Source organism: Argiope bruennichi, chromosome 6 (genome assembly GCF_947563725.1).
Source record: "Argiope bruennichi chromosome 6, qqArgBrue1.1, whole genome shotgun sequence".
NCBI classification, from domain to species: Eukaryota; Metazoa; Arthropoda; class Arachnida; order Araneae; family Araneidae; genus Argiope; species Argiope bruennichi.
The window spans coordinates 115211390-115283478 of NC_079156.1; the positions used below are offsets into that span (position 1 = coordinate 115211390).

The window sequence follows — 72089 nt, forward strand, 5'->3', positions numbered from 1 at the left end:
TTTGTAATGGGTTTTTCAGTAAAAATTTAAAATGGGGGCAGAATTGCACATTTAACCAAAATTTCTGTATCCTGTTTTCGAAGCAATTCTTATAGCTTTCCCATCCTTAGGGAAATCATGTTGAAAAATGAATTTTCTTCTTTTTTGAGTCACCTAGAAAAAGAGAATAAAACTTGGTCATCATAATAAAATGGAAACAGAAAATTCTATTTGGAATTTAATATTTTTTACATCTATAAAAAGCACGTGGGTGAAACATTTGATGAAACATCAAAATAGTCCTAAGAGAAATAAAGGGTAGTGATGCATATTGTACTATATAGGAATCTCCAAATAAAATTTAAATTGAACAAAAAATGTATGAAATTAAAATTGTTATTTTTTTTATTTGATTTTTTTTTGTGCAATAATGCTTTTGGATATGATTGAAATAAAATTTTAACATTTTAACTAATTCAAAACCTAGAATATTTTTTTAAAAAAAATCATTCCTTGATGAGCATTTACTCCTCAAGATGTAAATATTAGCAAAGTTTTTCTGCTCAAAATTAAGCTTTTTTTTAATCTCGCATTTTACAGTAAATATTTCCACTTATATTTATTTATTATCTTTATATTTAACCCTTTCTAGGGCCGTCGGAAGTATGCTTCCCACCAAATTTATCAATCTTTGTATGAAATTATGTAGGTTGGCATAAGTTCTGACAAATTTTTTTAGTAAGTCAGAAACTTAGATGCTCCAGTTCTTTATCTCACACAAAATGATGTGTCCTGATTTGTTACTTAATTATTAATTAACCAACTTAATTAATTATTCAAATTAAACTTATCTAATAAGGTAAATGAATCCCTTTTCTTATTCTAATTTCAAGCCTAAAAATATTTTAACATAATATGACTAGAAAAAAATAGCCCTTTAAAGGGTTAAACTTGTTTATGAAAAATAATTCCCTTCTCGTCAAGCTCTAAAATGGTATTTCAAAAGATTGGCTTAAATTTATATTAAAATGAAAACAAATGTCTAAATTTCAGTTTTTTTGAGTAAATGATTCTGGCCTGATTAAATTATCAAAGTATTTGACAACTCATTATAGAAATCTTTAAAAAACTTTTAAAAGTCTTTATGATTTTTTTTTCCTTTCAGTTTAATAAATTCTTTATTTAAATATAAAAACTAAAAAAATTAATTTTCACCCTCATCATCGCTCAATTTGTAATATGTTAAGGGGCAAATTTTGAGGCCTGTTTTTAAAGTGAACTTAATAACTTAAATCAATAAAATTGCTATGATGTGTTTTTACTTTTCATATATAAAGAGAAAGTATTGTAATCGTCATAACATTCAAGGTCTAGATTTTGACGAATCTCCGCGTTCCATCAAATTGGAGTTCGAAAGACTCATTTTTTTGTAGTTAAGTCTGTCTGTCCATGAACACGATAACTCATAAATAATTTTAGTTAAATATTTGAAATTTGTTATATTAGCTTTAGAATATATCAATAGTATATTTACAGTATATTATCTTCAGTATAACTCCATTTAGAGGATATCTATTTGCTCGGTTGTTTGAATTCAAGTTAACATAATAACTGCAAAATGAATTTGAGCTAGATAGATAAAATTTGGTACACAGATTTAACCTCTAAAGTCTAAGTATGCATATGATTTGAGACCATAACCATCAAGGAATTCAATGTCAATCAATCTGTATTTTCACAAGCATGTTAACGCTATACATTAAAAACAACATTTCTTTTACATATAAAATCTGTTATGTGAGAGCAACTGTGGTTCTATGTCAAATTTTGGTTTTAATTAGTCAGAAGTAGGCGTACAAAAAACGCGTTCTTTTTTCTGATACTTCTGTATCAACCATATTTCAACATTTTCGCATCTAATTAACTCGTTCTTACTTTTAATTAGCCTGTTAATAATGCTATAAATAAATTTAATAATGCACAAATACATTTATTCGTGAGTATATGAAAGTTTTGTGGTAACTATTCCCGCTTGTATACCATGTCAAAGTACATTTCCGAATGGATTGATAAATGAAATTCAGCATATGGCTTTGAAATTGAAATGGTGAGTTTATATAAAATTTAGAATCAATTCTGTCAATACGCTAACTGAATGCGACCTGGATAAAAATTTAAAATATTATGAGCATACAAAACTGCTAACAAAATTGAAATATATACATCTATAGCAAATATTACTATCTCCTGATCATTCAGAATTTGTTATGTTCGAAATGTACATTCAGATAACAAGTTGGAGGTCCCGATAAAAATCACCTCTTTTGTAATGATGCTGTGGTTCAATTGACCCATTGAAAATATATCAACTCTTAGTTTGTCCATGTCTTACCTTTCTTACTCAGTTTGTTCTTTTTTCCTCTTATATCCATCCACACAAAGAAGTCGTATGATTTACGCCCTCTGGTGTAAAAGTTAATATCTATCGGTAGGTAATTCATTCTTACATGAATTTGATAATTGAACAACTGTTTTCCGAATGGACTTTCCATCTGATGGACAATGCTTAAGATACTATTCGGCATCAATACTGTCGATACTGCTACGCCCAGTGGTGGTGGGGTGGTCGGCTGTACGCAAGAAATAGGACTTTCCATCTGATTGAAAATATTAAAATCTGTATCAAATTTGGGAGTAATCGGTAGGAATTTACTTTCTCAAAATTCATTCTTTTTTCTGAAAATAATTTTAATATACACGAAATTAAAAACAAAAAAAAAACTTCATATGATTAAATGAATATATGAATTGTAATGATCTATAATTTCAATTAGATAATGATGCGCAAGTTTATGAAAAATTCTTCAACTGTACTCTAAGCATAAGAATCTGAATAAATTTTTAATGGTTTCAGTCAAGTCAAACCTCTCTTCTTTTCTAAGAAAGCTACCTTGCTTGGTGTATTGCCCGGTGTATATATTATAGTCAGGAAAGCCGAATTTGCAAGCACTGAAAAAGTAAAATGTTTTTTTTTTTTAAATGAATAGAAAATCGAAAAAGTATAGTTTTTATATCATTTTATAGGAATGCATTTTTAAAGAATTTCATTTTTATACATTTCAAAATTTCCACACACAACAAAGTGTAAAACAACTTTTGTAAATTACAATTCGGTGATACTAAATCATTTTTTTTTTCTTTTAATATCGATCTTCTTTTAATTCCCTTTTTGAATTATTTACAAAGTTTCTGTTTTTAAATATTTTTAATTTCAAGAGCTGTTTAGTTATAAATATTTTATTTTATTTTAATTCAATAATAAAACCTTGCATTTTAGCAACTTTTCATTTTTAATACGACGACTTTCATTTTAGGTTGAGAAAAAACTCATAAATTTATGTAATATTTTTTTTTAAAAAATCTTAATTGAAATCTTAATTAAGTCTACTATTTTGAGATGTCATATTCTTAAAATATTGTATTATTATCGGAAAAAAGCTGAAAAAATTTGCAGTTTCAGCTGTTTATGTAATATATATATATATATATATATATATATATATATATATATATATATATTATTTGTTGTGAAGCATGATGCAGTTTGAAGACAATGAAGATACTTTATCTTTTTAAATTCTTTTTAATCCATCGAAAAAGCATAATTATTTACAAGCAGAGACGCGGACAAGACGTCCGCCACAGAGCAGTACAATAAGCCGAAGTGGGGAAGAAGGGCCGAAATAAATTATCCCTCGCCTTATATAACCTTAGATTTTGATAGGGAAAATATTTCTTCACAGTGCCAATATATTAATAAGATTCTGATAGGGATTTCTGACGCATGTCGATCACATGTAAGGGAAACACAGGGATCTTTTAAGAAAGAATGTGCTTACTGGACATTTTTACCCCTCACGCCGAGCGTGTGAAAATATCTCGGTGTTTAGCTGACTAAGCAATTTTATGAAGCTTCTCTTGAATTAATTAAGTAGAAAAGTGGAATTGGATCACGAAATAAGAAAATATTTTTAGAATGAAGTTACTATGGGCTAAATTAAGATAAAATGTTGGAAATTAATTAAGTTGAAATTAAAGTTTAAAATATCATTACATATATATATATATATATATATATATATATATATATATATATATATATATATATATATATATATATATATATATATATATATATTAATTAGTTTTATTTTTATATGCATGAAAGTATATGTACATATGCATTTTACGCATATCAAGTAAATAAAAAGTTGTGAAATAAGTTTTACTGAAGAGATTGAAATAGACTTAGTTAATTTCACAACAGAAAATACATTGTAATGATTTGAGTAAGAATATTTCATAAAAAAAAATCATAACAATCGTTTTCTGATCACTATAGCTTTACAGAAAATATTCTTCAGTTTATTTTAAATCTGTCTTGAATGATTTTTTGATAAAATTGCTTTATGTGTAATTGAGAGTTATAGAAAATATTCTTATATTATAAATCCATCTTGGATAATTTTAAAAAATTTGTATCACATAGCAAAACTCATTATTATGAATTTTTCAATGCATTTCTTTGAAAGATCATAAGCATAAGTAAAGGAAAATTAATTCAATCAATTGTATTGCCGTAAAACTCGACAATTCATGTGACAGAATGACAAGCAAGATCAGCGAATTTAAAATTTGTTTACAATTCATTATAATTTTAATAAAAATTTGCATTTGCTTTACATTTTAGTTTATTTAAGAAATTGAATTCAAAGCCTATTTTAAATGTCTTTAAAAATAATTCAGACAGGGAAATAAACCGGGATCAAAGATCAAAATTTAAGAAATGTATAAATTTGATGCATTTATGAAAAGTAGGTAAATTATTATAAAAAAATTATTGTAAAATTATTAAATTTGTAAAAAAAGTATGAACTAAATTTGAATAAACTTTAAATTTGGTCAAAATAATTTAATGAAAACCTATGGGTTTACAATTTTATTTTCATGTTTATTCTTCTCGATGAAATGATTATTTTGTGGGGTATTTTTGCACTAATAAAATGTTATTTTTATTGTTCAGGTTGTCGAATTTATTTCAGAACCATCGTTTATAGCAAAACATACCATTAAACATTCATGTCACATATATTGAAAAAAAAACCCTGAATAGTTCCTTATGTTAAGTTTACAATCAATTCTTTTAAATAAATCCCCTGGAATTTAAAATACAAAAATTAAAACACTTTGAAACATCAAATAATTTAAACCGCGTGAAATTAATCTTAAAATAAAAGGTAATAATTAAGATAAATAAAGGTACGAATCTCAAATACTTTTAAACATCAAATAATTTAAACCACATGAAATCAATCTTAAAGTAAAAAATAAAGACCCATTTTAAAATAAAAGGTAACATCTTGAAGAAAAACAGATAACTTACATGTTTCCAGAAGGCACCACACGCGATGAACTGCAGATTACGTATGACTTTTAAGTGACGATTTCATTTATATCTCCAGATAACGTTATGTCTTACGTCTACACTGATAACACTATCTGTGATAAATTTCAGAATCTCTTCTCCTGAAGTATTTGAATCCTACAAACATGTGCTGATAAGCTGTAGTTATCAGTAATATTGAATAATGCCCTCGTTCTTTGTTGTGCAGGTATCTTCTTTTTAAATATGAAATAGTCTGGCGGCGTTTAGTATTTTTAAAAGTTACTATTGGATTCAATTGTATCGAGTATATTGTGCGCCAAGGGAAATGCTTCTATTTGGAAATATTGGATTTGAATGGAATTTATTTCCTGGGAATTGATAACACCGAGACGATTTTCATTCCTTATTATTTGGAAAAAACAAATATGCGGGAATTTTTCATACTGCGACTAATTTTTGATATTATTCACATAATGAATATTTTTTATGTAACTTATTTATAAAGTCATGAAAAAATAATACACGATTTAAAATTTTTCACAATGGTATTGAAAAAAAAAAATGTATTAAGTACTGACATCTTTTTTCAGATAAAATCATTCTTTCTCTTACCTTTTTTTATAATTCGGAAATATATATATTGTGTATAAATATTTATTGAAATATACAGAACTGTGTAAAATAAGAATGCATGCAAAAATGTCACTGAAACTAATCCATTTCATAAAAATGAAATAAATTAGTTTTGCAAAAATAATGAAATTTAATATTTAATTGAGTTATTTTAACATTCCAGTTTTAAAGCCACATTACGGATAATTTGCGACGACAGCGATTAACCCTTATATGCATAACGATGTAGATCTGCATCGTATGTTTAAAACATCATATAGCTTTGTATAGTATTTTTTTCAATTTTAAATTTATCAAAAATATTTTATTGTTTCCGAATGCAATTAGAATCTTTAACAGCCTACTCCTTATCTGTGACAATTTTCATTGTTGGAGCTCTATCTGAGTATAATTTCACTTAGGCGGATACTACGAATGACTATTATTTATATCAAAAGTGATAAAAACATATAACAAAAATTTTCAGATACAAACAAGGAAAGTGTAAAGAATAATATTTATATTTTTGTATATACTGATAAATCAAAAAAATGTATCTACATTTTTTATGTAATAATGTATCGATATGCAAAATCGGTTATACATAAGTTCACTAAACTTGAAGGGTCAGCACATTTGTTGCTGTCTATGAATGTATGTCAGGACGGTTTTGGTCACTGGCCTATATTTTCAAATTGATTTAGGTGCAAAATTCCACCATGTAAGGGTACCACGCAGTGGCCATGTAACAAATGCAATGTACCATTATGATTAAATGTTAAAAATAATTGTTCCGTGAATTTTGATGTTATTTATGAAATGAGAGGTTTTACTTTTGTTGGAAATATATTATATTGTTTTACACAGTAAATTTGTAGAGCTAAAGGAATGAATGCTCATGATAATGTAGAAATATATCATTTCGTTTTCTGAAAATTAAAAAAATATATATATATATTACGTGGTTTCTTTTTATAATTTTTCCAGTACCTAAACCCATTTTCCGGTTAATTTCACGTTTTTTTTAAAGATACAAATTCCTGCATTTAAAAGTATGAGGATATATGAGTTGGTACTCCCTCTCCAAACCTCAAATTCCGTACTTTGATAGCTAAATAACCTATAACTTAGTGTTTTGCTTCAGTCAATGGAATAAAATTTGAACTACAGATTATTGAGATGATGCTCTTTACTTTTATTAAATAAAAAAATAGAACAAAAAGATGCCGTTGTATTAGAATAAAGCCATTTAATATGGTTTATAATTGTTAAATAAAGTAAAATTAAATATTGCTTTATATGTATGTCCTCCTTCATTTCTAACAAAATGCTCTAATCGGAGAACCATATTTTCTATAGATGACCAGAGTGAGTCAGCCGGAATATTAAGGATATGGCGCCGAATATAGCGCTTCAGTTCCGGTAAAGATGATGGTCTTTGACGGTAGATATTGTCCTTCAAATAACTCCACAACCAAAAGTCGCAAGGGGTGTTGTTGTCCGCCGAGCGAGAAGGCAATGCTGTTGGCAAATGACGGTTGATAACTCGTACTTCTGTGAAATGCTGTATTAACAACCGCTTTACACGACGATCAATATGAGGTGGTGCACCATCCTGCATGAAAATAATGCCTTGAAAGCATCCACGCCGTAGAAGAGTTGGCATTACAAAATAAATGAACATATCATGGTACCGTTGTCCTGTAACGAAACATGTTTGGATTCCCTTTGAAGTTATCTCTTTAAAGAAATACGATCCAATGATAAAGGTAGCTGTAAAACCACACCATACTGTCACTTTCTCAGGAAGCAAGGATTGTTCCTGGATAACGTGAGGGGTTCCTCTGCCCAAATTCGATAGCTGTGGGTGTTAACTTGCCCATTTAGGCAAAAGTGGCCCTCATCACTCCACAGAATGTTGAAAGTTGTGTCAACCAACATTCAAACGAGGAACTGAAGTTCAAAATCTTTACAGGCCTCTAAGTCCCCGTCCTGCAACAGGTACACAGACTTGATTTTGTATGGATAAAAATGCAAAATCTGCCTCACTGATTTTTCATACAGTTGAATACGGCATATCCAGAACAAGGAAAACAACTTTTAAACTCATACTGCAATTTGCTCGGCGGCTGTTTGCTGGCTTCAGCGAGCACAGTCGCAACATTTTCGATGCTGGAAAACAGATTTTTTTTTTCATCCTCTACCTGAAAGAATGCCAAGTTGTCCAGTTGTTTCAAATTTCTGCACCATCTTGCGTAGGGCACCTGGAAATATTGGACCTCTTCGTATGTGCTTCATACGACGAAACTCCTTTAGAGCTGCAACGGAGGTTTGTTGGTTCTAGTAAAACAATTTCACCAATAACGCTTTTTCTTGCAATGTAAGCATGACGAACAGAGACGAAACTGATGTTCATGCAGAATCTGCCTTCTTTTTTTACAAAAAAAAAAATGTTAATAGGCTTGCGCTGTAACGCAAATTATGTTTCACATTTCCAATATATGCAAATAAATGCCATTTGTGTTACAACGCCATCTATTGTTAAATTTGTATACTATTTTTTTTTAAATTAATAAATGTAAAGCGTATCCTCTCAATAATCTGCAGTTCAAATTTTATTTTATTTGGATCAATCGAATGCATTTTGAAGCTTTCTGAAATGGGTAACTGCAGCAGCGTAATTAAAAATTTCACAGACTGTCCTTTGTAAATTTTTGAAAAGTCATTAGCCTTTTTTTTGTAAGTAAGACCAAGCAATAAATGTTAATAATTTAAAAGAACGCTCTAATGAATGCCGAAATGAGTCTAGCTCCAAATATTTTGAAACGCGGAGTGCAGCATCTTTCAAGAAATTTTAGAAAACTGTGTAAATATGAGGAACATGAAAATGAACTATGGTACGAATTTACCATAAGTTAAGCTGGTTCATTTCAATTTTTTAATAAGCGGACTGTATTCTTTTAAAAATCAAACGGCAATTCGAAAGCCAACTTTTTATTTCATCGAGGTGCAACGACCCCGCAACGAACTCCTCAGTACGAAACTGTTTTTGAAACTGATCCCATGTCAGCAGGGTTACAATAATTTTATCGCTGAAGCCAAGTCAGCGTAGGTTTGCTACATTCCTTACAAGCGCCAACAAGGCGGTAACAAACTATTAAAGAATAATTTTCAGCAAGCGATAGTTAATAAATATTTTTAATTGAGATTTTTGAAATAAATTTTAGAGAAGCTTGCGGTAAATGTTTTTATTCTTCTCCTTTAAAATTATAAAAAAATATATTTTGTTTTTCTGGCCAAATGTCTATGTTACGATGCTAAAAAAATTCTCTAAATCTAAGAATGCAAGATTTTTAAAATTTTCTTTCACAAAAAAAATATATTTGTATTTTGAACAATTGCATATAATTTAAGAAAATTATTTTTAAAAAAAATGTAACTATTTTCTAGTAATTCTTTTTAAAAAATTAGAACGCGCCCCATGTCTGCATTGTGATTTAAATAATATACCATCGACACAAATCACATTATAACAATTCTAAAATGGAAATAAAACCCAGTTTTTTACCAATATATATTTTACGATGCTGAAAATATTTTTATAGTTATTTTAACAGTAGATATATTTTCACAAAAGCCATCTTGGTATTTTTCTACATTTCCAGTTTAAATCTAATTCTAGTACCGTTCTTGTCAACCTATCGTTTCAACAATTGTTTAATAAGAAGAATTTTAAAGAGCATTTCCAAACACTCATTGTTGCCCTTAGAAACAGACAAGTGAAACTTATAAATAGAAATAAAATTATGTAGCGAAACAGCTACACGGTTCACTTGGGGTTGAATGACTGTATTAAACTTTAGCTACTGTATAGTATAGATCTTGTAGCCAAACAGCTACACGATCCACTGTAGGATTAAAGAATTATAGAAAGCTATAACTACTGTATAAATTAGGTCTTGCCATTTATTAGGAAAAAAAGGAAGCATGAGAACTTCAATTCTCGTATAGCCAAAAAAAAAATACACGATTCACTGTAGAGAAAAATGATTTTATTAAACTATAGCTACTGTATATACTAGGTCATAATGTTCATTCGTTGAAGAGGTAATATGAGAACTTAATTCCAGACTAAAGACTGAGAGCAAAGTATCACAAGAAAAAAAGGGAAATGAAAAGACGTGCACTTTAAAAGATGGCACATGGACTGATCACTGTCAGAGTAGCAAAGTTTTATCACTATACGAGACATCAACTGAGAAAAGCTAATTATCTTAGGATATGGATTTTTCTGATTTAATCACTAAATATCGAACGAAAGATCGATCTATGTGTATTCACAAAAAATGTTCGTTACTTTTTCAAAGAGATAAAACGTCCGTAACTTTCAATCTGTATTTATTGCTTATACTTATTATAGAAGACTTTTTCACAGAGGATTGCTCTGAATTTTTCCTAATAATAATGTTTATTTTAATAACGAAATAATAATACTTAAATCTCTTCTTAAAGGCTCTTTAAACTATAGAATATTATTTCAGATATAAAGGCTGTTGTAAAAAATGTAACTGGAGAAAATGCTTCCTTATCACTTTTATATATGCGTATAATAAAATTGTCCGATTACGCATTTTATAATCGTTTACTCGTTTTCACCAAGTCACCATTTTATTGTTTTTGACTAAGAGTTTTAATTTCAGTTTTGTTTCTGCTATATAAATATTTTTATCTTTGATTTCTTAATACGTATCTCATCAATCATTAAAAAAAATATTATTTATTTTTCAATAAATTTTTATTTCTATAAAGCCAGGTATGTACATAAAACCTAAAGCTTGTCAAGCTTTTATAAGTCTAATTGAAAAAAATTGTCCCGGCAAAATAGTCCAATGGTACAATTTACGAATTTTCAACCGGCGTCCTGGCAAAGGGGTCGCGCTTCTTCCCGTGATCTGGGCGTCCTGGGTTCGAGTTCCGGTTCGGGCATGGATGTTCTTCATCTGTTCTATCTGTGAGATATGTGAATGAGGCCCACTGTAAAAAGGGGTTGTGCAAGCGAATGTGTTGAGTGGGTAGATAAGCCGTAGTCTTGGCCCTTGTTGGCAGTACTAAAACAAGAGACGCTCGCTGGACTTAAAATCGCTGACTTTAAGTCCAGCTGATCTTTGGCACGAATTTAACATTTTTACTGATTCTATCGTGTCATCCTTGACTTGTTATATAGCGATTAATCCCTGGTAAGTAATATTCGAAAACCGAATTTGTTTTGTAGATACATTTTTCAACCGCTTGAAATAAAAATTTCACCCAAAACTACACTTATAGACCAAAATGCCATATGCCAAATTTGATATCTTTAAGTCATTAAGACCTTCAGTTATTGCGTTTATGTATTTTTAAAAGTACAGACCGACTGACATAATCCCTTATTGGATTTGGCTCAAAATTAATAGGTGTCTAGACTAGAGATGTTAATTCTGAGCTTCGAATTTTGTCTCTTCGTTTTGTAATTATCGTGTTAAATTATATTCGAACATCCGAATGGACAGATTTTCTCCGAAAGGATATAGCTAAAAAATTGTTAGAAATCTACAAATTTGGTATAAAGACAGCATACCAAATTTTCTTCGTCTGTGATAAAGCATTTTTGAGTTATCTTTGCCACAAATAGACAGACGAATATTTTTTAAAAGGGTATTTTTCCAACACAGGCAAGCCTAAAACGTGGAGATTCGTCGAAATCTCGATTTAAATTTCTGGGAGGGATTATTATACTATTTGTATGCAAATATATGGAAAAGTAAAATCTATATATTTATTCATTTTGGTATCTATTTTTAGGAGATATTTTCTTTGCCGGTTTCATGGATTTTCTTATGACAGCCCATTAGTTTTCAAACTTTAAAAAATCGTTATGAATCTGTTGAACATCCAGTCCTGTGTAAGATGATTCCCTTACTACTAAATATGCAATTGCTTTGCTTCTTCGAAACTGAAACGAGCTCGGACTATCATCACTAAATAGCTGACAGGAGCGTTAATTAACAATCAAGGCCATTATCAATTTCTTCTTAAATAAGAAAATGATGTAAAATAATTATTTCATGATTCACAAACAGGATGATTCATTTTTAAATATTTATTGTATGATCAAACACATGGAATCTGTATGCCTATTTTCTGCTATTATTTAACCGTCTTCCGCCATTCCATATTCGTTTTGCTTTTTCGAAATGGAACATAACTTGTAAACATAAAAGGTTTGAACTTTCACACGAATGGAAGCATGAATGCCTATTTTCTGCTATTATTTAACCGTCTTCCGCCATTCCATATTCGTTTTGCTTTTTCGAAATGGAACATAACTTGTAAACATAAAAGGTTTGAACTTTCACACGAATGGAAGCATGAATGCCTATTTTCTGCTATTATTTAACCGTCTTCCGCCATTCCATATTCTTTTTGCTTTTTCGAAATGGAACATAACTTGTAAACATAAAAGGTTTGAACTTTCACACGAATGGAAGCATGAATTTATATACAGCCTGTTGCTATCAGCGATAGACGAAGATCGAACTCGTAACTTTAGGATTCGTAGCCGAGTGATATATAAGCGTTTATAAAGCGTCACCACATTACTCAGTTATTGCATGCGCATATTAAACATTGCGCTTCTTTACTTCGGAATAGAAGCAAGTAAAGGAATTGTGTGATGAAAATAACTTTATTTTAACAAACGTAAAAGCGCTCCTTTGATGGGTGCGATTAAATAACAAAGGTTTTATGTTTACGACAAAAAAATGATATAAATTTTACTCAAATTGACTTTGGAAAATTGATTAAAATTATCAGAAACGCTGAATGGAGATGATACTAAAGTTATTATTTTTTTTAATTTTAAGATTAAATAAATATAATTTTTTTGTGTTGTTACGTTTTAAAAATTCAACGAAAAAAAAATAACTAACACGTTCTAATCCCTATTTTGTCTGAGACATGAAATTTTTTAATAGCATTTTCTTTCCATCTGGATGCTTTTTCAACTTTCATTCGAATTCAACAAGCGGTAGTTTATTCAATTGAATTTATTCAATTGAACAAACAGACATTCAATGCTGTATATTTATGTAAGAATAAGCTTAGGAAAAAAGCGCGTTGAATGGGATATTATGAAATTATTCTTTGATTTTCGATTTAGGCTATTTTTATAATAAACCGTTTTATTAAATTTATAACATGTCACATAGACTCAATAGTATGGATCTATATATTTAAATAATCTTTTCCTTATAAATAAATAATAAAATCCAGCTATAACAAGAAAAGTCGGTTTACTTTTGGAGATATATCGCGATTTTTCATCGTTAAAAATGATGTAGAACTCATAGTAAGTTTCCTAAGTCTCTTCTCTAAGTTTTCCTTTTATTGAGATCAGATAAATTCCTGGATAGGATTTTAAATGTTTTTTAATTGTTCTTTTCTGATTTTAAACGTTTTAAAATCAGATTTTTAAAACTTTGAAATTCTTTGAATCAATAGATGAAAATAGATTTCATGAAAAGAAAATAAATTTAAATTATTTTATTTTATTTTTAAAAGTTGTTTCAACCTTACTTTCTGTTATATTTCGCTCCATGAGTCTTCTTAAGATTTTCTGATTGGAACTGTTGAGAAAGTAGACGATTCTTTTTTTTTTCTTTATCATTGCTCTATTGCAAAGACTGCGTCCTTTTATTCAGTGCAAATGAGACAATAAAAGTTCTTCTAATTAATGTATCAGACTAGCTTCGGACGAAATTTTTAAAAAAGTATATAAATTTTATATTAATATGATTTTTTCATGAATATAAGTATAAAATGATGAATAAATGTTAAATGATTTAAATAAATATGTAGCTCTTAAAGGAAAAGCATATTTTGATGCAAATTTTAGCACTTATTTATAAAAACTAGAATTGTTCAAGAGAGAAAAAAAATATTGAAATTTTTTATTTTTCTTTGTAATATTACATGCGCAAAATAATTAGAGTGTAATTCACTATTATGTAAAAATTATATTCAAAAATAAAATTTGTGCATGTAATATATGAAATTATCTATGAAATTTGGGAATTTTTTCAACAATATTTACATTAAACTATCATAAATCCACTTTCAGAGCATTTAACATCATTTCTTATGCCATGACATTCTCTATAAAATAACGAGCTTTAATTATAAATTTTATGAAGATATCTTAATTATTTTTTTGAAATATGACGCTGCTCGTACAATAGGAAAAAAAATTCGTTCTTCAGAAAATGCATTAAATGTTTTTAAAAGCTTACAAATAATTATCACTTACACGTCAATAATTTGCTACAACTTGACTTCCAATTGACATAGGGAAAAATAATGATATCACTGGGAATAGAAACGTACCTATGTGTTAAAACTGCAAAAATATAAAAATGCGAATTTTCAACCAAATTTATGTTTTTAACCTAGTTGGATATCTTAATGTCAAATTGATGTTTTCTTTCCTCTGTACAACATGCTATGCTTAAATGACTGATATGTCATTTCCATTATACTGCAAATTATATTATGATTACTTTTTTTAAGTTTAGAGAACAAGAGATCTCGGAAGTTCCGTACAAATCTGAAGTTGTTTCTATATTTATATCCTCATATATCAAACAGAAAATAAAGTAAAAACAAAAATTTCTACTTCGAAATTGTGATGAATTTTCAATATCAAGATCTCTTTAAGTCTCAAAAACCCAATTTTGAAATTATATTTGTCTGTTAGATGCTTTGTCAGTCTTTCTGTTTGAAAAAATGAGAATTCAAAAACGCTTTGAGCTAGATGAATACAATTTAGTATGTTATCATTACATCCAGTATGTAGAAAGAAATTCATTCACAGAAAGTATCTTGTCTATCTATATATGCAATTTAGAAAGAATGTGATTAACTTTAAAAATCAAAGTGCTAGATAGATGAAATATGGTACACAGCCATCTAATCTCTAGATCTGCTCTAATTTCTAGTCGAATCCTACTGTCTATCGGTCTATATTTTCGCATGTAAGTAAACGTCATAATAAAAAATGTATGTGATCGTTTCCCAGAAGCTGTCATCATGAGTCAAATTTTGCTTTCATTCAGTGTGAAAAAAACACCGTTTATGTTTCGAAGGATAATAAAGAAAATTATACATTTTGGTCTGTTTCTCAACCAACTAAAAGCAAAATTTGATACAAAAATACAGCTTTGAGTTTGAAAATCATCAACTTGAATAAATTTATTTAAGTTTGTGTGATTACATCTTCGCGTTTATTCCCATATGCGTATATATGCAGTTAAACGTTAAAAATCAGTCACAATTGATTACTAACAGTTTGGAAGATTAAGATGAAAGATAATCAAGGGTAATCAATAATCAATATAGTGCACTGTATATATAAAGATCGAGCACCGAATTTAGTTCTTTAAATTTAGCAAACATCATATGTTTCAGAAAAAAAGACATATCTTTTATGAATGGGTTTTGTTAAAAATTTATAAAAATTTCATAACTTTTTTTTTTGTAAAGAAACCCAAAAAGCTAATTTCCATCTTCCAGCTTAAAGTACGTTTCAATTATCCTTTTCAAAGAGAAAGCATATTTTTTAAAAAATTGTTTTTGTGGTTCAAGGAGCTCTGAAGCATGGAAATTCGTGAAAAGTTTTATCTCGATATTTTTGATCATTACAATACTTTCTTTTTACATATATCATGCATAAAAGAAGATGAAAAATGTGTTTCTTTCTATATAATTCTAAGTATAAAAATCGCTGATGCACAAAATTCTAAAAATTAAAATTTGAGAACTGATGGTATTAGTGGCCTTGACCTCCACATTCCCCTGATTTAAGAGGGGCAGCTCCCAATTCAAGTCTCGAATGTCAAATGCAAAAACTCTAGATACGCAAGAATTTCTAGAAAAACATTTAGTTGGAGTGACCAAATTAAATATTTAGTTTTAATACCTCTATGTACATTTCTGTGAAATGGAAGTTTCTCTGTCCGTCAGTCATTCTGCATATTAGCACAAAAAGTTAGAAATGCAAAATATCGTATGCAAATGTTTTGGTTTTCAAATTTTCAATAAAAATTATAAGTCAGTATAATCTTTTAATATAAATAGGACAAAGGAGCTGAAATTTGTATATTCGCTCAAAAACGCAATAACAAAATAGCACAAAAACGCAGACTTATTTAAATGAAATTTAATTTCATGTAATATGGGAAAAATCGAATATCTCTTTAGAATTTTCGGCCCAATAAGAGTTAAAAAATGTTCAAAATCCATTCTTAGTTTTCATCATAATACTAAGAAGCACAAAAAGCCCATTAATGCCTCTTTCTATTTGAAATAAGGATTTAAGAGCACTCACACTTTCAGACTGCCTGAGCCTTCGAGTGTCTTTCAACTCTTATTATTGCAATTACTCAATCCGCAATTCGTTTAGAGAATGCAAAAAGAAAACATGCATAGGCTTCATCTTATAACATTAAACGAGCAATTCTTGTATACATTTTATATTATATCATTTATTTATTTCTTATATCTCTAAAGCAACTCTACCGATTTGGATCACATTTAATATTTAGATTAGGTTTTGCTTTTTAAGTTTATCTATATAGGTGACTTTAATCCTTAACTGGGGACGTGCGGTCTGTGAGACCGCTAGCGATGGATTTTCAGTCACCTCTATTCTATTTTTAGCTCATTTGAATGGATTGACCCTGTAGCTTCCTGTTTTGTGACCTTCAATACACGTGCACTTTTTGAACCGATTTCAGTGGATGCTTTTTTTAAATAATTCAGTTATTTCTTTGAGCGAGGTCTCTAAGACCGCATCTCCCTGTTAGTGTCCCAATGATAAACAAGGCTTAGCAGATGGCGCTAAAACTTGGGCCTGAAATACCATCCATTTTACTGATCCTATTATGGCGCAGTGCTTCAGACACTTTTAAATAAAGTAGAAAGTGATTTTGATGATAAGGATAATTGTACAGAAGAGTTTTTCGTTGAAAGTTCTCATTCAACTGATTTTGATATGTATGTTCAAACATAATTAATTTTTCTAGTGATAATGTATTTTAAATTTATAAAATATATTAATATACCAAGATATATATATACAGAATTTATAGGTTGATTTTTATACTAGTTCTTAACCTGTATATTTAAAATTTCCTAGAAAACCGTGCTATGAAAGTCACACAAGCCGATAAAAAAGGGCCAATTTTACCCATTGTCATTTTTTTTTATTTTTCATATAATTGTTGAATTTTACATTATATAGTCTTCTATGTCCCTTCATATACTGTAAAAATAAATATGATTTAAAAAGTAATATGCTTTTTCAAGAATATTATTTATTGTAACATGTAATTTGAAAAGAAAATGTATGTTCCAACGCATTTACTTTTTTCTATGATAATATATTTTGAAAAATTTCTAAAACACATCTATATATCAAGAAAAATGTCTGCAAAATATATTGGCAGTTTTTCATGCTAATACATTCATTAGAAAATTTAATTTGAGTATAAATGAAATGCGGTCTCGTAGACCGCACCTCCCCAGTTAAGGGTTAATGAAAAAATGCGATTTTATACAAAACAATTGTATAACTAATTATAAGAACAAATATATTTAATTTCAGATTTGAAAGTCAGATGAATATCAATTGAACTTCAGATTAATTTTTGTGGTTAGAAAAAAATGAATGATGCGAGTGTCGCGGGTCCTCGGTTCCATTCGCGTTTTATTTTTTATTTATGCATTTACATTTAATATTTTATATAGGTTTGGCGTATATTTTATATAGTTTATTTATATAGGTGCCTCACCTGAAAAAGAGCGATTTTACACACTCAGACACACACTGAAAAAACATTTTTAATAACAAGTTATTCGAGACTTTTTATATCTGCTCCCATGCTGACAATACCATATAGCGTAATCTGGTACCCAATTTCACCATGGTAAAACTGAATGTAATTTTAAATATATAAATAATGATAGATAAATTGTGACACGAATACTGTAATATAACAGATTGTTTCGAACAACATGTTAAACTAAGTGCAATCATAGGATTTTTGTTATTTAAATGACCAGTTCATATGGAGGTAAAATTGAAAAACATTGTTATGTAATCAGTATGCGATTCATGTCTAAATATTTTCTCCGTTAAAACACAATTTTACCAAAAAAAAAAAAAACTGCTGAACAAAGTTCGGTTTTTCATATATTTTTCTAAAATGCAAAGAATTAGAAGAAAGGATACAATATTATAAAACCATTAAAATATTTATAAAATTTACGAAGATTACGATACATTATTAATAAAAGCGTGTTTGTTCTAGCAACAGTACAAGTAAAATAATTTTTAAAAATATAACTCTGCATTTTTAAATTTTCTAAACAACACGCAATGTAGATTTTCCTGGCGATATCATTGTTTTGTGGTTAAATTTCAAACAGAATCAGGTACTTTCACTTTAGCAGAATTCCCATTGTCACACAATGCATTTTATCACAATGAAACATTAGTATCTTAGAAGCTCAATAAAGGTCGCCACTCTGTTTGAGATGAAAGATTGCTTTAAAATTTGAAAGATACCTACAGAACAAAGAACAAAGGCATTACTAAAAAATGCTGATAAGTACAACTTATCACCATTTGGGGGGGGGGGATTTAAGTGCATCAGGAGAAGAGATTCTGAAATTTATCACATGAATTTTTACTAGAGCAAAGGTAACAGATAATGTAATCTGGAGATAAAAATATGAGTTCGCCGCTTTGAAATTATTCATCATTTGTTATCGTTTGCTCAAGACGTGTTCCGCCTTCAAGAGAGATGTAAGTAGTCTTGTTTTGAATTTTTCAGTTTTTCGGAACTCTTTCGATCTTTCAAAAGTTTAAAACATTTTTTTTAAATTGTATTAATTTTCCTTTAGTATTTTAAATTAGAAGATATTTATTTCAAATAATTAATTGGAAAAATGAAACCATTTTGCTATTACGATATTGTGAATTGATATGATGATATGGGATTTTTATAAAATATCTTCTTGTTTATAAAGTTTTTAAAAAAATTGCTGTATTTATAATGAAAAAATACTAATTTTGCAAAATCTCACCTTTATTAAGGCTCTGAATTTTTAAAAAAAATCATTTATCAAAAATATAGATATTAAAAAAAAAGTCTCATATAAATGATGTTTTGATAGAAAGACTCTGTAAAACTGAGAATTTAATAATACTTTTACCATGCATTAATGTAAATTACAGTAGTTTTCTTATGTTTGAAATTTGTTTATGGGTTTTTTTTCTTATAATTAATTTCTTTGCTTGATATTTTTTAACATCTATATTTTTAGTAACAAACAATAATGTGAATTGATAAATTTAAGAATTATGTATGAAACAAATGCTTAGTTATAGTTTATTATTAACATTATACGAATTGGATTACCATTTTTTACACTTTTAAAATTTTTAATCGTTATTCTATCACTGGGAAAACAAAATGCATTACCTAATTATAATATTTAGGGAATAGTTACTTGGAATAAATTAAAAACATTATTAATCAAGTTGCATTTAAAGCTTATTAAAGAAAATGTTCTTTAAAGATGAATTATTCACGAATTTAATGCAAGAGTTCATTTCTAAATTAATCTAAAATCTGTTATACTTAAGTAGTTATTAATAGTACTAATGTTTAATGTATACAATATTTAAGGGGACGATAGATTCTATTAGAGATTTTTGTGAATTATTCCCATAGTTTTATGAAATTTTTTATGCACATTTATTAAAATATAAATACTTCAAATTTCTTAAAAAAGCATTTTAAAACAAAATATATATATTTTTAAAAAAATTAAAAAGTATATAATATTTTTTTAAATTCAAAATTTTCTAATTCACATAATTTTTAATTTTTTTTTCCTATTAGTTTTTCCTTATTACTCGATGTAAATTTATTTGGGACAAAACTGTGCAAGATCTTCTAATTCGAATTAAATGCTAATTTAAAAAAAAATCATTTTTATGCACACTTATTGAGTTTTCATAGGAATTTTATGTTTTTATGAGCTGAAATTCACTTCTAACTATCTAAACAAACTCTAAACATAAAATGCATACCCTATTTTCTTTTAATGTTTGACTTTATTTTCAATTTCGTTTAATTTCTTCAAAAATTAAAACACCTGGAACATTTCAAAGATATTTAAATCAAATTACAATTTTATTTTGAAAAAAAGTCATTAAAATGTGTTTTTCCCCTGACGTTTCAAATATTTATTTTATTGATCAATATATTTTATAACACCATTTTAGCTGAATATAAATTTATATTTTGGTGATGAAAGGATAAAAATAAGATTGCACGTTTTCGCACATTTTTGCTTTTTTCAAAATCCACTTTCTTATTAAAACAAGAAAAAATTTCGAAATTCGTTTCAAATGAATGAAAATATCTTATTTTTACTAACTTTTATGTAATATGATTTACTTCAGGTATGTAAACTTGCACTTTTTTAAATATATTTTCGTTGTACTGATGAAGGGCTGAAGTGGTAACATTTTGCACAGTTGCTTATTACCTATTGAAATCCAATACTTCGTTTTTCTTTCCTGTACAGGAAATATAGAGAAAATAGTGAAATGGATAAAAAAAATTCTCACTCAAGATTTAGGCGAACTTTAGAACTCCATATGTTCGAAAAACAAAGGTTTCGAAAATGACCGTCCGTCTCTACCATCCATCTCTCTTTGAGAAAAATAATTTAAAAACTCTTTTAGCTAGACAGATGAAATTTTGTATATGGTGTCTTTTCAAAATTTATAGATTTAAAACACGTTTTGCACAAAATCTGTTCATAGAAAATTTGATTGCTTGGCTGTTCGACTTTAAGTTAACACGGTAGATTGAAATCGAAGAGAGCTAAGTGAATAAAATTCGGTGCATAGATTTAATGCCTATATTGCAGACATCTGCCAAACTTTGAGCCAAATTCAACAAGGCGGTGACCGTCTGTCATCTGTACTTTCAGCAGTATGTAAACGCGCTAATTCAAAAATGCAAAGACTTAAATGTATCATATTTATTATATAGTTTTGTGACAACAGTTTTAGTTTTCTGTCAAATTTTGTTTAAATCGATTGCTAAGATAGAGGGAAAAAAATTCACCTATGTTATAGAGTGAACAAGAATGTTTTAAGGAGTAATCCCACCGGTTTAAGACTGGTATCACCAAGTGTTAAAACTCATAATAATTGATCAGAAATCGAAACTTTACTCAAATAATTACTTTATTTATTAAGATGCAATTAATATTAAAATTTTTTAATAGTTCCTAATTGAAAGTACTAAACGGGAAACGCTTAGTTTTGTTTAGTACTGTTTCTTTAGTTTTAGCTTGAGTTTATAATCAAATATCTGGTTATAATGCATAAATATGAAAAAAAATAATAAAACGCTGTAAACAATTCAATAAAAAAATTAACCTTGAATGGTTGTTCAAAGGAAAGAAATATTTAAGAAAAACTGTTTAATCTGGAATTAAAAAATTTAGAATAAATATATTTTGGAAGATTTGAAGAGAAAATCAATGAGAATATATCAAAATTTTATTATGAATTTGAATTAATTCAAAAAAATAAGATGGATTTCGCATTCTCCTGGATAACTTCTGAAAGTATCATTAAAAAAATATTTATATTATATTTTTATTTTTTGTTAAATGTATAATCGCGAGACTTATTTAATTATATTAAGTTATAGAATATATAGAATATTATAGAATATTAAGTTATAGAATATATAGAATATTTATATTAAGTTATAGAATATATAGAATATTATAGAATATTAAGTTATAGAATATATAGAATATTTATATTAAGTTATAGAATAAAGATTTTGCTTTTTGTTTGCTGAATAACATTTGGAGAGAGAGGGTGAAATTATGTTATCTAAAAAAAACGTAATTAGAAGGATTAACCAAAAAAAGTAGCTTTCAATGACTCTATGATGTTATTAAATAACACCCTATTAAGTATTTTCACATATAAAGGGTTCAGAAAATTTAAATAAGATCTGAATTTGCCATTATTCGTGTAAAAAGTGCTGAAAACCCTTTTAAAAGGGTTTTTTAAGTGCTGGCAGCCCTTTTTTGTCAATTTGAAAGCTAATAGTTTAGGGTGAGTAAATTTCAATTATAATTTGCTTTTATATTATTTATTTCCCTGTATTTTGCTTTTATATTATAAAATAACAATATTTTACTTTTATATTGTGCGTGTGCTGACGTTCTGGCATAGGGGTAGAGCGTCTTCCCTGTGATCTAGGCGTCCCGATTCGGGTATGGTTGTTCTTCGGTTTTCTATCCGTGAGGTGCGTGATTGTGCTCTACAAAAAGCGGTTTTGCAAGCGAATGTAATGTATGAAGAAAATAAGTCGTACTCTTGGCCCTAGTTGACGCTACTGAAAAAATAAGAGACGCTCACTCGGCTTAAATCGCTGACAGGTAACTCTCAGCGGGCTTGTAAAGTACCATAAGTAACAACAACTACAAATTGTGCCTGTGATCGTAATATTCCTGATTAATAAATTTGTGCATAAAAATGTATGGAGAAGATTTTTTTTTGCAGCTTAATTACTTTTTTATTGAAATTCTTATTTCGATTGCAGGAAGAATATTTATTTATTCTGTGTTTTCTTCTTCACTTTCATGGCAATATTACATGGAGCCAGGTCTGCAAAATCAGGTTGCTTGGAAAAGGAGAAAGCTCTAGCTTTACTTGAAACAGCTGAAAATTTTCTGACGAAAGCACGATACAATTATCCGTCTTGCAGTAAGTTTCAAAAGGTCTTTATAATGATATTTCGTACCTTTAATTACTGAATAAAATCGAAATTTTTACTCTATAAATATAAAAATCTGACTATTTATTAAATAAATCGAAAATAACTAGCATTTATAAAAGCCTGAGTTTTAATAAATCACCATAACTATGCAATTTTAGAAACTTGCATAGGTTTTTTGTTTCTTTTTTAGAATTTCTAAAAAAATTTGTTTTTTAGAAGTAAATTACAATTTATACCAAATGCAAATTTCTAATTTATATTTATGCAAAATATTCAAATTGTTTTCCTAATTGCAAGTTATTGCATCTTAGATGCAATACAATATTCGCGGGATCTTATTTATGTTTTTCTTAACATTTCCTTCTTTCATTTGGTGATGTACAAAAGCTGAGAAAATGATATTTGGTTTTGACTTTTGAAAGGTTGTTCACATATTCAATGCAACAACGGCGTAAAAAGCAACAATTTTTGTTTAAAAAAAGTATTAAGAAAAAGTTTTTAAGCTATGTGTGTGCGTGTGTGTTTTTAAATATTATGGTGTGTTTATACTCGGCCAGTTATAAGACGGCCAATAAGCAGCGTAGGCGTAGAAAGACTGAAAAATGCTCTACCGTCGATGGCAAATATTGTCCCGACGTAACAACAACATGCCTCTGTATTTTTCTCGTATTGTGCATGCATTTGTTGAATTTGGCTGGTTTTTTGGTGTGGAAAAAAAGGATCACTTATCATAGACTAATTCCTACACTTTTTGTTGTTTGTTCTTTCTGATGTGAAGTTGTGTTTTTTTATTTCCTTTTATTTGCCATTTCTTTTCTATAGTTTTCTAATGTTTAGATATGATGACTTTTATTTTTATTTTATCATGATTCTTTGTGTAAATATACATAATTTGAATACGATACGCAGTGAAAAAGAAAAATTCAGGGACGTCAAAAAACAATTTATAGCCAGGCATTGAATGCCTGAAACTATTTTATGAAATTGTGGCAAACATAAATCAGTCCCTTTCTGCGCGTGCGCTCTTGTTGGCCGTCTTATAACTGGCCGAGTGTAAACACAACATCATTTTAAAAACTCTTTTGTTTGCGTGGTAATTGAATATATAGCAAACCTATGTAAATTTCGTGAACGCAGGAAAAAATACAATTGTTCCGTGCATCGCATGATTAATCGGCTGGTAGAAACATGCATCTTACACCACAACATCATCTTAACGAAAGCAGGATCGCCGCATATTCATAAAATCATGAAATCATATGAATCCTGAAATCAAAATATACATTTTTGAAAAAACATTTAAATCGATTACATTTTTTTATTTTTTTCCGCATTTCCCCATGATCTTGTATTTTTTAGAATCTCTTTTTTAACTTTAAGATTTTACTTCATCCTCATAATTTATAAGAATTAAAAAGCATATATTGAGCACATGCATAACTTTGTTTGAAATTAATTAGTTATTTAACCCTTAACTGCTGAAGAGCGGTTCACTGGGGAACTGCGACTGGGAACTTAACTGGGTAAGTGAGATGAAAGTTCGCATTCGGCTGATTCTGATGTGCATGCTTAAATATAATAAATTTTTCTAGTGATAAAATATTTTGAAAAAATTCTAAATTATATCAATATACCAAAAGAAATATCTACAGAATTTATACGCTAACTTTCATACTAATATTTAACCTCTATGTTTAAAATGCCCTCAAAAACCGATAATGCTGATACAAAAAGAGTCAATTTTACCCATTGTAATTTTTTAATTTTTATTCTTCAATTAATTGTTGAATTTTCCATTATATTGTTTTTCTATATACCTTTGTATATTGGAAAAAAAAGTATGATTTAAAAATTGTAAGTAATATACTTTTTCGAGAATATTATTTGTTAAACATGTAACTTGAGAAGAAAATGTATGTTCCAACGCAATTATTATTTAAATGATAATATATTTTTAAAAAATTCCAAAACATATTTTTATATCTAGAAAAATATCTGCAGAATGTATTGGCAGATTTTCATACTAATACTTTCATTAGAAAAATTTAATTTGTGTGCAAAGAAAATGCGGTCTTGAAGACCGCACTCCCTAGTTAAGTCCTAAATTTTTACCTCTCCAGTTAAAGGTTAAAATAAAAGTACTTTTAAAATATGCAAAAATTTGTTATAAATTAAACAGGATTACTCATTAAACAGGATTTTCCAAATAATGCTTAATTATTAGTCCATTTCCAGTCACTAAATTAAGTTATTGAAATCATAATTATTTTACCATAAATTTTACTGATTTTCAGAGGAATTAAAATTAAGTAACTTTAATACGAAGCATTATGAGCAAAATCTTCCTTCCGACGAACTATTTTTATTATAAAAGAAAAATTACCTTCTTGTAATATTTTAATGTTTATTTAAAGTAAAGTTTAAATATAAATGTTTTTTTATTAAAGAATTTTATTTGTATGACACAATTCCAATGTTACTGATACTAATTTAATGTTTTTCCAGAAAAGAATTTAAACTCCACAGATGAGGCAGATTGTGATAGTGAAAAATCTTTGGCCTACATTGAAATTTCAAAGAAGCTGATTTCCGATGTAAGAGAAAACTTCCCATCATGTACGTAAGCGGGCGTTTTAGTTTAGTTACATTGCATTTATATAGATATTAAGTTATAAACAGTGAAGTTCGGCTGTCAAAAAGTTGAAAGATCTAAAGGAAAAAAAGGATTTATCTGCATATTCTAAAACATTAACTTCGGGATTAAGGACAACTAAACAACTCGAAGCTTCTGGTAAATTAAAATTTGAATTCAATATTTATTTTTTAAATATAACAACCTAATAATTAAAATAGAAATAGAAATTAAATAAAAATATAGAATTAAGTAAAGTATTAAGTACTTAAATAAGTAAAAATGTCAATAAATTAAAATATTCATTTTAATGTAAAAGTAGTTTTATAAACATTCTGTTGATAACAAATGGAATAAAGAATTTGAACAATGAAATCAAATGACATATTTTACATGAACATAAAAATAATTTATAAGGTAAACACATTCTCATTGCTAATTTTTCTGAAAACGTTGTATCTACCTGAATGCCTAAATAAATTAAATGCCTTCACAAATTATTTTTGTTGCTTTCTAAGGATCCGCATTAATTAACCAAAACAATTCATAAATATTAAGCAATAATTTACAGTTTTCTAATTTCATCTTCGATTTAACTAATATGAATTCGGAATATGAACATTATTTCAATACTATGCTATTATCAAATTCAAGCGCTAGAAAAATATTTCCATTGTAATAATCAATATTTGCAATCCAAAATTTTAACTAAATATAAATGTAAGATTATTGTTTTAATATAAATTTAAATGTTGTTAACTTTTTGCCAGTTTTGAAGAGATACTTATTCTTGTGTCTAATATTTTACGAGAATCTAGATTATTACAGGATTTGGTAAGTAATAGATTTACGCATATCTAATTTTAAAATGATGTGTCTTATGTTTTCCGTGCAAAGATTGTTAATTATTCCATTCATAGTTAGATATAAGTGCAAGATCAAGCTAAAGAAAATCTCAAGATATAAAAACTTATTAAAATATCATTGGCAAAAGTTTTGAAGAACAATGATTTATCTTTCCATTCTTTTTGCATTCTTTTATTTAAGAGAATCAACAAGATTTTCTGAAAGAAATGAAACACATTGTATTAAATATAGTAGTATTAATGCTTTAGATTATTTTGTATATATTTTCACACATTCTATGAACTTCTTTCACGATAGAATTAGATACGCATAAATTAAGTATAAAATTGAAACAGAAATTATAAATCAATTTGCCAACTGAAGTAATACTTTTAGGTTCTAAGCCTAGTGTAAATGACGATCAAGATGACGTAAAAGAGGAGAAACACAGTGACTGTTCTGAAATTCTAGAAACTGGGAAAAATAAAAGTGGAGTCTACACAATATGGCCGAGGGACTTTCCAGCTGAAAAGTCACTGAACGTCTATTGTGATATGGAGAAAGATGGGGGAGGATGGACGGTAAATTTAGTTATAAAGAAACTAACCTTTTTTTCCTTTTATTTATATAGATTTCAGAAGTTGTACCATCCAAATGAAAATTAGGGTGATTGTACTGTGTAAAGAGGCTAGTAAAATCATAGTATTACTAAACTATGAGATTCGGTTTTCACATTCCGATACAAGATTCAGAAAGCAGATTAACTATATCTTTGAAAAATCACATAAGTAATGTTGCATTTGTAATCAGGGATTTCAATAAAAATCTAATATTCATTGGTAAGATAGACCTTCAAATCTTGCAGTTGTCTTGAAATCTATTGAGGTGTCTTTATAATATATTGATGAAATCCGTAAAAAAGAACATAATTTTTAAAATAAAAAATTCTGAAGCACAGAAATTGAATTTTACTATCATTGAGAAATAAAAACCAATTATAAATTACGTTCTGAAAATGATATGTTTTGATATTTAATACCCATATAAAATTAGATAAGAAACAACATCTATAATCATTAGACATGGAGAAATTCGATAGCCCAAATTTCACAAACTTGAAATTACGCGGCTCTTAAAATTCAAATAATATAGAAAAAAAAATGTGTTATATAAATATTTAAAAGAATTATTTGGATAATTTGTTTCATTTAATGTAACTTGTATTTTTTTTAATGAGATTGTTATTTATTTTTCAGCCATCTTTTTCTCAGATTTCAATAAATAACTCTAAAGCAGTTTCGAATAAAATTCCCAACACTGCTTTTCCTTGCTGTGATAAAATTAAAACCATTGTTTAATACGTAATCAAATCCTTCACTAGTGATATTTTGCTAGTATTAGACTTCCAATCTTGTGTGCTGAAGTGGGTATCCGCATATGTAGACATCGAGGGTAATGAGTGTGCGAATATTTTGACCAAAGTGGCACGAAATCTTGTCCAACTACCATCACACTTGCAGATACGAATGCTGTGTCCAGACGTAGACTTATAAATCAGACGTCTAGGAAGCCTTTAATAAATGACTTTGATTTTCCTAGAAATGTAAAACTACACTGGGTAGATTAAGAACAAATCACTATAAGTGAAAGAAGATTCTTCCTAATAGGACAAGAACCTAATTTATTGCAATAACTGCCGGAAACTCATCTCACACCGAGACACATCTTCGAGTGCCCATCTACTACCACAAATATTTTAAGGCATGGTTGGTTGACGCTGATGGATCCACTTCATTTATAGTCCTGAAGCACCAAAGCTGGCGGCAGTGATCCTCCGAAACTTTAACAATGTCTCAGACTTTCTTTCCTCACTTTTTGCATTTCCGTGGACACGACAACCACATTAACGTTCCAAGAAAAGAATTCCTTCCTCTTTATCTTTAATTCAATGAAAAAGTTTTATTCTTCTCTTTAATCAGTAGAATGAAAATCACGAGGAGAATTTTAAATGTAAATATCAATGTTTGACTGAATTAAAAGACGGTAGCAATTTAATGAAGCTAATCAAATCTAAATTATTGTCATGCCATGATTCTCTTAACTATACATTAGAAACTTAAACAAATATTTTTCCTACCTTTCATAATCTAGTATATAAAAATGAATTTTTGTTGGTTCGTACTTTATGCGCTGCCATACCATTCAACCGATTGTACTGAAACTTGGTCAAGTTATTGCTTGCGTCTGCGCTAAGATTATAGGCATATTATAGTTATCATATAATAATAATAAAACGAATAAATAAATATTTGTTTATTCGTTACTTACGAGCTGCTGTATCGTTCAACCAATTGCGATGAAACTTGGTCAATATATTGCTTGCACATGTGCGAAGATAATAGGTATAGTACAGTTATCCTACCTAATATATGAAAATGAAATTTTTGTTCGTACCTTATGCGCTGCTGTATCATTCAACCGATTGCGATGAAAATATCATCTTCCCTAAAGCACTTAAATAATAAAATAAAAAAAAATAGAATAAATATTATTTATACTTATTCTTTATGTATCATTCAATTCCAAAGAACGTTTTCATTGTTGACAAGAAAATAAATATCATTCTTTCTCTCATTCCTTATTAAATAATATAGCTATTTCAAATTTCAAACGATATTTCCAAAATTATTTCTTCTACAGCAGCACCGTGCTGTGTACCAGCTAGTAAGAAATAAATTTCTATGTGTATATATGTTACCGGCAAATGAAATGCTACCATTTTATAGAATGCATAGGCATTGTATATAATGCCGTACATTTTTAGGCAAATTATGAAATATGAGAATTATAACATATCTTCCCTAGGCATTGTATATAATACCTAGACATTCTAAAGAATGACAAATGTTATCACGGCAAAGTATGAAAAAAGATCCTGATAAAGGTATTTACACAAATGATATGCATTTCCCAAAAATACAAATGTTATTCTAAAAAATGAGCATAATTAAACAAAATAATTAAAGTAGGTAAATAAAAGCTGTGCATGAAAGTTCTACACAATCAAATTTATGCCTTTCTGATTAAGGTAAAAAAATATTTTATATGAATAAAAAGGAAATTTCAATTAACCAACTTGTTGCAACATTGTAGGTTTAAATGAAATTTGTAATTGCATTTCATTAAATTTTTCACGCAAAGACATTTCATAATTTGTCTCTTTGTCTTACATATACATTTGATGAATTTGGCCTCTTCCTCTGAACCGAGCAATTGCAATTGACCGAAGAGAAATTTCATTGTAAGCAATATCTTCATTCCTAAGCAAGTTCTTAGAGCAGAAAGAGAATTGTGATTTCGCATATACGTATTTTAAAATTCCTCCAGAAGTTCCAAAACGGTAGAAACTTCCTATGCCACACTCATTATAATTGCCAATATACTGCCAATTTCATACTTTGCCGGTTTCTCCTTTTGTATCCGATAAATTGCCTCGGAAATGTGTGAAATGTGAGTCATTTTATACATTGCCGGTTTCTCCTTTGGTATTGGATAGATTTGCCTCTGAAATGGGTGCAATATGAATCAGTTCATCCTTTGCCGGTTTCTCCTTTGATATCCAATAGATTGCCTCGGAAATGTGTGCAATATGAATCATTTCATCCCTTGCCGGTTTCTCCTTTGATATCCAATAGATTGCCTCGGAAATGTGTGAAATATTGCCACATTGAAAATAGGCAGTCGACTCGCCATGGCCGAATGATCACAGCAGTGGTCTTGTAATTAAGAGATCATTAGTTCGAACCCCGCTAGAGACAATGCGATTCATTGTTTGTATAAATATTTCATTCCTCTATTTTATGTTTTCCTTTATTTCATGTTCCAGCATATTCTGGACCTTTCTTTAGTTTACCAGAAAAGTATTCTGGAACTTTCCCTGCTAATATAAAAGCAGAAGATCTGTTAGTCACTATGTTCTGAGTTCAGAGTTGAGTTAATATATTGGTTTAGCTCTACTTCTTGTGTGTGTCATTGAATTCCATACTAAAGTACCTACATGACAATATGAATCATTTCATACATTGCCGGCTAGTTTCAGCTATAATATACAACGCCTTAGGCATTATATACAAAGTATGGCGGACTTCATACTTTGATGGTAACATGTACATCACAACACTCAGACAAAGTGTAAATCATATCTCTTAATTACTGTACTGTAAAAGAAGGAAATAACATAAATGATAGGGTAATGAGATAAACAGATGAGCTGTCTATGAAATATAAATGCTTATTTATTTTTACATATTTCTCGAAACAGGGATGTAAATAAAAATATTCTGTTGAGTCATAAAAACTAAAGGATGTTTTAAATAAGTAATGACACAAATTTATTTCCTAGATGATTCAAAGAAGAGGGAAATACCCTGTTCAACAGGATTTCAATCTAGATTGGGAAAGCTATAAGAATGGTTTCGGGAACTTAACAGAAGAGTTTTGGCTAGGTACGTAGCTTCGCACTGAATTTAATTAGGTAAATTAATAATAATATTTAAAAGTTTAAATAAAAGCTCATAAAATATAAAGTAAATAAATATTGAAAAGTTCATGAAGAATTTTGATTAATTGTGTAATTTTACGCACATTTTATATCAGATAATTATTATTAATAATCTAAGAATTTATTTAAATGAGCCTTCAATATTACCATAATATTTTTTTTAATTTATTTATTAAACATGCCTTATTTATTTATTTATTTATTTTTGGCAATTAACAGGTAATGAAAACATTCGTCTTTTGTGCCTGAAAGGATGTAAAATCCGTTTCGATCTTCAAGATGGAAAAGGAGTAGAATATTTTGCAGTTTATCAGAACTTTAACTTGACAACCAACAATTACCTCATTAATATCAGTGGCTACTCAGGAAATGCAAGTAAGTAAATTTAATAAAATTGGAAATTTCTTAAAAATTACTGAAATTATTATGAATATTTAGAGAGAATTTTAAAGTAATTGCAAAACGTAAAAATACGTAACTCTTAACACACAAAAAGTGAGTTTGGCCATCAATGCATTAGGGAATTACTGAAATTAAATTACTGATACTGAATGAAACTGAAATTAAATGATTACTACTGAATTACTGAAATTAATTGACTGATAGAAATTTTTTTAAATTGCACTTTGGAAGGTAAAAATTGCACAATTCAGTATCAAATTCATTTTCAATTCAGTATTAAATATATATATTAATTTCCTTTATTTTAGACAGGGATACATAAAAGTTCGTCGATTTTTCATTATTTTTGAACTTGCTTAAAGCATTTAGAAATATGTTTAAAAGTATTTTACAATGATATTGTTTATTAAAACTATAAAAAAAATGCTCTGGAGAATAAAAAAAAATTTTTACTTTAGAAGCTAAAAATTGTATTCTTCAGCGTCAAATTCCTTTTCAATCCATTATCAAATATATATCAAATTCCTTCATCTTAGACATGGGTAAATCAAATAAGCGTAAATTTCAAATTGCTTTTAAACATACCTTAAACATTTAGAAATATGAATAAAAGTACTTTTTAATGATATTATTTATGAAAACTATAATAAAATGCAGAAAATTAAAAATTTGACACATTAGAATATAAAATTTGTAATTTGTCAGCATTAAATTCCTTCTCAATTCAGTATCAAATATATATCAAATTCCTTCATTTTAGACATGGATAAATATAATAATAGTAAAATTTCCATTATTTCTGAACATACCTAAAACATTTAGATATATGAATAAAAGTATATTACAATGATATTATTTATGAAGACTATAAAAAATGCTCGGCAGAATAATGAAAAATTTTCATTTTAGAAAGTAAAAATTGTATACTTTAATGTAAATCTTTCCCAGGTTGACGGATTAAGCTGAAAAATGTTTAAAAATTTAAAGCACTGTAATTATTTCGCTATGAAATTAAGATATTATATTCTACGTCTATTTTTCGAATCTTTCCAATGAATTTAAGTAAAGATATCTTATAATTTATTAATTCAAATTGTAAATTATGAATCTTTAATGACCGGTACTATTTTCTGATTTTGTTTAACAAATGTGCTACATTTTTGACGATATATCACCATATCGTTGAGATCTATCGAATAAGTGCTAATTACACAGTCATGGACCCACATCTTGTCCCATATTTAAAAATTCTTTAGCGCATTATACACATGAAGAAGTTAAATATTATTTGTATAACGACATTAAAAGAATTAACTACATCAAATAAAAGGAAAAAAATGATTAAAATTACATTTCATTCCAATAATGCAAGAATTTGTAAGTCATTAAAAGTTAAAAAGTTTTATTATTCTGAAATGAAATTTGCGTTAAGCATTTTATTCAAAAATTCAGTTTTGTTCAACTGAAAAAATGAATTAATTTTTTTCTTTTGCAGCTGACGCAATGCATCGTCTGAATCTATCTGAATTTTCTACAAAAGATAGAGACTCCAGTGGCAAAGCTAAGGAATATCAGTCAGGATGGTGGTATGGAGGAAATTACTATAGCAATTTGAATGGCATCTACCAACCAGGTAAAAATGGCAAACAATACGTTTACTGGTGGAAATCGTCAAATGACTATAACAATTTGGCATCCGTGGAAATAAAAGTGAAGCCAAACTAAATCGAACCTGCATTATGCGAAAATGCGTTTCCATTCATTTATATGCTACTTGCTATGCTATAGCATGATGTAATTCAATAAAAAATGTCTTGATTTGTATTGAAAAATAAAGCATAATTATTTTTTAATAAAAGGAATAATTATAATACTTCTCTCTGATTATCTCAGTCAGCTAATGAACACAGTTCAGTAAATGTAGTTGTAGAGGGACGAAGATCTTTATTATTGTAGAGGGACGTAATTATTATTATTAGAGAATTATTATTAGAGTAATTATTATTGTAGAGAGACGTAATTATTATTATTAGAGTAATTATTATTGTAGAGAGACGTAATTATTATTGTAGAGAGACGTAATTATTATTATTAGAGTAATTATTATTGTAGAGAGACGTAATTATTATTATTAGAGTAATTATTATTGTAGAGAGACGTAATTATTATTATTAGAGTAATTATTATTGTAGAGGGACGATATTCTTTAGAACTTCATTATGTGGTAGATGAAAATAATGGACAAGTTTCAGGAACAGTTATTTAATTATTTTCTGAGTTTCATGTTTCACTAGACAAAACAAACACGAATACGAAAATACTCACTCACTCACTAAAATGCAATCTAATAAGGATCCCCAAGAAGGATCATGGGAAATAAACATGGATGTTAATAAGGTAACGCCATCTGTTGTTTCAAAAGAGAATGTAGTAGAGTTATATAAACGCTATATTATTAAATTTTTAAAGTTGATTAGAATTTAAAATATAATAATATTTGATGCCTAAAAGCATTTTAACATATCACAAAAAAAATTCTTTCTTTTAGACTTCAAATTTGTAAATAAAAATGGTTTTTAAAGACCTGGTTTTATGAAAATCGAGTTCAACAATTTAAAATATTTGTAAATTATTAGAACCCTTGATTTTTCTGTTAATTTCATCATTTTTTTCTTTCTTATTCAAATTGTATCTCTTTTTAAATTGATTTTTTTCATTTTACATTTATTTCCCTGTTATGTCATTTTTGAATAAATTCATAAATATTCACCGAATCATATCTGACCATTACAAACTAGTGCACATTATGCTTTTAAAATCATAATGTTATTTCTTCGTATATTCTATTTAGCGCAACATACATGACTTCTTCTATTTTCATCAGCTGTCCAATAAGAAAATCTTGCATTAAGATTTAATGCGAAGTGAATGCTCTCAAATTTTGTGATTTATGCCTAAAATTCTTTTAAACTGAATCTTGCCGAAGTTCTCTTTGACAATATAAAAGAATTCAAAACAGCAATATACTTATAGATTAGAATAACAATGGATTTTTTTTGTCCATGTCCTAGTTTCTTAACGAAAATGTAAGCGGCTGCTAAAAATATAAATGGAAAATGGAATGGAATGGTTTAATAGCTAATTTTTATTTTCTAAACTTAGCAGGTGAGGGCATGGTTTGGAACATTTGGTCAAGATAGATTTAGTACAATGGTAGTACGACTTTAGGATGTTCATTCATTAAAATATTGATAGGCAGCCAGTTTGGAAAAAACATCAATCAATCTTTTAGCACAGTTTATATACTAATGATGTATATAAAAATTGAATTATATTTTGTATTATTGATTTGAAATAATTTAATAAGAAAAAGAAAATGAAAAGAAAAAAAAAGGAATAGCCCAGGATCGAACACAAAACTCGTAAATACTATGATAATATCTATTTAATTTTTTCTTTAATTCTAACTTAAATTTGCTTAAATTCTAATTTTGATTTAATTCTAACAGAAACAAATAAAAATCAATTTGAGGCTGCCTTTCTGGATTTAAAAATCGAAATTGCTAATGATAAAATAATAATTGGTATCTACGATAAAAGGGATGAATTCAACTTTAAAATAACAAAACTTTGTAATTATCATTTCAATCTAAACTCTAAAATTTTCAAAAATCTAATTTTTTCACAATTTAACAGGATCAAAAGGGTTTGCAATAATAAAAATTCCTATACTGAAGCATTAAATAACCTCATTAAAAATTTAATTAATAATGAATTTCCAAGAAACTACTGTAATGTCAACTTTTTGATTAAACAAAATATGATTTGGGATTAATCCTTTACTTAAAATAAAAATAGAACTTTCCTTGCATATTAGATCACTCAATAGATGGCGCTGGGACACTACAATTGTTTTTTTACCTTAAATGCGTTAGCTTGGGGTTTTTAAAAAAGCGGGAATCACGATCGATAGTTTAAAATTTCTTTGCCTGCTGCTTGTATGTTCTTTACTTTTTGTCTTTCATTACTTTTTTCATTTAGTGTTATTATATGGTATATTTGTTATTGTATTTTTGCTTATAAGTGGATGTATTTTTCTAATTTATTGTTTTGTATTATGATTTTGGAACGAGGAATCATTATTTGACTTCTTAGTCTGTATTCCTTCACAGAAAAAATCCCTTTTTTTGAATCCCTGCCTGAGGCTGACCCTTGTAAAAGTCTTCAGGCTGGATTCTTTTTTTTTTTTTTATTTGGTTTAATTTGAATTTCCTATTAACTAGATTTTTATTACTTTTGTCTCAATTCATCTGTGTTTTAGATGTAGCTGTATTTGCGCTCTCTAAATACGATGATGTTTTTCCTGTTTCATTTTCGGTTATAGAGTGAATAAGAAATAATTTCTAGCTGCGATTCCGAAACTATTTCGTTTCGTTTTAGTTTTAGTTTCATTTTCAAAATATTTCTTACTTTCATTGGTTATATATATATATATATATATATATATATATATATATATATATATATATATATATATATATATATATATATATATATATATATATATATATATATATATATATATATATATATATATATATATATAATTGGGTTTATTTATTCTCATCGGTGACTGTGCCATGATAAAGATTATTCAAGATATATGTGTAATATCTATAGTATGATCCTAATAACAGCAAAAATTTCTGTTCTACGATATTTGTTTTTATTACTTCGACTATAGCAACGCAACACAAAATATTGAAAAAAAATTAATAATTTATAATACAAAATCTTATTTTTTTCCAGCGTTATCTTTTGCTTCCATTCATAAAACAAGACACCACTATATCCAACCTTTCAAATCTCTGATTAAATATATATATGCATGCAGGTTGTCTAAAATTAAAATTCACCTTTGAAAGATGCCGGTATTCATGAAAACTGGGTAATGGCTTAATGAATTGATAGAAATTTTATCCAGCAAAAAATCTCCATAAACCATTACTAAATGGCGTTTTGTAACTTTATAAAGAGCATAGCAAGAATTTACAAAATGAATAATTTCCTGTATATAAATAGCTCTGTATGATGTATACCATTTTCTGTTGCCATATGGAAGAGTAAAATCGCATGTTCAACTTTTGAAATCAAAGTATTCCAGGAAATGATTATACACATGGTGTATTGTCCTATATTTTAGTTCAGAGATACATGTGAGGAGATCATGATAGATTAAGTCTTTGAGCTATTTCCAAAACCAGAAGTTACAAGGATTCAAGTCTGGTGATCTGTGAGGCCACAGTTTAGGGAAAATACGGATGATAATTGAATAATCACGAAAATGTCGGCTGAGAACTTCTTTAACACAAAGGGTGATGTGAGGAGGAGTACAATCCTATATAAATAGTGCTGTTGGAAAACATCGTCTAGCATGAAGTGACAGAATCATGGATTGCTCCAACAACAATTTGTATCACTAACTGGTGACAGAGCATTCGACAGAAACTGCGGCGTTGAGCTCTTTAAAAAATTAGACTGAGAATGAATGAAGCAGCAAAGCCGCACCAAACCACTGCATGCGAATAGTGTAATGGCATTAGCAGCTATCATGTGAATTTGTTGTTGTTGTAACCCAAATCGGGAATTGTTAATAGCATTACCCATATGGGTAGAGAACCTCGTTCGTGCACAAAGTTACTACTTACGCAACATCCTTTGAAGAATTTCTGTTCTGTTCTGAAGAACAGTTTCTGCAATATGCCGAAAATATTTGTTCTGCGCATTGAAACAAGATATCATGTCTCTTATTATTTGCGTCTCTAGATCATCCACTGCTTGTGACACAGATTCATCATCTTTCTGGATGAACGGACAATGATACTGTTGTTTAAATTCTTTTTTTTCCTACTCGGATAGTGACAGGACTTCAATTAGACCGAAATTCCAAGAAAGCATCAGTATCAGAGTCATCGTTTTGATATGACAATTTCACTAGTAAAACACTTTTCTGCATAGCTAACGTCATCTTTGTTGACATGGAAACAGTATAACTGAGATTTGATTATGGCAGTTTTATATCACGTATCCTGCTGCATAACTTCGATAACGACATTTGCATATGCTAAAAGGATTTATACTGCGCCATATGGAGATGGTCTTAAAGAATTTCTGGAAGATATAACTCCTGTCATTTCATTACGCCATAACATAATTTTCCTGAAATTATATTACATAGTATTTTATTTTGATGTTCTCACAAATGTGAACTTTAATTAAGGGCACCTTGAACGCACACACGCACACGTACACACGCATCCACGAACGTGCACCCACACACACACACTCACGCACACGCACCCACCCACACACCCACACACACACACACACACACACGCATACACAATTCCATCTTGAGCTGAAGGTGTTTGTCTGTTTTGACATTTTTTCCTGGAATTATATAATCCTTTGCACTTTTATTAAATGACAGGCCATAAATTAAAAAAAAAAAAATGAGTAACATATTCCTCCCTGCAAATGGACACCTCCCAATAATGAATGAAACATCCGGTCCCGTAACTGTCCATTACTCCGGGCCATAAAGGGGGTTCATGAGCCTCTGAAAATCTCCTCACCATTAATTGCAGTTTGGGAGAAATGTAGGTTTGATAATAATATATATAATATAAATGTAGAGACTTATTAACTCTGGCTCGAAAAACAGGCCTCTACTAATCGGATTATATATCAAATCAAATATCTCTCACGAACCCTAGGAGAAAGCCCGGTTGAGATTAATGCTTAGAGATGGCTCATATTACAAGAATCACACACTAATTTAGCATAAACGAATTTAATGAACTGGACGAACGGCTGGGCCGCTTTACATCAATGAACGGTATTACAGTACTGAATACAGTTTTAATGGCGGAAATCATAGTTTTTTATTGGCTGTTGAGTGATGACGCGATCGCCGCCAGTATGACGCTCCGTACACCACAATCGACCGTCCTGATGAACTTGACGATTTGACTTTTCTCAGATTAATGCCCTCGTCAATCTGAGAAAGAATCTGAAAAACTCAAAAAAGAAAATTTTAGATTTTTGCAAAACAGGAAAAAAAGTAGGTGCTTTATGCAGTTGTAGACCAAGACTTCATATAATCTGCTGCTGTAGAGGTATGGTTGGGGCCTTTGTGGATTACCACTTTCTCCACTAGGTACCTCTCGTGTGGCTTCTTCGTTGTGATTCGATAGGGGCCACGGAACTTCGGACGAAGCTTCAAACCACTGCCGAATTTAGTCCTCTGTATGGCTACAAAGTCCCCTGGATTGTATTGAGTAGCTTTCTTCCTGTGCTTGTTGTAAGATCTTTTATTCTCTCCTTGAAGGTGCAAGATGTTCTGCCGCGCTTCTTCACGAATGTCTTCGTGGCTGTCAATGACCAATTGCTCATATTCTTCCTGTAGGATGTCAAGAATTTTCTGGTCATTTTTAGGCTTTATTTGCACACCGATCATGAGTTCGAAAGGTGTAAATCTTGTACTCCGTGGAGCAGTAGATTTAAATACACGTTGTGTTACTTAAACATGAGTGTACCACTTCGTGGGATCATTGATGGAAAGTTTGGCAAGCAGGGGGATAAGAGTTACATGAACTCTTTCCACCTTTCCATTTCCTCGAGGTATTCTTATGGTAATTTGAATGTGATTTATATTTTGATCCGCGCAATAGTTTGTGAATTCCTTGGAGGTAAATGCGAAACCTTTATCCGTGATGATACGTATGGGATTTCCAAACACTGCTTCCTGCAATTGCAGTTTCGTAATTGCCTCATTTGCAGTGACACCTTTAACAGGATATAACCAAACAAACTTTAAGAATGCATCTATTACGCTGAGAATATGATTGTAATCTTGATTGGTTGACACTAAGGGTCCAATAAAATCAACATGGTAAAGTACTTAGAGGAAAGTTTTCCTTCGGAATCGAATGTGAGAACCCTTCAGGTTTACCACACTTTCGGTTGACTAGGATGCATTCGGCACAGTTCTGTATTACCGATTCAATACTTTTTTGCATATTCGGGAAAAAATTGCCATGTTCTATAATGTTTTTAGTTTTCTCCACGGTGAAGTGCCCTTTTGAATGAGCGTTCTTAATTATTTAGTGTTTTATTAGTTCAGGTATTACAAGCAAACGACGGTTGTCCTGACATTTATACAAAATGGTATTTTTTACCACGAAATCAATTTGGTTGTTATCTTTACATAGTTCTTTCAATTTTTTTATGTATTCATCTGACATCTGTGTCACATGCACTCGCGCTTTTAAATCATCACAAAGTGCAATCATGACTGTTGGGTATCTACTAAGTGAATTAACGTGACGCATTTGACTGCCTGAGCGATGTACTATCTCATAATCAAAATCTTCGAGGAATAAAACCCAACACGCTATTTTAGGACTTTTTTATTAATAGTCTGAACGCAGAGCAGTCAGTGACAATTTTAATTTTAGTTCCTAAAATGTAAGTACGGAATTTTGCTAATGCTTTAATAACAGCTAAAACTTCTAGTTCATAGCTCGATAAGTTTTCTTCCTTAGGTGTGGTTTTTTTTTTTTTTTTTTTTTTTTGCTCATATAAGCTCTAAGATATATCATCGTCGTCAACTTGAAGAAGGATTCCACCGTAACCTAATTTGGAAGCATCTGTATGGAGTTCCAGTTTGGAACCTGGTTTGTACAGATGTAAAACTGGATCTTGAGATAAAGCTCTTTTAAGGGTCTCAAACGCTTTTATTTGAGGGGGACCGAATTAAATGTTACATTATTTCTAAGTAAATCGCTTAGAGGTCTAGCTATTAAAGCATTATCTTTAATGTACTTCCGAAAATATCCCGATAAACCCAAGAATCTTTGGATTTGTTTTTCATTACGTGGTTGAGGAAAGTTTAGTACTGCTGAAGTTTTTTCAGTTGATAATCTAATTTGTCCATTTACGATAACTTGACCAAGAGAGTTAATTTTTTCTTTCAGAAACTGAAATTTTTTTAGATTTAACTGTAGGTCAAATTCAGAGGTTATGTGTAAGACGCGTTCCAATTTTTGAATACTTTCAGAAATGGTTTGAGAGGGGATGATAATATTATCCAAGTAAACAATTAAAGTTCCGTCATCTATTAATTCTTGAAAAATTATTTGAATACAACGTTGAAACCTAGCAGGTGCATTCGTAAGATCGAAATAACATTTTTTTAAACTTAAATAATCCTTTATGGCTAATAAATGCCGTGTACTTTCCGCTTCCTGGAGTCAAATCAATATGAAAGTAAGCATTTTTGAGATCTAATGTGGAGAAAATTTTGCCTGATATAACTTATCAAAAATATCTTCTGTATTTAGTAGATGAAATTTATCTTTGATTGTTTTCCTGTTCAAAGAACGTAAATCAGTGCACAGTCTGGGTTCGCGATTTTTACGTTTCACTAACACAATTGTAGACGCATAATCAGAATAGCTTTTTTCAATGATAGCCTGGGCAAGCCATTCCTCGATTTGTTTTGTAACTTGTTGTTTTTCTATGAGAGCAAGTCTACGAACCGGTGAGGTCAGAGGGATGTCATCAGTTAAAATAATAGATATTTGCAAATCTATAGTAAGCGATTGTATTTGGAGATTAATTTGAAATTAAATTAATTACATGATCTTTCATATTTTTATCAGATAAATACCCTATATCAAAATCATTTTAAGAATAAATATTTAAAACATTTGTGCATACTGTTAAACAGTGACTTAACTGATAAAAGCAGGCCTGAAACATATCTTATCCTGTCGCGTATTGTAGCACTTTCACTTTTTGAAAATGGCAACATGTAAAAATCAGAGTCAAAATAAAAGAATATAAAGAGGTTGCTCTCAGTTTAGATGTCTGATCATTTTATTTTTTAAAAGCTTTATTAGGAAAAAGGGAAACAGTTTGTTTCTGCAAATCTCAACATTTGATGATCTCGGTACGTGATTTATGAAAATAAGCAAGAAAAATACAGGTCAGTCAATTTATTTATCTTTTAGTAACGGATGTTTTGAGCGTTCAAGGTCAGACGATCTATTACATTTTGCTTTCGTATTTTGTCTAACTTAATGGAAATGGAAGCACTAATTCAGAGACGAAAACCTATAAGAGCATCTTTTACTAGAATATGTAATGGAATTAAACTTGAAATAGATAAAGAAAACCCAGACGAAGAATGTCTAAGATCAAAATTGACAACTTTAGAACGTTTGTCGGTAGAAATTTGTTCTTATGATATTCAAATTTTAGATTCAGAATATTCTTCTGAAGAGCAGTTTAACAGTGAGTGGGAAAGCGTCGAAGAATACAAAGAAAAATTAGATTTTATTAAAGTTAAAGTGGAAATGTTCTTTTCGAGCCAAATTGCGCAATCCGTCGCCAGTGTGTCTCCAAACTTAAACAAACGAAAACTCAAGCTGCCTGAAATAGTATTAAAACAATTCGGTGGGGACATTAAAGATTGGTTGCCATTTTGGGGGCAATTCCAACGAATTCATGATGATAAAGAAATTCAGAACGAAGACAAATTTCACTTCTTGATCCAAGCTACTATACCTAGTACTAGACCACCTGACATTGTCAATAGCTTCCCGGCAACCGCGGAAAATTATTACAAAGTAACAGAAAGCTTGAAAAATAGATATGGATGGGAAGAGCTTTTAGTGGAATTTTATATCCGGGAATTGTTAAGTCTCATTATTAAAAATGTAACTGAGCAAAGAAAAAGGTGCAAGGTGTCCGACCTGTATGACAAATTAGAATTGTATTTGCGTTCATTGGAATCAATTGGAATGACAAGCGACAAATATTCTGCCATGTTATTTCCACTCGTTGAATTGTGTATTCCTGAGGAGTTATTAAGAGTTTGGCTGAGAAATCATGTATCAATAATTACAGAAGAAAATACTTATTCCGAAAAATTAAAACAATTATTGTTATTTTTGAGAAATGAAGTTGAGGGAGAGCAGAGAATTTCTCTGGCAAAGGCTGGGTTTAAATTTGATTTTGGTGCACGAAACGAAGTTAGAAGGGATAAAAGGTTCCAAAATGAAGATTCCGTGCCAACTGTGAATGAATTATTTTCAGGCCATAAGAAAACATTTAACCTTGAGGAAAAGAACTCTTGCATTTTTTGTGAGAAACAACATGAAAGTCAAAATTGTTTTGTGGCTCAAAAAATGACTTTAACTCAAAGGAATGATGAAATTAAGAAGAGGAATGGATGTTTCATCTGCCTAAAAATTGGACATAGGGCCAAGCAATGTAGGTCAACTGTTCGATGCTTGATATGCTTAAGAAGATATTGGGCTGTAATGAGTCCAGAGTTACAAACATGTAAATAGAAAAATGATGATAAAATTAAGGAGGAGGATGAACAAAAGGTATCTTTAGCAAGTACCAGTTTTAGTTATCCAGATGAAGTGTATCTTCAAACTTTATTAGTGAATATCGAATATAATAAAAAGCAGAAAACGGTAAGGGCACTGATTGACACAGGATCACGGCGTTCATATATATTAAAAGAAACGGCTGAAGAAATTGGGTGCCATTCTAATGGAACAGAAACTTTGATTCATGCTCTTTTTGGAGGAGCCACAACAAAGAGAGAAACCCACAAACGTTATGAAGTGCCTCTTAGTAGCCTATATGGAAATTATTCTAAAAGATTAAACCTTTTGGAACAATTGAAGATTTGTGGACCAGTGAGCAGTTTGCAGCCTGGACCATAGATAGAAGAAATGAAACAAAAAGGTATGAATGTCTCTGATGTTGGAAGAAAAGATTTGAAAATAGAAATCCTTATTGGAGCAGACGTCGCAGGTGCATTGTTGACGGGAAAAGTTCACAAATTAGAAAACGGATTGGTTGCTGTAGAATCTTTGTTCGGATGGACAGTTATGGGTAGAATGAATTATTGCACTTCAGAAAGTAACGTGTCTATGTCCTCCCTGATAACGTCCATGTTGGTTCACAGTAGCGACATAGAAAACTTGTGGAAACTAGATGCCTTGGGAATTACAGATTCCAAAGAAAATGGAAGTGATGTTGAACTACAAGAAGCAGTATGGGATCATTTTCACAAGACCCTAAAAAGAACATAGGATAGATATGAAGTCTCTTTAACATGGATTAATGTGTAAGACAAATTACCCAGTAACAGAGAAGTAGCAAAAAAAAGACTAATTTCCGCGACAAAGAAACTCGTGTTGAAAGATAAAACAGAAGCTTACAATGCAGTGTTCGAAGAATTGGTTAAATCCGGAATAATCGAAGAAGTACCAGAAGAGGAGAAAAGTGTGCACAGCCATTACTTCCCACACAGGCCGATATTCAAAGAGAACTCTAGAGCATCCATAAGACCAGTTTTTGATGCTTCGTGTAAGCAGAAGGAGTTTATTTCCCTTAACGACTGTCTCGCAAAACGTGAAAATTTAATTGAATTAATAATACAAAGCTTGCTTCTTGATTTCAGACGAGGAAAAATAGGAATTATTTCAGATATCAAAAAAGCTTTTCTTCAGATATCTATTCAAAAAATTGATCGTGATTTTCTGAGATTTCTTTGGTGGAAAGATTCTGAACATATGGAAATAAGAGAATTTCGACACTGCAGAGTAGTTTTTGGATTAAAATGCAGTCCGTTTTTATTAGGTGCAGTGATTAATTCGCATTTGGATCAGTGTGATACTTCTCTAAAAGAAACAGCTTCAAAATTGAAATCTTCATTTTATGTTGATATCTGTGTCATCTCAGTCAATTCGAATGAAGAAGCAGAAGATTTTATTACAAAGTCAACTCGATTGATGGCAAGTGGTAACTTCGACTTGAGAGGGTGGGAGCAGACAGAGAAGAGCAATGTGAAATTGACAAAAAGTGAACTACTAAAAGTTATTGGTCTTATGTGGGATAATTTTGAAGATTCACTGTTTTGTGACATACCTAATATCGACTTAGATGACATCATAGTGACAAGACGAAACGTGTTATCAATTGCACAGAGAATCTTCGACCCAATCGGTTTTAGCTGCCCTTTCACGCTTCGACCAAAGATATACTTGCAAAATAGTTGGGAAACTAAATTAAGCTGGGATGCAGAGCTGCCTGAGGAAATCAAAAGAAAATTCTTGAAATGGGTTAAGGAATTGCCCTTGTTAGCATCAGTAAAGATTCCTAGGCAAGTTACTCAGACAGATGGGCAATCTTTTAGCCTCCATACATTTTCCGATGCTTCACAGGGATCTTATGCGAGTGTAGTATTTTTAAGAAGCCAAAAATCAGATGAAGTCAAAGTTACATTATTGCAAGCTAAAGCCAGAGTAGCTCCGTTGAAGAAAACAACTATACCAAGACTTGAATTGCTTGCTTGTCTTATCGGAACGAGATTGGCTTCATTCATTAAGAAGAACCTCAAGGTCGTAATTTCAAAAGAGCATTACTGGACCGACTCTTCGACAGCACTCTTCTGGATAAAAAAGAAGAAAGATTTAGAAGCTTGGGGAACTTTTGTGAATTACAGAGTTTCATAAATCAGGAACCTGACAGACTTCAGAAATTGGCACCATATACCTGATACAGAAAATCCAGCCGACATGCCATCAAGAGGATGCTCAGTGAAGAAACTTATTGAATCCAGATGGTGGGAGGGGCCTCATTGGCTAGCATTGTCGGAAGAAGAATGGCCTCATTCTGCGCCAATCGATGACAAATTGGAGGCTAACAAAGAAAAATGTACAGAAATAATGACGTCATTAAACCATGTTGATGATTTTTCTTCACGAGTCTTCAACTACTTTTCAAAATACACGAAAATACTAAGAATGATGGGTTGGATACACAGATTTATAGGAAATTGCCAGAATACAAAAGTAGAAAGAGAAGACGGCGAGTTAAAGGTCAATGAGCTAAAAATGGCAGAGAAATCTATCGTAAAGATTATTCAACATGATTCATTTTCTTCAGAAGACATAAAGAAGTTGAAGTCACTTAGTGTGTTCAAAGATGAGGAAGACATTTTACGTGTTAAGACGAGATTAACTGAAAGAAAGGACCATCACAATTTTATTTTCCCCATGTTGCTTCCGAAGAAGCATGTAGTTGTGGAGAAGTTGATACTTCATAAACATCTATCTTTGTCTCATGCCGGGATACATATATTAATCATCAAACTTCGGGAAAACTTTTGGATTATCAAAAGCAGATCAACTATCCGAGGAGCTTTATCTCGATGTGTTAGATGCAGAGGAATGAAGCTAAAGAACTGCAGAATGTGGCAACTACTCTGCCCGAAAATAGAGTTAGAGATGATAAGATTTTCGAAATTGTGGGAGTAGATTTAGCCGGACCACTAGTTTTGAAGAACAAGAGTAAAGCCTGGATCATACTTTTCACCTGTGCTGTTTTCAGAGCGGTTCATTTTGAACTGATTTTGACCCTCTCTACTCAGGGATTTTTACTTGGATTTAGAAGATTTATTGCGCGTAGAGGGCGGCCATCGATAATTTACAGCGACAATGGTAGTAATTTTGTCGGATCCAATAATCTCTTTGAGTCAATTGATTGGAATATTGTTGGAAGGGAAGCTGCCATACTTAAGATAGAGTGGAAGTTTAGTCCACCAGCAACACCATGGTGGGCCGCTTTTTGGTAACGACTTGTGCAAATGATTAAGAAACTTTTACGTCATATTTTGGGCCAGGCGTCTTTAAACTACGAAGAGTTAATGAGTGTATTGTGTGACTGTGAAATCCAGACCCCTTACATATGTAACAGAGGACTCTGACGATCTCATTCTTTTGACACCGTCCTTGTTTTTAGGTGAAATTCCAGAGTTTGGTGTACCTGACTTGGATCGTCTAGATCGAATTAATTTCAACAAGAGACTTAGACATCTTCAAATTGTGCGAGAACTTCTGAGAAGAAGAATTAGATTGTAATATCTCAGCTTATTGGTTCAACATTCATCAACAATGTTAATTTCTAGACAGATTAAAATTGGAAATATAGTTCTCGTCGAGTGTGACAACAAGCGCAAAGTGCTATGGATTCCAGCCAAAGTGACTGAGATATATCCAGGAAATGACGGCAATATTCGTGTTGTTCGTGTCAAAACCGCTTCCGGAGAATTAGTTCGAACAATAAAGAAAATATTCCCCCTCGAAATACCTTTATCTATGGAGTCAGATGAGAAAAATGAAACTGAAACACTTGAAAAGGAAAATATAATTTCTGTATCACCGATGAACAATTCTATTCCAGAGTTGTCCCAGAAGTTCAGAACTATCGTGACTAGATCTGGAAGACAAATTAAACTCCCATCCAGATTTATTTCTTGAACTCTAATTAAGTAACTTTAAAGTTTTAATAATAAGAATGAAATTTTTAACTATTTAACTTTATATAGCTTCATAATTGTTTCATTAGTGTTTTGATTCATTTACGTGTCATTAATCAAAAGGTGGGAGGATTGTTAAACAGAGACTTAACTGATAAAAGCAGGCCTGAAACATATCTTATCGCGTATTGTAGCAGCACTTTCACTTTTTGAAAGTGGCAACATGTAAAAATCAGAGTCAAAATAAAAGAATAGAAAGACGTTGCTCTCAGTTTCGATAGATGTCTGATCATTTTTACTTTTTAAAAGCTTTACTAGGAGAAAGAGAAACAGTTTGTTTCTGCAAATCTCAACACATACTTCCTTTATTAACCATTCAGAATTTACATCAGAAAAAGTCTTTTCAAAATAAGTATCGGTTATTAAATTAACATCAACAAATTTATCTTTATTCAAAGATATGTCATGACTTTGTAATTAAAATTCAGAGTCAGCATTTCTTTTCGAACAAGTAGTAATACTTTTATTTTCATTTAGAAGAGAAGTTGAATTATTATCATTTTTTATACAACAAACAGAATGAGAAGAAATATGTTTCGTTTCTTTTTTATTCTCACCGATTAATTTATTCGATTCGTTTCCGGTATCAACAGAAGGAATTATGCAACGTTGGTATTCTTTTTTCACTTGATGACTCACGCTCGGATTTATTTTCAGAAACGCATTTAGTTGTAGGATTTTTATTGCAAAAAGTATTTTTAAGATCTAAATAGCTATTAGATGGTATAATACATTCAAAAGAAATATTTGTATCTGCAGCTGCTAAAACACTTTCCGCCTCTGAATTTTTTATCAACATGACTAATATCTATCGCCACTAACAGACGACTGACAACTGAACTGTTCGCTAATTTAATTTTTGTGCTACGGCCTACATAATTTAATTTCTTTACAAAATTAGGATTAATAATCATTAATACGCTTCCGCTATCAACCACAGCTTTAATAGGAACGTCGTTTACAATAATATCTACATATTCCAAATCATCGATTATTAACTCTTGTGGAATTTCATTTGATTTAAACATGAAGTTTACAGGATTTGAGTTATGGGATCTTCCCTGATTGTTATGTTGTCTAGCATCAACATTTTGGGGACAGGATGTTATTAAATGCGATGTAGAATTATATTTAAAACAAGTTTTTCTATCAATATTTCCATCGTGTACATGACCGCTATTTTGGCTGGATTTACAGACGCGCGACCTTGAGCTGTAGTCGTGTTTATTTCTACTCTCTTCCCAAAACAATCTTCTGTTTCTTGCGCTGAAGTAAATGTCTATTTCTTTTGCTAACATCAGCGGTTTTAACCAGTCTGAGCCTTGTTTGATGAAAATGTGCTCGGATGTGTCCTTGTCAAGAGTGCTGGTCAATTTATCAGTTACAATTCGTTCACAAAGGGTCGCAAAATCTTTCACTTTTCTTAGTTCTAAATATTATTCTAAATTCGCTTTTAATATTGAGACGGATTGCACGTGATTTTCTCCTTTAAATATTTTGGTGGCTTGAAAGTTATCCCAACATTCTTTAGCAGATGGTTGGAATTCTCTTAACACTAATCTTTTGATTTCGTCATAATCTTTTATTTCGCTTTCGTTCGCGTATAACAAAACATGTCGGCATTTCTCGCCTAATAGAATTAGAAGAACTTCGGCTTTGTAATCAGTTTTAACCTGTTTTGTTTCGAAAGCACGTTCCAAAATATTGAAAAACAAACTGAAATTTTCTGATTTAGTTGGTATTGACATTGTCAATGTGCGGATGCTTTTAATTATTTGCTCGATGGACTTCGCATGACTTTCTGGAGGAGGTCCTTTAGGACTGCTAATTCCGGTAGTTTGAATGTTTCTCATACTTACTTCATGAGCTAAAGTTAGTTGTAATTTTTCTAATTCAAGCGGTCTTTCCTTTTCACGCGCTCGTTCGGCCTCTATTTTTCCGCGTTCCTCTACAGTTGAGATGATAATGTCTTGAAAAAATTCCAAATCATCTTTAGCCCCTTGGCTATTTTCTATAATTTGTTTAAGCTACACAATATTTGTTTTTTTCCGGAACTACATCACCTATTGCTTTAGCGACAATAATTAGATCTTTCATTTTGTAATTTTAAACATTTTGAATGTGCCTTTATTTTTCCTAATAACAAATGCTAATATAATAAAGATAATAATAACAATGCTGATATTTTTTCAAAACAGAAATTTCTAAAATAAACACATTCAAACAGTTTCTTTTTCTTGAAAAAGTCATTCTCAAATATACAAATCTTAAAATAAATGCTTGCAAGATTCTTTATTCAAAATGATATAGAAAATTCTCCTACCCTGTTCTTCTTCAATTATATCCGTTGAGATAATATTCTGCTGGAACTTCACAATTTTGCCGCCACTACCGAACCGAAGATTTTCTTGAAAAATTTCGTCGGCCCTGCCGATTCGAAGATAATTTGACGAAAATTAATGGTGAAATGTCCGAATTCTTACCGGATCGAAGATTATTTTTCTATTTCCGAGGTCATTGCATCCAGGACCGAAACCCCACTTGCAATGACATGTTAACTCTTGCTCGAAAAATAGGCCTCTACTAATCGGATTATATATCAAATCAAATATCTCTCACGGACCCTAGGGGAAAGCCCGGTTGAGATTAATGCTTAGAGATGGTTCATATTACAAGAATCACACAGTAATTTAACATAAACGAATTTAATAAACTGGACGAACGACTGGGCCGCTTTACTTAGATGAACGCTATTACAGTAATGAATACAGTTTTAATGGCGGGTATCAGATAGCTTCTTATTGGCTGTTGAGTGATGACGTGAGTGCCGCCAGGATGACGCTCCGTACATCACATAAATATATGATTTTTTGTCCAAAAACTCCTTTAATTTAAATAGTTCTGTAAAAGAATTAAATAAATTTGGTTTAAGCTATCGAAGATAACGAATATTCTTTAGAAAAGTCTGAATTTCTTTGAAGTTAATGTTAGATAAAAAAAAAATATTAGATACTGTTTAATATCTGGTGTAGATTTAGAATCTTCAGGCCTTAGATAAACAATAGATAACATTTTAAATAAAAGTATTCCTGTCTTCGAATAAAGAATCAGGACTGGGATTGGAGCCATGGATCAACCAATCAGAAATTAGATGCTCAGCCGTTTGAGCCACGACGATGGCCGGTTGTTCTGATTTGTGCAAAATATAATCATTACTAATCAACCCTTGGTGCTAAAGAAATCTATGTAACATCTAAATATTAAGATGAAGGCATGTGTATGTACAGCTGGTTTTCAGAACGGATTAGCTATGAAATTTGGCACATATGAAATTTGGAGAGGAGGAATGTGCATGTGGATGATGTTTTCTCACTGCTCAACACTCACTCCTTTATTAAACACTCTCTCAGCCGATAGATACAAAAACTGACAAGATGGCGTCGGCGGCAGAACATACGCCTCATGGCATCAGTGATGGCTCACTGAAAGACATGTCCTCAGTAGAGAAGAATGGAGGTCCAGTCCACCATAATGAACTGTGGTGCAGTCTTGATGGGTCGAGACCACTGGAAATAAGGTCAGCCGGGTTCTGAGACGAGGGAACATGGTGCCACTGTTCTGCAGATGTCAGCTGTTGATTGGTGGAAACTCGATTTCCAACAAGAGTGTTTAGCATGTTAGGATCTTTTTGGATCCATGCTAAAATGATTTTTGAATCACTCTACAGGTACGTTGGAGGTGAATCCACTTGTAAAGCAATCACAACTCGTTTCAACAGCTTTGACAAGAGGGCCGGGGCACACAGCTCAAGCCACGATATTGTGACACTTTTCATGGGTGAGACTCTGCTTTTGCTCGTCACAAGTTTTACTGTTAGTATGCCGTTTGACGGATAAGAACGACAGTATATCACTGCCCTTCTGATTTCCTTGTCGCATGAGGATGCACAATGCACCTTTCAATACAGATACCGTTTATATTCTTGAAATCCTCAAGGAACTGGTGCCATTTTTTTGGCTCTTTTAGGTGGCAACTCTTAACAGGGAGATGCGGTCTTAGAGACCGCTCGTAAATAAATAACTGAATTTTTTTTAAAGGAATCCGCTGGAATCGGTTGAAAAAGTGCACGTGTATTGAAGGTCACAAAACAGGAAGATACAGGTTCAACCCATTCAATTGAGCTAAAAATAGAATAGGAGTGACCGAAAATCCATCCCTAGCAGTCTCACAGACCGCACGTCCCCAGTTAAGTTTTAATCCACAATGTACTTTTAAATCACTATTAACACAACTACTACTACCTGAAGCCACGAATCCAAACATCGTATTTTGGAAAATAAGATTAGAATTTTGAGAACAAATTTTCCCGCTACGTAATAATTCATAGAAAATTTTTGCACCCAATAAATAATCAGAGCACAGCAGATGGCACATAAAAAGTATCATCTACTAAATTAATGTTCTCAGGAATTTGGAACATTTAAATATTTAACTAGAGTTAAATCTGTAATTTTCTCTACTACTAACATATTTATTTCTCTTTCGAAACTGTTATCGGAATTTGGAATTACCGCACTTGCACAATTTTTAACACACATGGAAGAATCATTTAATCGCGTTACTAGAATATTTACTTTTTCTTTTTTGAATCGTAATTTGTCTGCACATTGCCTGCTCATAAGATGAGTCATCGCCCCGACGTCGAATGAATATCTGACCTACCGCCAAAAACCAAACGCATCTCGAATGAAATATTCAACACTGCTCAAAAAGACCGTTCATTTTTGTTTATACCGAATACCCATTTATGAGCATAGCCAGAACTGTCTGACGTTTGTAAAGTTGAGGAGACAGGGAGGGGGGAAAGATGGATGAAATACTTATGCGATGGCCCTGACCTATTGGCTGTCTCTATTGGCTGTTTTTGCCTTACATCTTATAGATGAACATATTTTTTTTTAAACAAAGAAATCAAAGGAGCTGTTTTTTTAACTATCTCAACTCTTTCTTCAACAGGAAGTTGTTTAAATTTTGTACAAAAGGGCATTGGGTAATTTTCAAAACAGAATGAACACTTTGACTCGTTAACATCGGACAAAAAAAAACACTTGCAAGATTTTTATGATTCTTTTTTTTCATATAAGTTTTAAATGAATTAGTTTTGTTTAAAACATGAATTCGTTTCACTTTTTATTCGAACCTTTTGATGATACAAACCAATCCAACTCACTACCTAAATTTTGTGGTTTGTACCAATCTTCTCCTTGTTTAATGCTGATATAACTGATTAATTCCTGATCACGGGAATTAAATATTTGATCTGATACTATTAATTGGCACATATCATTAAATTCGCTTATGTTTCTCAATTGACAATAGCATTTGAACATAGAGACGACTCTAGATGCAAATTGAACACAGTTTTCAGTCGCTAATTTTTGAGCTTTTCGAAATTGATATAGTCACTCTTGAGGAGTAGGCTGAAATTGCTTTAACACTAATTCTTCAATCTTTTCATAATTTTCCAGTTCCTTCTCCTTGACGTAAATCATTAAATTTCCTACTCTTTCTCTCAAAATATTTAATAAAATTTAGGCTTTAAATTCTTCTGCGACATTTTTAGTTTTGAAAGATTTTTCTATTGATTGCAAGAACAAATTGTATGCTGATTAACACTTTTAATTAAGTTTTCTATATTAAAACACTCAATATCTATCTTTTTTACTTGTTCTGGGGCCATTTTACTCTTAGCATTTGTTAGCTCAAGCTCTTTATTAAGCTACTATAGCTTAACTTTTTCAAATTCTAATTTAAGTTTTTCTTCTTCTAATTTTAATTTTTCTTGTTCAATTTGAAATTTTTCGTTACCTTTTTTTAGATTTCTTTTATTCTAAAACATAATTAATTACACTTAAATAAATTCTTTATCCCTTTTGAAAATCCTACTCCCAGTTATTGTTCTTAAATTTAAAATTTCATTCATAAAAATTCATTTCATTGATCTACGCAGTTACGTCCTTAAGTTATCACCTTTTCATGAAATTCGTGCATAAAAATCGACAAAGGATTAACCCCTTGTCGGAACTAGGTGAAAATTCTATACGATTTATACTTTAAATCATGAGACCATTTACTCAATTTTATAAATTCGGTTTTGGTGTTCTTAAGCTGCTTTATTCACTTCCTCTTAGAAATATTATTGGTATAAATAGATTTTCACACGAAAGAATTTTGTAAGAATTTAGAAATTTAGCTAAAAGAGCATACCAAATTTCATATATCTAGCTGAAATCATTATAAAGTATGCAGATGAGAAGCGTAATCCGCAAAATGCGCTTTCAGAAATCCAAATCATGCACATTCATGAAAATCTTGAATTCTAATTTTTTTAATAATCTTGCAATAATTTCTGTTTATCAGTTTTGATTACGAGGGAATAAAAAGTGTCCAAAATACAGTTTGGTTACTCAGAAGCATAAAGCACTCATATTTGAAACTCTAAAAATAAAAATCTGAGTACACGTGTCTTTGCAAATGTTCCCAATTTTTAATCGGTGGGGATAAAGAGTAAAAAATGGTTTATTAAGAAAATTGCTAAAAAGTTTCGTGGACATATTTCCCCTATGGTTTGTTTGATATAATATGTAGTTATATGTTGTCTGTGAAAACGGTAGATAAAACATAGCAAGCTAGAGCAATGAAACTTTTAAAGCAGGTTTTACATTACATTTCTAGACTTTCATCAAACTTTAGATGAATCTTTCCGAAAAAAAAAATTCCTTCTATCAATTTATATAAATATGGACACAATTACTAAAAAACACGAATGCAAACTCCAACTTGTTATGAGTACAGGTGACTCGTAGGAGGTTAAAAAGTGCAGTTTTGTTTAGTTATATTAAAGTCCCATTTTAAATAACACTAGAACTATTTTTGAAACATCCCTCGTAATTTTGAACCATGGTCAGATAAGGAGAATGACACCTGATCTGGCAGCTGCATCTACAAACAACGGGAGGGCATTTGACACCGCCGGATTTAGCGTGCACCAGGCCTGCTTACATGACGGTTCTTCGGCAGAATCAGGTTTCAAACCTGAGACACTCCAGCTCAGAAGCAGAGACCTCACTACCAGGTCACCATGGCCACTTAACCACCAAATTCCAGAGGACAAAATTCCGCCTGATTTTATAACAATACAATCATGTACTCATTTTATAAAGATTTTATCAAATTTTGCTAATACTATTCAGGCAATAAACTTTATATATTACTAGCAGACCCGGCCACTCGTTGCTGTGGCTAAGGTTTTTGTTATATTACATAGTAGTAAACTATTCAAGGGAAACAGTAGGAGAACACGGTCAGGGGGACCACCATGCTTTTTTACACAGATGCCATTTGTAAAAAAAACATGGGGACCTCCATGATTGATTTTCTACTACCGTTGATATTGAGCAAAAATCAATACAAAAAAAAATTAAATTTCTTTAATTTTTTGTATTCAAGTTTGTGACAAATGAGTACATTACAAAGTTGTTAGTAAAAAACACGTAACACTTAAACTTATAAATGAGGTAGGTAGGGCAGATAGTTTTAAATCTTTGACAATAATGTTTATTATTTTGAATTATAAATACTTTTAATTTCAATTTAATTTAGCACTAATCGGTGCACAATGTTTTTGGTTAACCTGTCTTTAGCTAACACAAATAGATTTGACGGTTTTCCTACACTTGAACATGCAACATATAGTTGCCCATGAGAAAAACATGGATTTTCCAAATCTAAACCACAAATGGACATTTTTGGCCTTGAGACTTATTTATAGACATGGCAAAAGCTAAACGAATTGGAAACTGTAACCTTTTGAAGGGTATTGTAGATTCTGATGGTATCATCGGAATACGTGGCAACAGGACCACTTCTCCTTTAAACTTTCCAGTTAAAATGGTAGCTTCAAGTATATTTCCGGTGATCTTTTTGATGACCAAACGCGTACCGTTGCATAATCGTGGTGGATTGAAATTACGCAGGAGAAGAATAGGTGAACCCATCTTTAATCGAAGGTTATGTGGTGGCATTCCAGGTATATCTAGTGAATTTAAAAATTCAATTGGAAAATTTACACTATCATTTTCATCAACAACAGTATCGATTGATTTAAAAGACATCAGATCGCCTGGTAACAACTGTTGTATTTGGAAGTTAATTTCGTCAACATCAACATTTTTGGCTGCCAAAATAGCCCGATCATTGAGCCAGTTATGATTCAAGTAATTACTCTGTATATCCGGAAAAATACTCTGAATCAATTCATTTTTTTTCCTGAATAACAGTGCAGAAATTGTCTGGCAGTTTAATGCATTGCGTATTTGGTTGCAGTTCTATTTTACCGTTCCCAATATGTAGTAATTGTTCAGAAAATATTTGTGCTGATGGATCATTTTGCAATTGTACGCGCATGTTTATGGCCAATCGAAGTGTTTCAACACTTCGCCATAAGAATGATTAATTTAAACATGCATTTTAATTAAAGATTGTTGAACAATGAAGCCCTAATAATTAAAAAGCAAGAAGAATTCCACTGTATTACTTTTACTATAATATGAATTCAATTTATACTTGTCTAAATAGCACGTGGTCGGTTATGCTAATACCAAAAATTAAAAAAGTAAGAACAATTGAATTTCATTGTAATGCGTTTACTACGAAATAAATTTAACTTATACTTTAACCTCAGCAGCACGTGGTGGTTACGCCATTAAATTGTAGCTTATGGGAAACATTGGTACTTTTAACACGGCACCATCTGTTAGAATACTTACTCAATCCAGTCAACAGATATCGCCATCTGTTAGAATCGCTTGGAGCTAACAGATAATTGTAACTGTTAAATAATGAACAAATAATTTGTTCCTTCTTAATACCTTCCTTCTTAGTATAAACCCTTTATGATGTATAATAAATCCTCTAACTTCAGTGATACATATTCTGGTTTCCTCAGCTTAAAGGAAAGATTTTTTTTTAAAAAAAAAGTTCTATATTCCACACATGAAGTTGCCATGAGATTTATTCCGTCATTGATACATTTGTCTGTTGCAATAATTCAAAATTCATTTACAAAATGAAATCAGTTTCAGAAACATTTATTAAATAATGATAAGCATTGTAGCTGAAGTGAATGATAGCTGAGTTGATGATAGCTGACATAACTTGATACGTACATGCAGTTTATTAGTAAAGAAATGAAAAACTGAAACAATTATTGTAACCATTTTTTTATTATCATATCTTCAATAATTTATATAAAAAAAGATTAAATTTCATTTAGCATACAAATGAGTTAATATTTTTTTATTATCCGATTAGAGGAACTTATTCTTGGCTCGTTCACTTACCTTTTTTACGATATCCTTAACAAAATAAATAAAATCATTTTATTGAAAATTCAATGAAGGTAACAAATGTTATTGCCGTGCAACATTTTTCTTAGTAAACAGTCAGATAAAGAATCGGAATTCATTCAAAACGAAAAGTAATAATTATCCGTGTGCACCTCCAAGTATTTTTCTAAACTTCTTTATAATTAAAAAAAGCAGAATTTTAGTATGTTATATTAATCAGTGATCCGTCAAAACGTTTGTAATTAATCATTTTCAAATAAAATATCTTATTTCTGAGAATTGCCACCGTGCACAGTAATACAAAATTCAAACATAAGATCGTGATACTTTATCCTTTGCAACGTATCAAATTTATTGTATGCATTAAAAAATAATTGTGGAAAATGATATCTTATTCCTGAGAAACGTTTTCGAATAGGATCATAAATAATTCGAACATTCGGATTCGAAACGTAACGCAAATGCGTGAGTTTTTCTACGCCAGTTGGGGTAACGCTTTGCAGATTAGAAATTTTTAATTTCCTTTATTCGGTTTTATTCAAAAGTACTTCAGAATGAATCTGAAAGATCGATTAATTAACAATGTTTAATTTTAAATGGATCAAACATTAAGAAAATAAATAGAATCGTTTCAAATAATCAGCCGAAAAATCTTCAGCCTAGCCTCATGACTGTTGGGAAAAAAAAAACTGAAGCCGTACTCATTTGGCGATGGGAAAAATGAAAAGATTTTTTTGGCGGGAAAGTTAGTTTTTAATTAATAATTAAAATTCTAATTAAAAATTCAAAAAAAGGGCTATCCTATCTTTTAAGTTAGATCAAACTGCACACGGTGTGCAAATTTGATTAAAATCGGTTAAGTAGTTTAGGAGTCCATCGCGGACAAACAACGTGACACGTAATTTATATATATTAAGATTACAACAATATTAAAAAAAGCATGTAAAAATTTTAGTTGTATTTTCTTCGTTATTGTAAGAAGCATAAAAAACGCATTATTGCTTCATTCGATTCGGAAGTCCCGATTTAGAGGCATTCGCATTTTCGAAATGGCTTGAAGATGAGAGTTTGCCATCCCTGTCTCTACAGTTCCTCAGTTCAGCTATTCATTTAGAGAATGCCGAAAAGTAAAAAAAAAAAATGTGCAGAAAATAATGTGTTGTATTTTCTAAATGTACGAAAATGTCTAAAAAGCCTAGTTAATCTAGTGTTATATAATACAAATGTGCAAACATTTTATAACACTTATAAAAGATTATTACGGAAAATTATCACTCTAGCTTTAATAAAAATAAAAATTAAAAAAAAATTATTTTTCCACTTTTGAGTTTTCGGAACAAGAAACTATGAGGATATTCTTAATAATACTACCATTTAGTAGTTAAATTCTAAAGCGAAATGCGTACTTTCACTTTTGTAATATTTCCATCGTCGCCCAGTGCACTTTCACGATGAAACATTAGTATCTTAGAAGCTCAATAAAGGTCGCCACTCTGTTTGAGATAAAGGATTGCTTTAAAATTTGAAAGATACGCACAAAACAAAGAACAAAGGCAGCATTAAAAAATGTTGATAAGCGCAGCTTATCAGTATTTTTTGAAGGATTCAAGAGCATCAGGAGAAGCGTTTCTGAAATTTATCGCAGGTAATTTGTTTAGGGCAAAGGTGATAGATAATATTATCCGGAGGCATAAATATGAATTCAACACTTTGAAGTTATTCATCATTCGTAATTTTCTGCTGAATACGCCTTCCGCCTTCCGGAAACATGTAAGTGGTCTTATTTACTTTTTAGTTCCTCAATTTTTCGAAACATTTCCCATCTTCTAAAGATAAAAATGTTTTAATTCTTTAAGTGTACTGATTTTATTTTAAACTTCCTTTTTAAGTTAAATGTAATTTGTATGAAATAATTACTTGGAAATTTAAAATCACCGAACTGTTATGGTATTACAGGGGTGTTTGTGCTCCGGGGAAACCCCGGAATTCCGGGGATTTTGAACTTCGATACCCGGAAATTCCGGGGATCGTCGTTCAAAAGGAAGTAGGAATAATAATGAATTATTTATTTTGATCTGGGTAATTTTGTTTGCTTTGAAAGCAGAAAACGCAAGGTCAGTGTGTGTGGTGAAAAATTTTCCTTTCTTTCTCCAAAGGCAGTGATAATGCGTGAAAAGGGGGAAAAACTTCTTTTTTGTTCTTTCCTTATTGCGAGTTATGACTCATTCCCCCGGTTCTCGGACATTCTCTTCTGGATTCTTTTCGGCAAGTAGGCGCGGCAGAAAAAAAAGGGAGAGACTTCGTTCGACCAGATGTGCGATCACGTGACCTGGGTTCAAAGGTCTTAATTTTGCAAAAAAAGTAATTCATTGAACTTTTATAATTAGGTCATTCAATACTTCATAATCGTAATTTTTCATTTCTCCCCCCCCCCTTCTCGAAACTCCAAAATGTCGGTAGTAAGTCCGTAAAAGTTTCCGGGGATTTTTTGGGGTCCCACAAACACCCCTGGTATTATGAATCATCAGATTGAATTGTAATAACTGTAGAATATTTTTCTGATAATTAAGAATTTTAAAAAAATGATATAATTAGAATCTCACAAACGGAACGTGCTGATAGAAATTCTTTGTAAAATTGAGATTTTGTGCATATGTTTATCATACTTAAAAAATTTTTTTTTATTTTCTGCTTTTTCAAATTTTATTGTGGCTCTTTTTTTTCTTTTATAATTATTTTCTGAGCTTTACATTCTTTTAAGGTTAGTGTTTTCATTGATTAAATAAAATTGCAAATACCTAAATCAAAGGATTAGATTGAATAAAATCAATAAATATTTAATAATTAAACTCGATATCATTATATAAATTGGATTGTTGTTGTTTATATTTTTTCACTTTCACTCTGTTACTCTGTAAATGCTTTGCATACTCGAATAGTTAAAAATACATAAAATTGAATAATTTGAAATGTATAAATCAGGTCACATTTAAAGTATAATTAAAGTGGATTTTATTTAACATTTGATTGCTTAGGAACCGTATTTGCATTAATTGCTTAGGAACATAAACAGAATTTATTATCTGAAATATTCTTTCTAAATTCATGCAATATATTTTTCAACAAATATTTTGAAATTGTTTTCCGTCTGCTGATGCTGGCATATTTCACAAGCTTTTATTTAACTTGTCTTATTGCATGTATGTAAACTTTTTTTTTTTTTGCATTTGTTATGAAGAACCAAATTAACATTTCGCATATTTGTCTGTTTCCTATTACAATTAAGCACTTTATTAACTGGTATGAGCGGGTGGAAATTTGTTAAAAATTATCAAAACATTCATTTATTATTATTATAATATATTTAGGAATATGAAATGACTATAAAATAACATTATATTAATTATTGAAAATATTAATAATGATGTTAAATATTAAATATAGAATAATATTAAATTTTTTTTAAAATGGTCGCAAAGGCGGCTTAGATCTACGAAAATTAAATAAATAATATTTATAATCAAAATAGCTAGTTATAAACGTAAAAATAGAAATAGAGTGAAATGCTAAAAAGAATTCAATAATTTTTTTAACAACAATAGTTGGTCAAAATAATAAAAAATAGAATTTCTTTTGAAAAAATAAAGGAAAATGCATAAAGATATGCTTTTTAAAGCAGAGACTGATTGATTTAAAAGTACCAAATTTGGTACATATATAATGTAAAGGATAAGCCCTAGAAATCTAAGATATATTTTGGAAACTTTAATTAAAAGTGTTATTAAGTAAAAATTAATCTAAATTTAGGCATTTTTTTTATAAATTTCGAACATATTATAGAACAATACAGATTCTCAACCATTCGAAGATTTAGATAATTTCTCTTATTAATCGAACCATTTTAATGAATCTGTAAAGTTTTCTGAAGTTTGGGAATATTTTAAATATATGTTTGAATATTTATCCGCATTGGATATCATTGTTGTAATAAGATTCAATAAATTGCATGGTTTTTTTAGATATTCCATCGCGTAATTTTCTTTAATTGTTGAAAACTAGAAAAAAAAGTTCTTGCTTCTTATATGCGGTGTTCCAAATAAAGTATGAAATCATGATATCTGAAAAAAAATTAATTGAAAATTCAATTTAAAGTATACAAATTTTCATTATATTGGTCTAATTTGACTGTTGTTTAATTTAATTTAATTGTTATTCTAAATTATGATAGTTAAAAACTGCTTTAATTATTTTCAACAAAATATTTCACACTTGTCAATGATCATCATATATATATTCATATGATTTTCTACCGTTCATGTTTTTCCAAAGTTTAAAAATAAAAATTTAAAAAATGAAATTTTAAAGCAACTGATTTGAAGAATCAGAAAATGAAATTGAATTTCCGAAAGTAAGAATGTGAGATTCGAAGCAGATTGTTTAGCCACTTAAGATCTCAATTTTACTACAATGACATCAATCATACTCGCTTTTATTACGCATATTTTTAGTCATGGAGAAAATAATGATCACGTAATGCATAAGAAATTTTGCTTAGATTAAAGACAACCGATATTCTATAAGAAATCTTTGTTGATAAAAAGTTATTAGTAAGCAACATTATTAGGATGATTAGTATTGGGAATATACATAAAATATTCAGTTGGTGTCATATTAATTATGATTAATAAGTGTTGTAGAAAGATGTATATAAACTTTTTTTCAAAAATATTTTATTTATTTCAATTAATTATTTTTTTTGTTAAAATTCTCATTTCATTTGCAGGAAAAATATATTTATCTTCATCTGTTTCTTCAGTTCCTTGGCATTACTATTTGCAACAGAATCTGTGAAATCAGACTGCTCAGAAAAGGAAACAGCTCTTGCCTTACTCGAAAAAGCTGAAAATTTCCTCACCAAAGCAGGAGACTCTTATCCTACGTGCAGTAAGTTTGAAATAAATTTCACGATGTGTTTTCATGTTTTTTTATTTACAAAATTCTATCATAGTTCGTAAAGTACAAAAAAATATTTTGATCATTTCTTTAAAAATTGACGGAGATAAATTTTTACAATTGAAATTCATTACATACATTTTATAAAGTTTTAATTTTTAATAAGTCATCGTCTTTATGAAATTTAATTTATTTGAAGAGAGTTATAATTTTAAGAAGACACAATCCTCTCTTTTTATTTATAATACTTTTAAATTCCTTTCTATAATCACTTTGAATGCATCGTAAAATTCGCATAATATATACTTTTCTATCAAGTTTTTCTTTTCTTTTGAGTAGCCAAAAAACTAAGAATAATAAGATATCTTATTTTGATCCACATGTATATATTAAATAAAGGCTTACATTTTCGGGGAAAAATTATCTTTAATCTATATTTATTTCATGGTTTGATAATTTTTTAGCGATAAATATATTGTATTCATTTAAAAACAATCTTTTATTGGCATTACCATATCACATCCACCATATTATCTATCTGAAATAGAATGCTGACTTGATCTCATGCATAAGTTCATTTGGAATAGTTCCCGTGTTTTCTTCATTTATAATAAGATCTTTCAATACGAAAAAGTGTGTTATTAATTTATCTTTTTTTTATATTGTTAGATAAAACTTAATTCAAATTTTTATTAAAAAAACAGAGTGTTAAATTTCTAATCACACCTTGACTAGCACAATGTATACTTGAATGATATGATTAGAAGTATTTGTATAAAAGGCCCTTTGTTTCGCTTGACAACAGAACGAGTCTTGACAACTATGAGACGTTTCCTGAAAAATTTAAATGCGCATGTCTAACTGTAGCAGTCTATGGCTGCGATGATCTCTTCTTTCCGTGAGAAATTATATGAATTCTAAAATAATTTGATGCGTTGAATTAATAAGTATGAAGCGAGAAAGAATCGACACAATTGGCACCTTTAAAAGTATTATTGAAAGATAATTTTATATATTTTTTTCTTTTTGTGCAAACGAGGTATGTATATTGATATTGTATTTTGAGAAGCTGTTGTAATCTAGAATCAATTTATGTTTAATGTAATATAGAAAAAGCGCATTTGAAATTATAAAACGCCCACCTATTTAAATGTGGATGTTTCATTTATTAGAGAATTCCGTTTTTAATGCGTGATTACATTGCTTGTAATGTTCATTTATTCTTTTTTCAGAGAACAATTTAAATTCTACTGATCAATATGACAGTGAAAAATCTTTGGCCTACATTAAAATCTCAAAGAAGCTGATTTCAGACGTGAGAGAAGCCTTTCCATCATGTGCGTAAGCAATCAAGGTTTTTCAAATTGCACATAAATAGACATTAAGTCATAAAAATGTAGTATGGCTAAGAGAAAACTGACGGAACGTTGCAGGAATGTGGTTTATCCAAAATTTAAACGCACTAAAGATACGCACTTGTTACCTAAGAATTGTAAAGCAACGCAAACTGTCTGGTAAGATAAAAGATAACATAAATATTATTTTCAAAATATAACAACCAAAAAATAAAGATATAATTAATGATCATGATGTAAATTTTCAAAAAATTATTCATATATTTAAATTGTAATTTCAATCTGAAAGTAATTTTAAAAAAATATAATATATAGAATATTAGCAAATGTAACCTGGCGCTTCACAAGATTAAAGCCTATTCATGTATAACATTTTTAGTTAAAATTTACATTTGTATTAGATTTTATTATATGCAAAATCCATTTATTGTCTGAAGTAATTTTTTTATTGAAAACTAAAGCATAATTTAAAACAGATGATTCTGAAAATTGGCAATGGCTGAATTTTTACAGCAGATAAATTTATTAATTATATTAGTACAGCAAATTTGGTTGAAAAATACTGAAGAAGATAGTATTTTGAGAGACAATTAATTAAAAATTTAATTTTGCATTCAGAAAACTCGATAAAAGTATGTTATTAACTTTCTTGACACGTATTTTTAATAGTGGGTTATTAAGAATTTCCCTCTTTTTTTTCTTTCTTTTTTTCTTTTTTTTTTATGGTGAGACAACAACGTTTCGTACGTTTGTCAACAATAAAATTTTGCTTTTAGATTTACTTTTATAGGCCTCATTTGAATTTGATCTTTGATCTTACACTTTCTTTTAGTAACGATTAAATTACCATTTTAAAGCTAAAAAATTCACTGTAAATTGATTAACATAAAAAAGAAGTAAAAAGTAATGGAGTTTATAAAGAGTTAACTTTGGCTAGCAAAGGGATACCAAAAAATAACTTCCATTATTTTAAGCGTCTTTGATAATTTATTTAATACAGTAATTAAAACAAGCGTATTTGCGAATAATATATAAATGTGTTAAAAATGCATAGAAATTAAATTCATGTAATTTTAAAAAGTTCGAAATTTCAGATGGTGTAAAACTATAGTTTTGGAAATAATTTCTCCGAAGTTACTATGAAAAAAAAAGGGAAAATTTAGGTTAACTTTCATAGTTTGAATCTATTATTGTTTTTGAAAATCTGCTTCCTTTGAACGCAAAACCTTTACATTTCCTGCATATATTTGGGCGATTAAATAATTTTCAACATCACAAGTGTTTTTTTTTTTTTTTTTTGTATTTGAGAAAGTATAGATTGCGTTTTTCTGAAAGAAATGAAATGATATATATATATATATATATATATATATATATATATATATATATATATATATATCATTATATATATATATATCATTATATATATATATATATATATATATATATAGTAACCAATCTAAAGTAAAGTAGTTTGAAAACGAAACTAAAATGAAAACGAAACAAAACAGTTTCGAAATCGCAACTAAAAACTATTTCCTATTCAAACTAAAACCAAAAAAGGAACAGGAAAAAAAGCTTCATAGTATTTAGAGAGCGCAACTGCAGCTGCTTCTAAAACATAGGTGAATTGATACAAAATTATTAATTCAAGTTAATAGGAAAAAAAAAAGCCAAATGAAAATAAAACCACATAAAAAATATAAAAAAGAATCCGGCCTGAAGACTGTTTCAAGGGTAACCCTCAGGCAGGGATTCAAAGAAAGGGATTTTTTCTGTGAAGGAAATGCAGACAATAGTCTAATAATGATTCCTCGTGACCCGAAAAGTAGTGTTTATTTTTACTTAGTATTTTTTAGTTAGTAGTGGTTATTTTCTTCTAATTTGTTGTTTTGTATTTTCCTTTCTGTTAAAAGGATATATCACTTGGGCCTAATTTCAGGGGATTTTCGAGTCATGAGGAATCATTATTAGACCATTGTCTGCATTTCCTTCACAGAAAAAATCCCTTTCTTTGAATCCCTGCCTGAGTCTCACCCTTGAAAAAATCTTCAGGCCGGATTCTTTTTTATTTGGGTTTTTTTTTCCTATTAACTTGATTTTAATACTTTTGTAAATATATATATATATATCAAAGGATTCTGAGACGACCACATTTCGACGACTCCGTCGCATTAACGGGTGAGACGCGGACAGATGAGTGCATTTCCGATAGTCCCTTTGACCTCTAACAGAATTCTAACAGAATTTCGATATCAGTTTACAAACTGAAATAATGTTTTTAGGCTCCAAGCCTACTGCAGATGACGATCAGCATGTCGTAAAAGAGGAGAAACTCAGTGACTGCTTTGAAATTTTAGCAAGTGGACGCAATAAGAGTGGAATCTACATATTATGGCCGAGGGAGTTCCCAACAGAAAGGCCATTGAAAGCCTATTGTGATATGGATACAGATGGTGGAGGATGGACGGTAATTTTATTTACATTGTACAGATATTTTTTTCTTTTCCTTAAGGAGATTTCAGACGTTGGCACCTCGATAAGAAAATTACAGAGGTTTTCCTCTATCCAAAGGCCAGCAAAATCAATTTATCACTAAATTAAGAGGTTTTTATCACATTTAGTTACTAGAATCAGCTCGTAGATAATTCAGGTCCCTATACTTTACTAAAATAACTACTGCCCGTCAAACATCTTTTTAATAATTTTATTGAATACGAAGCTTAGAAGAAGTACTGTAATCCTTAAAAATTTGAACTTGAGGTTTCCGTAAATATCTATTGGAAGACGAATTATTATATTTATAAAAAAATACGAGCACGAGATTTTGATCAATCTCCATGTTTCGTATCTCCCGGAATCCGACTATTTCATTTTTGGTGTTATAACTGTTTGACTATATGTGAATAAGACAACTCAAAAACGTTTTAAGCAGGAGATTGAAATTTGATGTATGGAATTATTATGAATTTCTTTCGAAATCTCAATGAAACCAGCCCATAAAAAAAAAACGTATGTCTGTAAGGCCGTTCGATCACAAATGGATTAAGTAATTGCATATCGCAAAACTATAGCCAGATAATTTATGTTATAGTCATGACATTTCGGATTAGCATCTTAAATATATATACACGCCAAATTTAAAAACAATTCGGTTTAAGAATTGTCTATTTGTCGTTTCATATTTTCGCATGCATGCAAACAAAATAGGTCAGAAATACAAAGACTTGAATCAATGTAATATAGTATTTTATTTTGTCACTACAAATGTAGAATCATACTAATTTTCGTATCAATTGAGCGGCAAAAAGTCGTCCAAAATAAATATTATCTCGATTCACCTATAAAAATTCTAGATTCGCACCAAAAACCTGCATTTAGTGGCTATCGTTCACCAATGCCATGAAAATTATTGGTGGATTCATTCTAGGTCCAAACGTTCATGCATAGAAACAGAGATAAGAACTTTTTCTGGAGAGACTGCGAGAAAGTTTTAGAAAGAACTCTCCCGGAAAGTTATATAGATTTGTGACGATTTAATGTCTATTAAAAGATAAGAGATATCTTCTCTGGACGGGGGTGGCAAAATTCATAATATCTTTAAATATTTCTTTTATCTCTGGGATGAGCAAGAAAATAAAACAGCTGTGTGGCTTCATGAGCAAAATTGTCACTTCTATCTAATGAGCGATATAGTTTCAGGAGGTCGAAAATGGATTTCACATTACATCGCAATCTTACAGATGCCCTGACAGTCATTGAGGTCCCTGATATTTTATGTTTATGAAATCTGTACAGAGTAGGATACTCATATACAAAACGTATCACAATTCAAAATGCTTCTCTGAGATCTTTATGTATTTAACACATCTTGCAGCTAAAGAAAAGAAACATAAATGGCCATCACACATGAAAAAAATAGGACACCCCAATTGTCACAAAGTTGAAAATATGTTATTCAGTAATATTCAAATTTCAATACGCGATTTTCCCCATTTGAGTTACTTTCCATGAAAAACGATTTTCAATGTTATAAGCAGAAATTTTGGAAATGAGCCAAACACACAAGCAAGAATATCCATAAGTGTGTACTCCTCCACATGCACGTAACATATGTATACATATTTTTGTATTTTTAAATGAAAAAAGTTGTCATTAATATAAATTACGAGATATTTATAGTAATGTCAACAGAAAATTAAATCGAATAACTCAATCAATTAATAGTAATATTAGAAGTTGATAATAATGCCGCTAAATGGCTACTGAGCTCAATTTGCATAGATAGTATAAATGTTGCGCTTAGTGATTTAAGACCATTTATAGGAATCAAAATCTTAAGTCCAACTCCAGAACAAAAGTAAATTCCGAATATAAAGATTTCGGACATATTCTGCGTTACAAAAAATGAAAACATTTGGATAATAATGAGAATTATTTTCTTCAGATACAAGTAGATGTATAAAAAAATTTATTCCTTTGCCATAACAAAAATTTTTAAAAAGTTTAATTTGTCGAATAAAGTAAGATTTTAGATTTTGTAATATGTACCATTTACAATGAACTAGTTACAACTAGGGATTGCAATACCGGTATACCGAATACCGGTATTTTGAGTCATTTGTACAATTTTGTAATACCAGTATTCACAAGTTTAAATACCGGTTTTTCGGTATTTAGTAGAAATTTTTAAAATTGTCTCCACTATATGTTCAGGTATCCCGAACATAGCAATATAGTATACGTTTTTGTTTTTATGTCTCCCCAACGGGCGAAATTAATTAGCTAACTAATGGCTTAATTAATTGTTTAAATCTAAATGAGCGAAACATGGATTATCCCTGAAAGAAAACATTTTATCCATAACGACTGATGGAGCAACAGTTATGAAAAAAGTTGGAAAGTTGATAGGTGCAAATCAGCAATTGTGCTATGCTCATGGAATTCAATTAGGAGTAATAGATGTATTATATAAAAAATATAAAGAACAGAAGAATACAAATATTGTGGATATAGAAATTTCGGATTTCAACTTTGAAAAGAGTAAGAGTGAAAGTGATATTGACAATGAAGATAATAACAATGTAATTGTTGAAGAAGATATTGCTAATGAGGATGAAATATTAACCTATCAAGAATTGCTTTCTATAATTTATAAAGTTCGAAAAATTGTTACAATATTTAAACATTTCCCTATAAAAAGGATATATTACTAAAATATATACTAACTGAAAAAAAACAGAATATATGTTAATATTAGATTCTAAAACACGTTGGAACAGTTTATTCCTAATGATGGAACGATTTTTGAAACTGAGAAATCCAATCCAAAAAGCAATAATCGACTTAAACCTGTAAATTAATTTTGCAGATAGTGAATTCGACTTAATATCCAGAACTATATGAGCTCTACTTCCAATAAAACTGACTATTGAGGCATTATGTCGGATAGATTCTAATTTATTAACAGCTAATGCAACAATAAATCTCATGTTGCAGTCACTGAAAGAACAGCATACATTAGTATCTGAAGAATTATATATTACATTGAAAAATCGCAAAGAAGAAAGGCATACCGAAATAGAAAATGTCTTATGGTATTTACATAATTCTATTGATTTTAAAAATGAAAATGAAAAGAAGAAAAGAAAAGAACCAATTCAAATCTCATTAAGTTTAGAGTAAATTTTCTTAAAATTTTTTACCCACAACCCGATCCACATTCAGAAAAATTCGGTTTAATTATCGAAGATTATGATGTCACTACTACCGATAGTGAAAAGGAATTGTCTCTTGAAAAAAAATTAGAATTAGCAATAAATAAAAAAAAATCAACGAACCAAAATACAATACAGAAATCAGTTATATCCAAAACCATCCGACGAGAAATCGATTTATTTGAAGATGAGGGATTTAGAGGTAAATACTTGGAAAAAGTATATCGCGCATTGCTAACAGTACCACCAACTAGTGTAGATGCTGAAAGAGCGTTTTCGACAGCTGGTAATTTTTACATAAAATTACTTTTCAGGCTTAATGACAGTACAATCGATGCATTATGTTTTTTTTAGATCACATTTCAAAAATTTTTAATAGTACCACAAACTGAATAGTGATATAATAGTGATATTTACACTTTTTTGTGATTTAAGTAAATAAGATATTTCTTTTCTTTTTTGTGATTATATACTGTTATAATTTATAAATTATTTTTTGTGATATTTACACTTTCTAACAAAACTGGCAACAGAAAAAAGAAACACCTGTGTTTTCTTTCTTTTTCCAAAATTTCTAATACCGGTATCCCGGTATTAAGATTTAAAAAATACCGAATACCGGTATTGAAATTTTGGTCCGGTATTGCAATCCCTAGTTACAACAAGTGTAAAAATTGTATTTAAAAATGATCGTTTTTTTATGTTACTGTACTTTCTGACAGTGTATTAGAACTAAAAGATGATTTACCATAATTGATAAAACAAAATTATTTTCTAGGTTATTCAAAGAAGAGGAAAATTCCCGTTTCAACAAGATTTCAATAAGGATTGGGAACGCTACAAGAATGGTTTCGGGAAATTAACAGAAGAATTTTGGTTAGGTACTTAAATTAACATTCATTTTAGCTCAGTAATTATTCAAATACTTTTCAAAAGTGCTTAAAAATTTCATTATCGCTCTGATTTATTTATTTGTTTATTTATTTTTACCTTTTACAGGTAATGAAAACATACGTGTTTTGTGTCTTAGAGGGTGCAAAATACGTTTTGATCTCCAAGAGGAGAAAGGAGGTAGATTTTTTGCAGTTTATGAGGACTTTAGCCTATCAAGCACCAATTACCGCATTGATATCAGTGGCTACTCAGGAAATGTAAGTAAGTAATTTTAACGGATTCCGAATTTCTCAAATATTGCTGAAATTCTTTTTAATATTTGGAGAGAATTGCTAAATGGAAGTAATAGCATAAAAAATTAGCAATTACAACAATTAAGTTGGTATAAAAATAATTTTAGAAAACTGTAAAATATTTAAATCTATTTTCTATACATGTGAAATTATTATTTGAAAACTGTACACATTTTTACATTTCATCTCTAAGGGAGGATGAGGATAGGGCACTGGTATTCGAATTACTTTCACATTAGTTGGTAATAATTCAAAAATTCATTAGAAAAAAAAATAGTATTAGACTTAAATTGCATAAAAATTTTACGAAGAATGAAGAATTCTTTGAAAAAAAAAATAGACCAGATAGCACTTTCTTTAGAATTTCTACATGTCTTCGCACATTTACTGTATTTCGTTTAAGCAATTAATATTACACATCAATAACTGTTGATATGACAAGGATTCATCCATGCTTTATTACTCTCAATCGTTTGCAAACATATGAGCATTTCAGAAATTCATCTAAGTAAATACCTCCATGGTTCTTGTAGAGCAGACTCTTCACTGCGAGATAGAGCAGTTAGACTGAAATGAATTTATAATAAAGAACTGTTACATATAGAGAAGCTGATTTCATTTAGTGAGCGTTATCGTGAAAAAATTTCAGTATGCAGTTGATCTACGATTTTCTCAAAAGCAGTGGCTATTTTAAAAGCAGCAGAATGAAAACTTTTGAATACTTCTGCTTTTATTGCTTTTCTAATTCTGCAGCTCTAATTTTCAACTGTCTACAAATGGGCCTTGGCAATGTGCATAAACATATAATGAGTCATATTTTATTACTTTTAATATTTCTATGTAGACAAAGTAATTCAAATATGGCTTTCCTTGGAATGTACAATCGATTATTGTCATAGCTGAAGTAGTAGCAGGGATCATGGGAAGTCGATGTTGCTAATGTATCCCACTATTACTGCATTGTGTATTAAATGTGTTTGCATTATTATTGCATTCACACCATCTGATTAACAAATTGTTTCAATAGATTTACCAAACATTTTTGTATCATCATTCTCTTTAGCTTGTATTAGATACATGTTGTCATCGGGAAATTTTTGAATGAGCAATAGAATTAAGAAATGCTTCTTGCTTTCATTTTAGAAGAATATATTTTTCGACATATGCAATTGGTCAGGTCAATTTCAGTAGATTTAGGAAATGCGTAATAGATTCAGTGATCTCTTCTGTCTTTTCATTCGGATCAAATAATATTTTGCTACACACTCTATTTATTTCTTAATGATGTATTAGCACTTATCTTCTAATAACGGAAAGAATATTGTCCATGATTATTAGAGAAATATTGAAAATATATCGTAGGCAATTCTTCTCATTCTTTATTCATTATATAAGGATAATTATGTAAATAAATTTAAAAGTAATACAGTCTTTTGAGTTCTGTTTTAATTTTCTGTTCAAGAGAAAATGGCTATTTCCGGAAAAGCATTTAGTGTTCTATTGGCAATACTTTATTATTCTATTTCATGGTAGAGGTGAAAATTCTTTCTAGTACTTCTATGCTTTTCCAAGAAAATTTTACTTAATTGAATTGTTTCGGTGCCTCTTGTTCAAATAATAGGAAATAATCAGAAAGGCTATGACTTTTCTCTGGTGACTTATTTATCGTCGCGTTAGAATTGTTATTTTGTTTTAAATTTGATTTGGTTTGGGGTTTTTTGGCACAAGAACCAAAATGAATGTCAGACTTCGTCAAACACGTATATTTCTAGTTCCAAGTTTAATAAAAACGTTTTTCTTATTATTTAAGAGCTGCTGATAGTGGTATCGTACATATAAAGGATGTTAATTTACAAGTTGAGCAGAAAATTTGTAATTATATACATTACTGAAAAGGTACAAATTGTCTATTCTTCATCTGAAATTGTTAATTGATAATTTCAAATGTAAGGTATTATTCGAAGAAAATTTATGGATTCTAATTCATGTTCATGGAAATTTTCAAAGATTATGGGAACGCTATTCCCCTTACAATATAAAGAGAAAATTAGTTGAAAAATTCCTTGCTTCTTTTCTTTCTCTTTACGAAAACCAACTTATTAAAACAGTTTTCCCCTTTCTAGTAATTGATCGCAGACTAAATCCTTTTTCTTAGAGTTTCTTCATGTATTATTCGATATATTTGAAAAGAAATTAGGCTTTAAAAAAGGAAAATACCATTTGGCATCTATTTTAAGTTACGTTAAAATGTGGATGAATCAAAGTATTTATCTTTTAAATTTCGTAATATGCAAATTTTAATATTTTTTTTAGGGAATTTTGTATCTACTAGATTTCCAGTCGTATCGTATCAAATAAAAAGAAAATATAAAGTCTTAAAAATATTTTATAAAGCATGTGTATTCATTAAACCATTTTTCTGTGATTATATTATTACTATATGAGAAAAAATCCAATGGAACTGAAAAAAATGACCATTTATACAGGAATTAGTACCTTTTTAGAATATCAATGTCGTGAATGTAAAAGAATAATATCAAAGAAATATTAAATCAACATTTGCTTTTATTTATGAATTTTGAAATTAAAAAACTACAAGAC

General features: G+C 29.9%; 3 protein-coding genes across 5 annotated transcripts in view; all 3 read left to right on the top strand.

Annotated features, from left to right (window-relative positions):
• Positions 1 to 18813: 18813 nt before the first annotated feature.
• On the top strand, positions 18814 to 33265 carry LOC129971118 (techylectin-5A-like). The gene is made up of 7 exons (XM_056084607.1): positions 18814 to 18938; positions 22783 to 22946; positions 25465 to 25575; positions 26834 to 27018; positions 30840 to 30942; positions 31218 to 31373; positions 32896 to 33265. Coding segments are annotated over exons 1-7 (951 nt in total). The 5' UTR covers positions 18814 to 18936; the 3' UTR covers positions 33126 to 33265.
• Positions 33266 to 44062: 10797 nt separating this feature from the next.
• LOC129971918 (uncharacterized) lies at positions 44063 to 45004 on the top strand. The gene has a single exon (XM_056085896.1). The coding sequence runs from the start codon at positions 44063 to 44065 to the stop codon at positions 45002 to 45004; it is 942 nt and encodes a 313-aa protein (XP_055941871.1).
• Positions 45005 to 57984: 12980 nt separating this feature from the next.
• The window catches only part of LOC129972693 (techylectin-like protein), a 17950-nt gene continuing 3845 nt past the window's right edge, over positions 57985 to 72089 (top strand). The window contains exons 1-6 of one of the 3 annotated variants that reach the window (XM_056086916.1): positions 57985 to 58046; positions 61060 to 61220; positions 62462 to 62566; positions 64870 to 65054; positions 69080 to 69182; positions 69301 to 69456. In XM_056086916.1, coding sequence (XP_055942891.1) covers positions 58045 to 58046; positions 61060 to 61220; positions 62462 to 62566; positions 64870 to 65054; positions 69080 to 69182; positions 69301 to 69456 — 712 coding nt within the window. In that variant the 5' untranslated portion in view covers positions 57985 to 58044. The remainder of the gene's footprint in view (positions 58047 to 61059; positions 61221 to 62461; positions 62567 to 64869; positions 65055 to 69079; positions 69183 to 69300; positions 69457 to 72089) is intronic. The other 2 variants (XM_056086918.1, XM_056086917.1) reach the window with 2 other exon arrangements.

What these genes read in the sequence shown, in the direction of transcription:
- LOC129971118 (XM_056084607.1), top strand. An exon ending in ATACAATTATCCGTCTTGCA is followed by an intron (nt 22,947 to 25,464) that starts GTAAGTTTCAAA and finishes ATGTTTTTCCAG; the next exon opens with AAAAGAATTTAAACTCCACA. An exon ending in AACAGAAGAGTTTTGGCTAG is followed by an intron (nt 30,943 to 31,217) that starts GTACGTAGCTTC and finishes GGCAATTAACAG; the next exon opens with GTAATGAAAACATTCGTCTT.
- LOC129971918 (XM_056085896.1), top strand. Translation starts at nt 44,063, where the DNA reads ATGGAAATAAGAGAATTTCGACACTGCAGAGTAGTTTTTGGATTAAAA.